Below are 70001 nucleotides of genomic sequence, written 5' to 3'. Positions count from 1 at the left end.
GACTTTAGCCTCTACTACAAAGCTGTAATCATCAAGACAGCATGGTATTGGCACAAAAACAGACACATAGACCAATGGAATAGAATAGAGACTCCAGAACTGGACCCACAAAAGTATGGCCAACTAATCTTTGACAAAGCAGGAAAGAATATCCAATGGAAAAAAGACAGTCTCTTTAACAAATGGTGCTGGGAGAACTGGACAGCAACATGCAGAAAAATGAAACTAGACAACATTCTTACACCATTCACAAAAAAAAAAAAAAAAAAAAAAAAAAAAAACAAACAAACAAAAAAAAAAACTCAAAATGCATAAAGGACCTGAATGTGAGACAGGAAACCATCAAAACCCTAGAGGAGAAAGCAGGAAAAAAACCTCTTTGACCTCAGCCGTAGCAATTTCTTACTCGACACATATCCAAAGGCAAGGGAATTAAAAGCAAAAATGAACTATTGGAACCTCATGAAGATAAAAAGCTCCCGCACTGCAAAGGAAACAATCAACAAAACTAAAAGGCAACTGATGGAATGGGAAAAGATATTTGCAAATGACATATCAGACAAAGGGCTAGTCTCCAAAATCTATAAAGAACACACCAAACTCCACACCCGAAAAACAAATAATCCAGTGAAGAAATGGGCAGAAACCATGAATAGACACTTCTCTAAAGAAGACATCCAGATGGCCAACAGGCACATGAAAAGATGCTCAACATCACTCCTCATCAGGGAAATACCAATAAAAACCACACTGAGATACCACCCCACGCCAGTCAGAGTGGCTAAAATGAACAAATCAGGAGACTATAGATGCTGGAGAGGATGTGGAGAAACGGGAACCCTCTTGCACTGTTGGTGGGAACGCAAACTGGTGCAGCCGCTCTGGAAAACAGTGTGGAGGTTCCTCAAGAAATTAAAAACAGATCTACCCTATGACCCACCAATAGCACTGCTAGGAATTTACTCAAGTGATACAGGAGTGCACTTGTACCCCTATGTTTATAGCAGCACTTTCAACAATAGCCAAATTATGGAAAGAGCCTAAATGTCCATCAACTGATGAATGGGTAAATAAAGTGTGGTTTATATACACAATGGAATACTACTTGGCACTGAGAAAGAATGAAATATGGCCATTTGTAGCAACGTGGATGGAACTGGAGAGTGTTATGCTAAGTGAATGTGCCTTCCTTTCAGGGGGAGGATCTCTCATCCCTGCCAATCCTGGATAAGGAAGACATGAAGGTCTAACAGGTGGCTTTTCCTGAGAAGAGGCCTCAGCAGGCAAGTCTGCAAGTACTTGCCCTTCTGGGCTCCTTACAGGGGCCGGGAGGTCGGCACCTAACTTACAGGTCTTACATAAGGAACTTCTGACCATTCGCCCTCTCTTCTACGATATAGATCTAACTGTAAGATAGTACTGTACTGAATACTTCCCTCAGGAGGCCAGGACTCTCCATCCCCCAGGCCATATTGAGACCAAGCCTGGGAACAAAAAAAAAAAAACAACTTCATGCTCTCCCTTTTGAGCATTTGTGGATCAAATCTTTCCCAACTTCTCAGAACACATTCCAGAGGAGTTCCCCATTGCAGAAGGTTTGTGACCCATCTGGCCATCCGGGTAGGAGTCGAGAACTTCAAGAATCTCCGTACCTATTATATTATAGAGTGACTATGAAGCATCCCAGCATATCAGCTCTCCCCTGTAGAATCAAGGCGTCCCTGACCCGCCCTCCCCAAGGTGAGAGGATGGCCTCGAACCCTGGGTCTAAGAAGGATTGGACGAGCGGGGTAGCCATTGTGACCCGCTGCTTTAGCCCCCACCCAACCCTGCCTTCCTTCCTCTGGATCCTTCTAAATGTCTTAAGGAGTTTGGCGAGCTTAGTGATTCAAGGTTTGTTATCTGTAAAGCTTATGGGTGCGAGCAAACAGCTGGGGCGGTTACGGGGAGGCATGTGCTGCGTACGGAGGAGGCTTCCCTGGGCCGTGACCCCCAGGGCCGGTCTTCATCCTTTTACGTGTCTCGGGTGCCCAATGGGAGCCACAGGGCAGGTTCGGAGTGCTGGATCGCCAGTCCTTATGTGTGCCCCTGGATGAACCTTTCCCATAACCGAGAGGGTCTCTGACGACCTCCGTCTTTGGAGGCCCCTTGACAGGGCCCTCATCTCGCGGTCGTACCAATTTGCTTGCACCCCCAACCCATGGAATCTAGTCCACACAGTCATTATTTCCTCACCTCCCCCCCACCCCAAGCATCCTTCCTTCCTATATGCCTCACATCCTATCAGCAGATGGGTCCCGATTGTTAAGGTTCCCGCTGGTGCTGCCCACAGAGAAGGCACTGATGGTAGATCTCTCGTCCCATTCTTAATGTTCAACACCAAGGGAATACAAAACACTTGACGATAGTAAGCTGCTTCTAGCTTGTCATGAGGGGAAATGACCCAAATGTTGTCTGCTCGCATTCAAGCCTAGAGCACTGACCACACGGAAGACTGAGTCATATCTGACAATAAAACATTTGTCTCCCCAAACAACAGAAAAACGGGAAAGATCTCTCTGCTTCATCGAGACTCTCACGAGAGACACTTTTAAAGGGGAGGTCCTGACAGCTACACAAACAGCATTTCCTCCCTAAGTGACAAAATCAGTAGGGCCCCCTATGAAACTGCTGCACCCAAGAGATCCCCAGGTGTTTGGTGGAGAACGAGCCACGGTTATAACGAGGGATTCCAGATCGTGAGACGAGCCCCTAATTGCTGGAGCATATTGATCATCGGGGTTGGAGAGGTTTTAGAAGGCATTTAAGAAGGACAGGGGAAGGAAGAATAAACCAAGAGCAGAAAGGGGAACTGGTTAGGGTTAGGCCAACGTTCCCCTTTCACAAGGGGGGATTGACCAACCTTTACCCAGAAGCCTGAGACTCGAGACTGGCGGCCACACGACCTGCTTTTAACTGGCCGACAGGTGCCTTGTTTTGAGAGTCTTGGTAAGGACATCCTGCGTTCAGAAAAGGAAAGGAAAGAGTCCACTGTTACCCTCTGGCGGTCCCAGGGTCTCGGCACCAAAATGTTACTGGAGGGTGGGAGGGACACTGGTCCTTGCCTCACGGAGTCGAAGGATGAATCTCACAGATGGATGACAACAGAGAGCGAGCAGAGCCATAGAGTTTATTGAGGGAAAGTACAAAGCTCTCAAGAGCGAGAGGGGTCCTGACTTTATAATAACTGCTGGGGATTTCTGTCCCTGGCTTTTGGGACCTTATCAGAAAGTTTGTGAGACTCCATGCATGGCACCTAGCCCGGGCGGAATGGGAACACATTTATCTCATCCTCTTCTTCCCCAAACTCAGCTGCTGCTGCTGCTGCTGCTGCTACTTTCTCAGCCTCCCACGTGTAGCTGCATTCTGCCTCCCTCAAGGCCCCTTTTCTCTCCCTGCCTAATGTAACCCTTTCCCTACTCACTACCAGTGCAGAGCCTGATGCAGGGCTGAAACTCATGACCTGCAAGATCGTGACCTGAGCCAAAACCAAGAGTCAGAGGTTTAACCGACTGAGCCACCCAGGTGTTGAGAGAGAAAGAGAGAAAGAGAGAGAGAGAGAGAGAGACAGAAAGAGAGAGAGAATCCCAAGGAGGCTCCATGCTCGATGCAGAGCTTGATGTGGGGCTTGATCCCACGACTCTGGGATCATGACCTGAGCCGAAATCAAGAGTCAGACACTCAACTGACTGAGCCACCCAGGCGCCCTAATTGAGGTATATTTTACATACAGCAAAATTTCCCCCTTTGTACCATACCATTCTCTGAGGCTTGACAAACAAAAATGGTCAGTTGACTGGCACCACAAGTGGGACACAGAGCAGTTCTCTCCCCTCTGAACAGTTCCTTGTGTGACCATGTTGAAGTCAGCCCCTCCCTCCACCCTAAAACCCCTGCTTTGGGTGCTATTCTCATAGTTCTGGCTTTGCCAGCATGCCGTGTAAGTGGAATCACACAGTACGTAACCTTATTATTCAGGCTTCCCTCACTTAGCATAGTGCATTTGAGATTCCTCTATGTTGTATGCATCAGTAGTCTGTTTTTTCATTGCTGAGTACTAAGTAAGGATGTATCCATTTGTTAGTTTATTGGCCAATTGAAAGAGATTTGATGGGACACTTGGCTACTTTGAGTCAGAAGGGCATGCGACTCTTTTTTTTCCCCTTAGTTTATTAAATTATTTGAGAGAGACTGAGACAGCGTGAGTGGGGGAGGAGCAGGGAGAGGGAGAGAGAGAGAATCCCAAGCAGGCTCTGTGCTGCCAGCCCAGAGCTTGATGCGAGGCTTGAACCCACAAAACCGTGAGCTCATGACCTGAGCCCAAACCAAGAGTCGTATGCTTAACCGACTGAGCCTCTCAGGAGCCTTGAGCATGTGACTCCTGATCTTGGGGTCATGAGTTATAGCCCCACACTGGGTGTGGAGATTACTTAAATAAATAAAACTTTAAAAAATGGAAAAAAGAAGGATATTTGGGTTGTTTCAGTTTGGAGTGATTACAAATAAAGCTACTATAATTACTGGTGTGCAGTTTTTTGTGTGAACATGTTTTCATTTCTCTTGGATAAATACCAAGGGGTTGGACTGCTGCATCATGTGGAAAATGTATGTTTCACTTTATGAGAAACCACCAAACTGTTTTTGCAAGGTGTCTGTACCATTTAACATTCCCACCAGCACTGTAGGTGAGTTTCATCTTCCTCAACACTTAGCATGATCAGGCTTTTTTCAGTCTAGTCCTTCTAATAAGTGTGCAGTGTATCTCACTGTGGTTTTTATTTTTCATTTCCCTAATGGTTAATGATGTAGAGCATCTTCTCACAGGTTAATGTCATGTGTATTTCCTCTTTGGTGCAGTGTCTGGTCAAATCTTTGGACATTTCAAAAATTGGGTTGTTGGTTTTCTTTTTTTTTTTAATGTTTTTATTTATTTTTGAGAGGGAGAGAGAGACAGAGCATGAGCAAGGGAAGGGCAGAGGGAGAGGGAGACACAGAATCTGAAGCAGGCTCCAGGCTCTGAGCTATCAGTACAGAGCCTGATGCAGGGCTCAAACTCACAAACCATGAGATCATGACCTGAGCCAAAGTAGGATGCTCAGTCGACAGCCACCCAGGCGCCCTTGGGTTTTTGGTTTTCTTATTGAATTGTGGGAATTCTGTTTTTATTATTTTCTATTTATGTATTTATTTCTTTATTAAGTAGGCCTCATGCCCAACGTGGGGCTTGAACTCATGATCCCGAGATTAAGGGTTGCATGCTGTACAGACTGAGCCAGCCAGGAGCCCCTTATTTACTTTTTGCATTGTAGTATAGTTGACACAAATTGCAACATTAATTTCAGGTGTGCAACATAATGATCGTGTTATGCTCTGCTCACCACAAGGGTAGCTACAGTCTGTCACCATACAGTGCTATTATAATGCCATTGACTATATTCCCTACGCTGTGCCTTTCATTTCTGTGATTCATTCCATAACTGGAAGCCTGTACCTCCCACTGCCTTTCACCCATTTAGCCCTTCCTCCCACCCCCACCCCTCTGGCAACCAACCTGTTTGTTGTCTGTATTTACGGGTCTGCTTCTGCTTTGTGTTTGTTGTTGATTTCTTTTGTTGTAAGGTTCCACATATAAGTGAAATTATATGGCACTTTTCTTTCCCTGACTTATTTCACTTAGCATAATACCCTCTAGGTCCATCCGTGTTGTCACAAATGGCAAGATCTCATTCTTTTCTATGGCTGCATATATTCCATTGTACATATACACCGCATCTTCTTTATTCATTCATCTGTGGATGGACACTCGGGCTGCTTCCGTGTCTTGGCTATTGTAAATAATGTTGCAGTAATCATAGGGGTGCGTGTATCTCTTAGAGTTTAGGTTTTTGTTTTCTTTGGGTAAAGAGCCAGTAGCGGAATTACTACAGTGTATAGTATTTCCATTTTTCATTTTTTGAGGAAACTCTGTACTGTCTTCCACAGTGGCTGTACCAATTTATACAACTGTGGGAATTCTTTATATATTCTGGATACTGGTCCTTTGCCAAGAACTGCATTTTGAAAATATTTTCTCCCTGTCTGGGGTTTATCCTTTCGCTTTTGCATTGTACTTTTATATCTATTATTTTATGTCATTTATTCTTTCAGTGAGTATTTATTAAGAACCTACTATGGGAGCACTGGGGTGGCTCAGTTGGTTAAGCGTCCGACTTCTGCTCAGGTCATGATCTCATGGTTCGTGAGTTCGAGGCCAGCATCGGACTCTGTGCTGACAGTGAGGAGTCTGCTTGGATCCTTTGTCTCCCTCTCTCTCTGCCCCTCACCCACTCACTCTTTCTCAAAAATAAATAAACATTTAAAAAACTAAAAAAAAAAAAAATGGGGCATCTGTGTGGCTCAGTCGGTTGAGTGGCCGACTTTGGCTCAGGTCATGATCTCCTGGTCCATGAGTTTGAGCCCCGCATCAGGTTCTGTGCTGACAACTCAGAGCCTGGAGCCTGTTTGGGATTCTGTGTCTCCCTCTTCCTCTGCCCCTCCCCCACTCATACTCTCTCTCTCTTTGTCAAAAATAAACATAAAATTAAAAAAATAATTAAAAATAAAAGAACCTACTATGTGCCTGGTACAGCTCTAGGTACTAAAAACACAGAAGGAAAGACAACACATACAAACCCCAGTCCTTCAGGGACTTCCCATACTCGGTATTATTATTATTATTATTATTTATATAATTCTTTTAATGTTTATTTATTTTTGAGAGATAGAGAGACAGACTGCGAGTGGGGGAGGGGCAGAGAGAGAGGGAGACCCAGAATCCAAAGCAGGCTCCAGGCTCCGAGCCATCAGCACAGAGCCCGATGCGGGACTCAAACTCACGAACCTCGAGATCATGACCTCAGCCGAAGTCAGACGCTTAACCAACTGAGCCACTCAGGCGCCCCACTCGGTATTATTTGATAGATGATAGAAAACACTAAATTAAGCTGCTGGATGTTCCATTTGTCTCCCAGTCCATTCTCCCTCCTTCCCCTGCTCTGTGTCCCAAGAGGTTGACTGTGTGAACTTTATCAGCTGGAGTCTGCCATAGCTGGCTTCCAACTGAGTTGGCCTGAGAGGCCTTGGCAGGTAACTGGACAGTGGGAGGACACAGAAAGCCAGGTGCTCACCAGTCAGCGCTGGGCTCCAGCTTCCCCTAGGGTTCAGGAACACTGTTTCCTTTCCTGCCCTCTCAAGCCTAGGAATGGTCACAGCACTCCTCCACTGCCAGTCTTGAGGCAGCTCAGCAGCGCGATTGGTTTCTTGAACCCTCCTTGTACCTCCGTAAATGGTCCCTTCAAAATTCCACCTGTGTATGCCCTGTGTACCCCGCCTCCCTGGTGGCTACACTCAGGGCCCTGGCTGACTTGACAAGTAGATGTTTATTATTAGGAAGTGCTAAGTGCTGTGAAGAAAACAAGGCAAGATGCAGGGTTAGAGAGGGATGGGGTGCTGTTCTGCATAGTCAGGGAAGGCTTCCCGAGATGATCTTTAAGCAAAGAAAAGAAAATGAAGGGGGCAGCCATGTAAATGTGAACTACCTATATATCTTGGAAAAAGTGTCCAGGTATAGGGGCAATGACAGGTGCAAAGGCCCTGAGGTGGGAATAGTGCTTGGTGTATTTGAGGAATGTCAAGGAGGCTGGTGTGGTTGGAGAGAATTGGTGAGTAGAGACTCTCAGGAGAGACTGGCAGGGAAGGAAAGATTTATACTCATCTGCCAAAGGGGAAAACCCGGGACCTGGGGAAAGGCAGGGCTGACCTAAGGTCTTATAGTGAGGTCATCTTCACTCAGTCCCCATGGCTTCTCCCATTTCTGGAGGACAGGAGGAGGGCTGGAACTCTACTACACAGAAACCTGGCGAAACCTGTCAAGTGGTTCTGGTGCTGGCCCCTGGGGCCACTGCCCTTCACAGATCAGCCTCATCTCTGATCTGATTCGGGGGCTTCAGTCCGTCCTCACAGCAGCCAGAGGCTTCTGTTACAACCCAAGTCAGCCCTCAGCTCTCCTCTGCTCAGACCTTTGCTGTGTTTCCATCTCTCCGAGAGAAAGCAAAAGTCCTTTTTGTGGCCTACAAGGCTCTCCAGTCCCAGCCCTTGTCACTTCTCCAACTTCACCTCCTGCCACTGGCCCCTGCACTCACTCTGCTCCCACCACACTGGTCTCCTCTCTGTTCCTCTAATGTACCTAGAATGCTCCCACCTCAGGGCCTTTGCACGGGCTTTTCCCTTTGTTTGGATCACTCTTCCTCCAGACATGACTCCTTCTAGGGTCACACTGATTTGTGTATGGATCCTCTCAGGGTCACACAGTCGTGGGGGGACCCTCCCAGGATCAAACATATGGCGGTGTAAACACTCATGAAGTCACTAGATTTGGGTGTAAGCAACCCTGGGGACATACTGATTGGAGTGTGGACCTCCTAGGGTCACAGAGACTAGATTTGGTCCCTCCTGGGGTCACACATTAGGATGTGGAGGCTTTAGGGGTCACCCAGACTGGGATGTGGACATGGCTAAAGTCACACAGAATGGGGTGTGGCTATTCCTCAAGTGTCACAGACTGAGATGTGTTCTCTTAGAGTCTAGGGATTGGTATGTGGACATTTTTGGTGCCATACAGAGTGGCGTGTGGACAACATTGGCATCACACAGATGAGTTTGGACACCTCTCAGATCACCTCGTTAGGGGTGTGGACACTCCTGGGGTCACATGGACTATGATCTGGTATCTTCTGGACACACTCAATCACAACTTTGGACACACTCAATCACAAATTGTGGGGTCTGGGGCACCTGGGTGGCTCAGTTGGTTGAACGACTGACTTCTGCTCTGCTCATGATCTCCCAGTTCGTGAGTGCAAGCCCCACATCAGGCTCTCTGCTGTCTGTGGAGCCCGCTTCATATCCTCTGTCCCCCTCTCTCTGTGCACCCCCTCTGAAAATAAATAAACTAAAAAAAACACACAAATTCTGGGCTCTGGAGATGCCTAGGGTCACAAACTAGGACGAGGACATTGCTGAAGATGCATGAACTGGGAGGTAGCTGCCACTGTGGCCAAATGGCTGTGGCATGGATACTCCTGGATTATCATAGGCTTGGCCATGGACACTCTTGTGGTCACACAGCTTGTGGTGTGGACTCTATTGGGATCACACTAACTGGAGCAGAGATGTCTCTCGAGACACACAGATGGGGGGTGGGCACCCCTGTGGTCACACAGAATTTTGCGTGGGTACTCCTCTGGTCACACTGAATGGGAGATCGTCACCCCTGTGGCCACACATACTGGGATGTGGAGACTTCTTTGGTCCCCCAGATTGGGGGGGGTTGTCCTCTCTGGGTCACCTAGACTGGAGTGTGGACCCACCAGTCATTACAGGTTGGTCATCCTGGTGGGAGGAATTTCATACGCCTGTGGTCGTCCTGATGGGAGCACACCTTCACGAGGCCACACAGACTGGGGCGTGCACAACACTGTGCTGGACGCTGTGCAGTTTGGACAACACTGGAGTCAAATACACTCAGGATTGGACATAGCTTCTGTCACAGAAACTTAGGTGTGGACACACTCAGGTCATGGAGACTGGGGCGGGGAGACACTCCTCAAGTGGCTGGACTGGGGCAAAACCACTCCTGGAACATCCCAGGCTGGGCTGCAGACACCTGTGGTGTCCCCCAGGCTGAAGTGTGGACACCTCTGTGATCACAGTTTGACATGAACACACTCATGGTGCCACTGAGACTGCGGTGTGGAAACACCTTTGGTCACATAAGGCAAAGCTGTTGCCACTTCTGGATTCACACTGAGTGGGTAGACAGTCCTGGGGTCACACGGGCTGGGCTGTGGAAGTTTCTGTAGTCAAACATTGGGATGTGGACACGACCGGGACTCATCCGTGGTCATAGAGACACGGAAGAGAACATGTTCGTGGTTCCACGTACTGGGGTGTAGACACCCCCTTGCTCACATTGTTTGGGATGTGGACACTCCTGGAACCATACAGACTGGAGCTTGGCTACTCCCAGAGTCACACAGACTGGGAAATGGACACTCCTGTGGCCACACACACAATATAGTGAATGAATTTGGGGCCACAGAGACTGACGTGTGGAAACGATCCTAGAGTTGTAGACCAGGGAGTGACTCCCCGGTGTCAGAGTTTGGGGCGTGGAGACTTGTTTGACCATACAGCCTAGGGTGTAAAAACCCTGGGAGTCACACAGGTAAGAGTATGCCACCCTTGGGACACGAAGACTGGGTGGTGGCTACTCTTGTGGTCACACAGAAAGTTGATCATCCTGGGGTTACACAGACAGGCTATTGTGTGGACATTTCCAGAGAAACAGGCTGGCTGTGGGCCCTCCTGGGGTGACACAGACTGGGGTGTGGACACTTCTGGCATTTCAAGGTCTGGGGAATGATCACTCCTAGGGGACACTGACCGGGAGGTGGAAAGCCCATGGTGACAGGCTGGGGTGTGAACAATTCTGCAGTAACACAGATGGGGGTATGTTCCTGAGGACACACACTGGGGTCTGGGGATTCCCGGGATCACATGTGGAGGAACACTCCTGTGGTGACAAAGGCTGACATATGACCATTGGTGAGGTCACTGGGGTGTGGGCACTACCACGGACTGACATACTCGGCAGGGGGCACATCTGTGGTCAAATAGATTGGAGTTTTCACAACTCTGTGGTCACGAGCTCTGGGATCTGGACACTTAGAGGGTCACAGAGACTGTTTTTGATTACTCCAGGTATCATACGGACTGGAGTGCACATAACCTTGTGGTGACATGAACTGCGTTGTAGACGCCCCTGGGGAGACGATGACTGAAGTGTGGTGACCCCTGAGGTGACATAGACTGGGGAACGGATATCCATTGTTGTCACACAGTCCAAGGAACTGACAAACTAGTGGTCAGACTGGGGTGTGTGCCCTTTTGGGGCGACACAGATCGGGTCATGGCAAGCCTAGGTTCACAGACTGGAAAATAAACTATCATCACAGACTGGGGTGGAAATACTCCAGGAGTCAGATTAAGGTAAAGGCTCAACTGGGGACACGTGGCATGGGGTACACATACCTCTGTGAATAAACTGGCTTTGGTCACATCGACGGGCATGGACAGCCCTGGAGTTGTAAGGCTAGGGTATCCGCACTCAGGGCCAGACGGGGTGCTCTCGAAGGCAGAGACCGGGCCTGGGTCAGGCTGGTCCTTCCTGAGCCACACACTCAGGGGTGTGGAAATCGCTGGGTCACACATTCTGGGGACTGGGCATTGCTCTCATCACAGGAACTTGCGTGTGTATATGTTGGATGTCACACAGATGGGGGTGGACACAACTAGGGACACAGAGCCTGAGATGCAGATACCCGCCAGGTCCCAAAGGCTGGTGTGTTTACACTCCTGGAAATTTATTTTTTTTTAATGTTTATTTATTTTTGAGAGAGTGAGACAGAGTGCAAGCAGGGAAGGGACAGAGAGAGAGGGAGACACAGAATCTGAAACTGGCTCCAGGCTCCGAGCTGTCAGCACAGAGCCCGACGCAGGACTCGAACCCATGAACCACGAGATTGTGACCTCAGCTGAAGTTGGATGCTTAACCGATTGAGTCACCCAGGTGTCCCTATACCCCTGGATTAGATGGATACTCTTGGGGCGATGGGGATAGGTTTGCACTCCTGGGGCCTCAGATTCTAGTGTAGACATGTTGAATTTGTGCGGTAATGGGTGTGGATACTGCTGTGGTCACATAGGCTGTTGTGAGGACACTTTTGTCATACACTTCTGGGGTCACACTGCTTAGGTGACAAAACTCCTGGGTTAACATTCCATAGTGTGTCCCCCACCCCCGACATCTGGCATTACAGACTCAGTATGGACATCCTTAGGGTCACACAGAAACATCTAGGGTCACCGACTGGGATGTGCGTGGTCCTGAGGCCACTGAACGGAGGCATGGACAGAGAACGTGTTTCTGAAGATACAGGAGTAAAGATACAGGCAGAACCAGGCTCTGATGAGTTTGTAGCTGGTGAGTTTGTCAGCTCCTGTTTGCTAAATTGTAGAAATTCAGCACTGCAATCAAGGCTTTCTGACATCTTTTTTTTTTTAAATGTTTATTTCTGAGAGAAAGAGAGTGAGCAGGGTAGGGGCAGAGAGGGAGACAGAGGATCCGAAGCAGGCTCTACACTGACAGCAGACAGCCAGACGTGGGGCTCGAATCCATGAACTGTGAAATCATGACCTCAGCCAAAATCGGATGCTTAAACGACTGGGCCACCCAGGTGCCCCCTTTCTGACATCTTTAATAGGGGATCTTATAACCAAATTATGGAAACAACCTAGGTGTCTGTGGACAGATGAATGGATAAAGAAAGTGTGGTGTATGTATTTATATATACAATGGAATGTTATCTAGCCATAAAAAGGAAAGAAATCCTGCCATTTGTGACAACACAGATGGACCTGGAGGGCATTGTGCTAAGTGAAGTAAGTCAGAGAAAGACAAATACTGGGAAGTGAAGATCTCACTTACATGTGGAATCTAAAAAAACCAAACTCAAGGAAACATACAACAAATCAGTGGTCACCAGGGACAGGGGGCAAAATGGGTGAAGGTAGTCAAAAAAGGCACAAACTTGGAGTTATACATATAAGTTCAGGGATATAATGTACTTCATAGTGACTAGAATTATCAATATTGTATATGTGAAAGGTTCTAAGAGAGTAGATCTTTTATTTTTTCAATATATGAAATTTATTGTCAAATTGGTTTCCATACAACACCCAGTGCTCATCCCAAAAGGTGCCCTCCTCAATACCCATCACCCACCCTCCCCTCCCTCCCACCCCCCATCAACCCTCAGTTTGTTCTCGGTTTTTAACAGTCTCTTATGCTTTGGCTTTCTTCCACTCTAACCTCTTTTTTTTTTTTTCCTTCCCCTCCCCCATGGGTTTCTGTTAAGTTTCTCAGGATCCACATAAGAGTGAAAACATATGGTATCTGTCTTTCTCTGTATGGCTTATTTCACTTAGCATCACACTCTCCAGTTCCATCCACGTTGCTATAAAAGGCCATATTTCATTCTTTCTCATTGCCACGTAGTATTCCATTGTGTATATAAACCACAGTTTCTTTATCCACTCATCAGTTGATGGACATTTAGGCTCTTTCCATCATTTGGCCATTGTTGAGAGTGCTGCTATAAACATTGGGGTACAAGTGCCCCTCGGCATCAGCACTCCTGTATCCCTTGGGTAAATTCCTAGCAGTGCTATTGCTGGGTCATAGGGTAGGTCTATTTTTAATTTTCTGAGGAACCTCCACACTGCTTTCCAGAGCGGCTGCACCAATTTGCATTCCCACCAACAGTGCAAGAGGGTTCCCGTTTCTCCACATCCTCTCCAGCATCTATAGTCTCCTGATTTGTTCATTTTGGCCACTAAGAGAGTAGATCTTAAAAGCTCCTATCACAAGAAAATAATTTGTAACCATGAGGTGATGCATGTTAACTTACTGTTAGGTATGTATCAAATTCAGTTGTATACTTTAAATTTATATAATGTTATTGTCAACTATACCTCAATGGGAAAATATTACTATATATATTCAAATGAAACAATACTGGGATACAGTAATATATTGACTTTTTTATTAGAACATCAAATTATAAGATCTTCTATAATTCAAAGTAGTGATAAACGTGAACAGGATTTCAAGATGCCTGCAAAAACCTCAACATTAAAAAGGAACTGATTTGTATTGGTGGGAAGGTACAGGCACTGCTTTTAGTATTGTGAATTGTTGCCAGCATTTGTATTTGGGGGTAAAGCTACATTTCAGTTATATTAGTGAAATTTCAGTTCAGTATTAGTGAAAATAAAGATGTAATATTTTCCACCGTTATGTTCACAGATACCCCTGATTTCTATCCGGGTTAAGAATCCCTGTTTTGGGGGTGAATTCTGGACGTAACCAGGATGCCCCTGGAAAGACTGAGAGAGGAGACAAGACCTGGCTCAAGAATCCCCTCTGCAGCACAGGCAGGCGTTCCATGATGTTTCTTTCCTTGCTGTGTTCATGGTGGTTGTTGCAGGTTCCCACTCGGATGCTCAGGACCCGATGATGAGATTTTTGAAAACAAGTTCATCAATGCCAGTTCTCATTTTCCTGACAGCAAACAGCTTCCGAGTTATATATCAGATTGCCAGCTAACTAAAACCAAGGAGAAAGAAAGTTTTAAAAAGTACATTTCCCACTTTCTTCTGCTGTAATGATCGTTCGTGCAGGTACTAACAGTTTTGTGACTTTTCCCCCATTTCTATTGTGAACCTTAACAAATACACAAATGTTTTATATACGTTCAGTTTAATGAGTGACATGGTGTTATTTTTTTATAGCTGTAGAATGTTCATTTTCATTGCTGTGTACTTCTCTGCTGTGAATATACCATGATTTATTTTTTTAATGTTTATTTATTTTTGAAAGAGACAGAGTGTGAGTGGGGGAGGGGCAGAGAGGGAGGGAGACCCAGAATCCAAAGCAGGCTCCAGTCTCCAAGCTGTCAGCACAGAGCCTGATGTGGGGCTCCAACTCACGAGCCGCAAGATCATGACCCGAGCTGAAGTCAGCTGCTTAACTGACTGAGCCACCCAGGGGCTCCTGAATATACTATGATTTAATGATCCATTCTATAGTCAATGGATGTTTGGGCTCTATCTAGTCTGGGGGTACAAATAGTGCCCGCTAGGAATTCCAGTACTTATTTCTCAGGAGTGGAACTAGCACACATGTAGCTTTAGACAATGGCTAACAATTTCCCATGGTGGCCATACCATTTTATGCTGCCACTGGTATATATGAGGGTTTCCATTGTTGCATGTTCTTCCAGACACTTAGTATTGCCAATCATCTTAGTTTTAGCTTGCATTTCCCTGAGAGACAGCTTTTGATGTGCTTGTTAGCTATTCTATTTTCTTCAAAAAAATTTTTTTAAATATTTTATTTTTGAGAGAGAGAGAAAGAGAGACAGAGAAATTTTATGAGAGTGAGTGGGGGAGAGACAGAGAGAGGGGGAGACACAGAATCTGAAGAAGGCTCCAGGCTCTGAGCTGTCAGCACAGAGCCCCATGTGGGGCTTATACTTGTGAACTGTGAGATCATGACCTAAGCTGAAGTCAGACGCTTAAGCCACCGAGCCACCCAGGTGCCCCTATAGGAGCTTTTTAATATAGAGGATATTATATATAGGGATGGTAAATAATGTTTTCCCACTGTGATTCACTGTTTCATTGTTAAAAAGGTATCCTTTTTGCTTCTTTTTTTAAAAAAGGATTCTAAATTTCATTTATTTATTTTTGAGAGAGAGAGAGAGAGAGAGAGAGAGAGAATGAATATGAATATCCCAAGCAGGCTCTGTGTCATTAAATTAGAGCCCATTAGTGTGGAGCCTGAGGTGGGGCTCGAGCTCATGCACCATGAGATCATGACCTGAGCTGAAATCAAGAGTTGGACGCTTAAGTGACTGAGCCACCCAGGCACCTCTCATTTCTTTTTTTTAACAGAAGACTTGGTCTAAAAACCTGCTATGCCAGTGTCAGAAAGGGACTTCCTCTAACATGACTTCCCGAGGATGAGAAGTCCTCCAGCACAGACAGGTTTAGTCCACTCTGCTACAGGCAAACTGGCCCCTCACTGCTGCCTCACACACCAGGCATGGTTCCACCTCAGGGTCTTTGGATGTGCTATTCCCTCTCCGTGGAACGCTCTTCCCCTAGATAAACACACAGATCCCCTGCCTCACCTTCCTTCAGGTCTTTGTTCAGACATTACCTCAGCGAGCCCTTCCGTGGCAACCTTTTTAAAAGCTGCAAACTGGCACTCCTAGAATTCCTGATTCTCTTTACCCTACTTTATTTAAAAACATATTCAGGGGTGCCTGGGTGGCTCAGTTGGATAAGCATCTGACTCATTCAAACCCCGTGTCGGGCTCTGTGCTGACAGTGTGGAGCCTGCTTGGGATTCTCTCTCTCCCTCTCTCTGCCTCTCCCCTGCTCATGCTCTCTCAAAATAAAAAAACTTAAAAAAAATTTCGTATCCCATATTACCTTCATATGTGTGTGTGTGTGTGTGTGTGTGTGTATAATACACCTGTGTATATATACAATGTTACAATTCAAGCTACAGGGAAATGTGAGCTATAAATGTGTATGTATGTATATATGTGTGTATGTAGTGGGTGTGTCCATGTGTATGCATGTGTAGAAACTCCTGCACTCATAAGCTGTTTTTATTACCTCTTTCCCAATCTAGAAGATCCACGAGGGCCAGGAGTTTTGCCTGTTTTGTTCCCTGCTTTATCTCCCAACCTGGAACAATGCCCAGCAAACAGCATGTGCTTAATAAATGTTTACTCAATGCCTCAATATGTAAAATGCTTAAAGCAGTTCCTGGCACACAGCATCAGGTACTTTGTAAAGGCTGGCTGACTGAAATCTTACCAATCGAAGTAAAAATTTCAAAGGTGAAATTTTACTGAGCTTTTTCTTGAAGGTGCCCTTTACTCAAACTCTTAGATAAAAAGGCAAATTTACCTGAATGTATTAAGGCGAACAATTCATTCCACTGTCTTCCACCTACCCAAGAAAAAGAAAAAGGACTCAGATACTTGCCTAAGCTTTTCCATTCAGTAGACTTGGTCTTACCCACTGATTTTTATAGCTCTTAGGAGGCAGGGAGGAGTGTTTTGGCCCCAGAAACCATGTGATCTGGGCGTAGAACAAGGTGCAGGTAAAGCTGGGGGGGGGGGGGTGTCACTGGGCTCAGGGACACGTGTTTCCAGACCTCAGAGGGCAGCAGGGTGTGGCGCTGTGGAGCAGCCAGGGGCTGGGGCATCGAGTCTACAGTGCTGATGGGGCAGTCCTGGGGGCGGATCTCCTTGGCCAGCCGCCCTTTCTTCTTCAACGTGCAGGCCTCCTGGTACGGTGGTGAGATGGGGGGCTGCGTGGGTGGAGTGTACTTGTACTCTGAGCCGTCCTCCAGCTGCAGGGACACATGGTGGGGGGACAGTGAGGACCTGGGAACCTAGGACAGAGCCCCCATCCACCTACTGTTGGTCAGGCACTCACGTCCAGTGGGTAACTGCGGTCTGAATCATAGGAGCTCAGGTCCCCACAGGTCACAAATGGCACAATGATGCGAGTGGGTCCATCTAATTGGTTGAAGTCTGGATCTGACAAGCAGGGAGAAATAAGACAGGACAGGGCTGGGATGCCTGGGACCAGTTAGGACTTGGGCTGCAGCAAGGGTACGGAGTCTTCCCCACGTATCTACCAGCTACTCTCACACTCCTTCACCAGGAATACTTCATTTGGTTCAGATTACCTCCTTAGGAAAGCCCTCCATGATCACCTGTTCTAAAATATCACCTTCCCCTGCTTTCCTCACACTGCACTTATATCCACCTGCCATTCTACCATACGCTGCCTGAACTCTGTCTCACTCAAGTGTGCTTAAGTTAAGAGCAGACTCTGTGCCTTTTCCCACTGTGGACCAGGCTAAAGACTCTCTCGGGGCAAAATTCTTATGCAGGGGTGCAGTATCCACCTGTGGGCATGACCGAGTCTTCCTAGGCTAGAATCTGAGGTAGGAGGAATCTCCACTGGGGCAGGACTCAGGACAGAATGTTCACCAGACCTGAGAGTAACCCTTAGAGGACCAGGATGAAGGTCCTCCTAGGACAAAACATCCATACAGGGGTGGAATTTCTACCACACAGTGGGGCTAAGGATCATCTTGGGACAGAATTTCAACAAAGGGTAAGTTTCCACCAAGGGGTGGGGCTGAGGGCCCTCCTGAGATAGAAATTCCATAAGGGGGCAGAAGTCTCCCCCGGGAGAGGCCCAGGGCTCTGGCTCTCACCGTATGAGTGGTCCAGCAGGGGCTTTGTCAGGTCCGGAAGGAAGCCCGCAGGGGGGTCATAACCCTGACAGACAGCGAAGGCCTCTGTGGGTGGAAGGTGGAGTGAGGGGAGACTGCTGCCTCTGCCCTGCACAGGATGTGTCCCCAAGACGCGAATCCACCTGCCCGGCCTTTCCACCCCACTGACCTATGCTGGAGTTGCGGCTGCTCCTGGGCTTGGCACACAGCACACTGGAGAAGAAGACACGCAGCTGGCTGTAGATCAGGGTCACATCCCGGCCTCGGAAGATCTGTAGGGGGAGGAGGCAGAGATGAAGGCACGAGGGCGGCCCTCGAGGACCTCTCTTGACCCCTCACCAGGTTCTCTGAGACTTACCTTGGCTACAAAGCAGCCCCCTGGCTTCAAGACGTGTGTAGCAATGTTCAGAGCCTGTGGGTGGGACAAATGGCTAAGGCTGAGGTGGAGACGGGCATGAGGGGTCCAAACTGAGGCAGGGGCAGCCAAGGTTACTCACAGCTAGGAGGAGCTGGGCCTGCATATACTCATCAACATCGTGGAGGCCAGTTACTGCGGCAAGAGGAACAGTGTTAGGGGGAGCCATCCAGTTCTGGCCATCTTCCTGTCCCAGAGAAGTCAGAATGCTAAAAGCATATCCCAGGCTCTTTCACTGCTAAGGTTCTGCTTGCAAAGTAATATCTGCCAATTGGAGGCTTATTTTGACCTCCCAACCCTTACTCATTTTAATTTTCAAAACAACCTTACACATAAGTATCATTAATTTGTTTTCAAAGATTTTATTTTTTAAAGTAATCTCCACATCCAACATGGGGTTCAAACTTACAACCCCGAGATCAAGAGTCGCACGCCCTACTGCCTGAGCCAGCCAGGCACTCCTACACGAGTACCATTACCATCACTTCTACCTCCAACCCAGACTGCTCCCCTGAACGCCTGACTATAGATCAGACTCAACATGTCCAAGACCAGACTCCTGACCTGCCTGCTCAAACTCCACTCCTTACACCATCTTCCCCATCTCATCCAATCCTTCCAGCTGTTCCAGCCAAAAGCCTTAGTACCATACACCTTCCATTCTCTCCTCACATCCACGTTCAAATATTAGCAAGTCTGGTCGGCTGTACTTTCAAAAGATCTCCTGGATCAACCCTCTTCCCGTCTCCGCCACCGCTACCACTGTCATCGCTTCCCTGGACTACTGCTGTGGCCTCCTCCTTGCACCCTCGACCCTCACACTGTTCACAGCAGCCAAAGGGATCCTGTTACAACCTGAGTCAGGCATGGCCCTCCTCTGCTCACAACCCTCTCCTGGTTTCCTCCGAGCTCTCATCTCAGTGAAAAAGCCACAGTCCTCACTGTGGCCCACAAGGACCCACACGGGATCTTGCCCTCCGTCACCTCTCTGACCTCACCTCCTACCACTCTCCCCTCACTCTGATCCAACCACACTGATATCCTTGCTATTCCTCATACATGCCCAACACGCTCCTACCTTGGGGACTCTGCACTGACTGGTCCTCTTGCCCAGATTGTTCTTTCTCCAGATATGCCCTTGACATACTCTCACCTCCTTTAGGTCTCTGTGTTGAAGTCAGGGTGGGGGGGCCTTCCCATCCACTTTACTTAAAATTCCAACAGGCACTTCCTGTCTCCTCCTCCTTTTCATTGATTTCCTCATGGTACCACTCACCTCTTCACATGCTACATGGCTATCATTTGTTTGTTTTCCATCTGCTTCCACTAGAACATCAGGTCTATGAGATCAGATTAGTAGAATTTTATTCACAAATATTTTTCCCACGTGTAGAACAGTGCCCGACACACAACGGGCGCTCAATAAATGTGCACTGAATGAATGGCTGATTGAAAAAAAAATGAATGAACACATAGTACAATAGAAATAGACAATTGCAGGTGAGAGATGAGCAAAGGAAAGGGGAGATAACAGACAAAACCAAAATGGTACGGTGTGGAGAGAGAGGCAGAGACCAGGAAGCAGGGGTAGGGAGAAATTACTAGATGCAGGGAACAGCTGAGAGTAGAGGGGAGAGGCAGGGAGTAGCTGAAATAGTGAAGAAGCCAACAGAGGTGGGAGCCACAGAGGAGGACACACACAGGGCCCCCGCCTGGCCTCCCAACCCCTGCTGTTTACCATCGGGAGCCCCGTCGCACACCACTAGGTCCGCGGGGCAGCCCTCAAAGTGCTGGATGATCTCCTTGGCAGTGGACAGCTATGGAAGAGAGGGAGGATGAGTGGTCCCAGGCCCCCTGTCCGCAGCCCTCTTACCCCACCTGCCCACGGCCCTAGCCAGCAACCCTGGGTCAGCCAGACCCTCAGGCTTTGCTGGTCTAAGACTGGGCTCCATCTCTCGGGACCTAGTACTGTCATTTCTGGCTGTCTCTGCGATGACGAGCTGCCGGATCTTGTTTCTCCACTGTTACGCTCTCTCTGGGTTCTCTCAGGTTATGCTCTCTTGCTCTTTCTTTTCCACTCTCCATAGCCCCCAGGTTGGAGGGGCTCTCGCCCCAGATATACCCCAACACCCCCAGCCATGCTCTTACCTGGGTGATGTCCCCTTGGATCTGTAACACACCTGGTAATGGAGCCATCGCCTGAAGGTCCACAGCCACCACATGGCCGGAGCCCTGACCCCTGCAGACAGCATGGCCCATGTCAACCCAGTTTTCACTCCTGGCTCATCCCTGACCTGGCCTACCCTCCCCTCCCGGCCACCCCATCTGGGACTCCACACTCACCCAATTTTCTGGCTCAGCACCTGGCTCCAGCTGCCCGGGGCTGCACACAGGTCAACTGCCCGTGTCACGCCTGAGCACACACAGGAAGGTGTAGTGGTCAGTTGCACCCACCTCCCCAACCCCGAGCCCTGCAAAGTTCACCCCTCTCCCACATTCTATCCATGCCCAACTCCTTTCAAGCACCTGTCCCTCTTCCTACCTGTCCCCTGTCCCACAGACTCTCCACGTCAGCCCACCTACCACAGGAAGCTCTGCAGACATGGCCCACTTGTCCATTCCCTTTGCCCACCCCATCCCCCGGTGACTCGCCCGCCAGGTGGGGACCTTGGAAGAGTTGGAATTCCTCATCAAGTTGTAGCAGCTTGAAGGCACTGCGGGCACGCCAGCCATTCTCCTTGGCCAGGCGGTAGTAGACATCCCGCTTGTCCTTTGATGTCCGTCCCATCTCACACGCTGTTTGCCCAGGGACCTGCCAACAGTAAGCTGATGCCACCCTATATCAGTAACTGGGTGAATGGGCTACCACCTATTTCTGCAGGGCAGTGAGAACCACACAAACTCCCCATGAGCCCCATGACAAATCACTCAGCAGATGGGAAAAGTGGAGCCCAGTCACTGACCCCACTGACCTCACAAGGCCCGAGGGACCCCATCACTGAATTCTAAGGCTCTACTCCTCCCTCAAAGATCCCCCCACTCACCTCACAGATCCCCCAAACCCAACACTTCTAGATGACCCATTACTGACCCTGTTGACCTCCCACTGCTGCCACCCATGCTGCACACACTTAGCCCCACAACTCTCATTTTGAACCCTTCTCCACCCACCATTAACATCTCACTGACCATCTCCCCAGCTGTCTTCATGGCCCCTAGATTCACACAGCCCTATCATCCCGCTGTCAATCCCTTGCTTTCGCCCTCGTTATCCTAATACTACCTCCTTGTACTCCTCACCCCCTTAATCTCTCTCCACACCATTCCCCATTAATCCCAATATGATTAGGTCCCCAGTAACTCCTTTATTACTACATCTTTATCAACCTCCATTAATACATAGAGGATCATGGCCTATTAACTCCCCATTAAGCTCTCGGTGACTATGATTTATCAGCTCCCATTAACTCAGCCCTCCAATTGATCCCTCATACATCACACCATTAGTCACCTGTAATCCCTTCATTACCACGTTAATCCCTGATGACCATCCATCAGTTCCCCATTCTCCCTCAATGCCCACCTTGCCCCCTCAAATAATCACTTTTTTAAGTTTTAAATTTTTATTTCTTTTTTTGAGAGCGAGCGAGCGCACAAGCCAGGGAGGGTCAGAGAGGGAGGGAGACAGAGATTCACAAGCAGGCTCCCCGCTGTCAGTGAAGAACCTGTCGTGGGGCCCGAACCCATGAACTGTGAGATCATGTGAGCCAAAACTAAGAGTCAGATGCTTAACCAACTGAGCCACCCAAGCGCCCAATCAATCATCACTTGATGACCACACCCAGCAGCTTACTATTACCCTCCCTTTGCTCACTCTGTTCCCATTAATTCCACAATTATCATGCCGTGGTTACCTAAAGCCCGTGACTACAACCCACCTTCAACCTCTCATTCACTTTTCTTTGATCACTGACCCCATTAGTTCCTTGATCATGACTCCCACTGGCCTCTATTATCCCTCCACTGCTTCACCATTATCCTTTTGATTACTATCGCCTGCCGCTCTTCATGAACCTGTTTAATACCACACGTCCAGCAATCCCTCAGGGATCACAGATCACACCCCATCTACCTCCAATTATCCAATTTCTTTCTAGTTGTCCATTCTACCATCCCTTCGTTAATCAATGAACACACCCCTGCCCCCGTGAGCATGTTGACTAAAACACTCCTTCCTATTAGCCCCCCACTGATTCCCCGGTAACACGCCCATCAGACCTTCATTACTCTCATGCGACCTACCCGCCCCCTCCGTTAAACAGTCCTCTGGCCACACTCCGGATCTCGCATCATTACCTCAATGTCCATGTCCCCATTGGGACCACCGGACGCCACTCAAGGAGGCTCCGCCGATATCTGGACCCCTGAGCCCCCACCCTCACCCCTCCGTCCACCCCGCACAGCGGTTCCCTTCTAAAGACAAACCTTGGGTCTGGAGCCCACCCGGCACCAGGCGCCCAGACTACGCGGCTGCAGCACGGAAGGCGAACTTCTCTCCTTCCCTCGTCGGCGGGACAGAGCAGGTGTGCCTCAACCGTCTCGGCCTGGACCCCCATCCTCCGCACCCCAGGGCCTACCTTAGCTTTCGGACTGGGGAGAAGGGGGACGAAGGAGACCGGTCCGTGAGCAGCCCGAGCCTCGGCGAGAGCGCACACCAGCCAGAAGTCGCAAGGCTGATTCAATTTGTGTTCTCAGTCAACCCGAATGCCTGTCGCGCATGCCTAAGGGCCCCCACAGCGTGGGGGGCCTGTCATCGCGGAACGCGAAGGCTCCGGCGCGACGCGGGGCCAACCTGAACGTACGACGTGAGCCCCGTCATCTTGTGTCGACGTAGCCGGTCTCGCGGACTGCCGTTCCCAGCATGCAACGGGCAAGACCCAAGCCGCTGAAATCGCGCACCGGGACGCCGAAATGTCGCGAGGCTCAAGAACGGACCCTTCTCGTGTTCCAAGGCTAAGATCGCTTTACTCCCCGCCCCTCGTGTTTTTGGACCATCGGGTTCACTGGGGACTACATTTCCCAAGATGCAACGAGCACGACGGCACCCATTCCTTTTAGGCGTGGCGCGAGGTGAAGTTACTGCTAGGGTCGCAAACGTGAGAGTGAGCAAAGTGCGTTAATTTAGTGCGCGAAATCGCTGAAGCCGCTGTGCGCCAAAATTCGAATCCACGTCAGCCAATTCATAGCGCTGCTTCAGTTGTACCCTTTCAGAACTTCAGTTTCTCCCTCTGTAAAATGGGGATCACTAATATAGGCTTCACAGAGTTATTGGGAGGATTAAATGCGTGTACTTTAGCACAGCGTCTGTCCTTTTGTAATTCTGTGTTCTTCAAACGTTTTGAACTTCAACCCACAAAAAAAGATCATGCGACCCAGTGCACAAGCAAATAGAATAATGGAAACATTCATTATAGCGTTTACAATGTGCCAAAGCACCTAAAGTGCTCTCAGTGATGTGCTGGTAAATGGCTAACAAGCGATTCTCTGGGCGGGGGGAAAGGGGGGGGAAGCCCTGATTTCTCACATTTGCCAGGTTTACATGGTTTCCATAGTATCGTCTTGTCAGATTTTAAATTACCAAAGTGTAGTCACGGAACACAGAGTTCGGAAGAGATGGCGGTAGTGCACCATTATGTAATATTTCTACCATACAGTTCAAATAGGGGTAAATTTCCTCAAGAGCATAAAGAATGAAATGTAGTAAAATAATCAGGAAGTGACGAGTTTTGAATATCACCTTTTAAAAAAACTAATTTATTTAATTGTAAGTTTATATTATTTCATTTTAAACAATAGCTCTTTACCAACGGGTTGACAGGATTCCTGAAAATGGAACAAGCAGTCTGCAAACCTGTGCTTGGCTCCAGTGCACTGCTGAATTCTTTCCTTGAACTCATTTTAATCCTTATAACAACCATATGAAGAAGTTACTGTAATTATCCCCAGGTTGTAGATATATAGCGAGAATATAGATTACATTAGGTATATAAACATATGTGCTGCTTGATATGTATGTGATTATATAGAAATATAGTGACGTATAACATCCACTAGTATATAGGTTATATGTTAGTAAGAAATATAATAAATATAAATATACTGTTACATGTAAATATAAGAAAATATATAACCTATTTATGCATTTTGTATCATGTACATATAATACACATATCTTATGCATATAATATGTAAATGTGTATGCTGATATATATAAATATGCTGGTATCTATATACATTTACTTAGTAAAATAACTGTACTAAATTAAACATACTATTGTGTATGTAAATATATAATGTTTGTCAGGTGGTGATAAAATCCATGATGAGTAATAAAGTAGGGTGAAAGCGATGGAGAGTAGCAGAGGATTTGAGTTGCTCTTTTATTTTATTTATTTTCTAAAGTTTATTTATTTATTTTGAGAGGGAGATGGACAGCAAGCAGGGGAGGGACGGAGAGAGGGGTAGACAGAGAATCCCAAGCAGGCTCCGCACTGTCAGCACAGAGCCCCATGGAGGGCTCAGACTCACGAACTGTGAGATCATGACCTGAGCCGAAACCAACAGTCGGACGCTTAACCGACGGAGCCACCCAGGTGCCCCGAATTTTTCTTTTAGACAGCATAGTCAGGGAGGGCTTCTCTGAGGAGGTGGCATTTGAGCTGAGACCTAAAGGGAAACGCACCCTAGGAATACTTGGAGGAAGAGCATTCCAGGCACAGGCAACACCGAATGCAAAGACCCTGAAGTGAGAACAAGCTTGGTGAGTATTCAAAGAACTGAACGATTGATTCATCATTCCTTAGAAATATGAGCTTCACTAGGTGGGAATTTTGTTCTGTCCCTTTCACCGCTGCCTCCCGACCCTGGAACAGGGCCTGGCATACAGGTGGCATGCAGTAGATGTTTGTTGAATCCATGCTTTTGTTGCTTTGGTCCTTTATTCTTTCCTCAGTGGTGCGCTCTGCATTTATGCCAGGCCCTGGGAGTTGTGGACAGACAAGCAGAGACACGGAGAAAGCACTTCCTGGAGGATTCCCGAGAGCCAGGGAGGAAGCAAGAGCTGGTGGCAGCGCTCCAGGGCCTTGTGGGGGCGGTGGGAACAACGGCTCCCCTGCAGAGGTGAGCAAGTGTGAGAAAGCAAGGGTTCAAGCCACCTGGCCTCTGCTCCACAGAGAGGAGGGGGTGCCAGGCATTGGGGGCCCATGTTCACCCTGTGGGATGCTTCCCACGTCCTGTTTTCTTGACTCTCACAAAGAGGATGTTTAATTTTTTGCAAAGAAACTTGCTTCCTCCAGCAGGGCCCGGGGGAATTGGGGGACAGGATCCAGGCTCTGAACTCCCCAGGCTTTTCCCGAAGTAGGGTGTCGGCCTGCAGCTCCCACCCGGCACCCCACTGAGTGTAAAGGTGTCCTCCCCTCAGCCTCCTGAAGAGGTCAAGGAGCTGGGAGCTGCCAGGCCAGTTCTGTACCGGAGGGCATCTAACCGGGGGAGGGAAAGACGGGGGTGGTCCAGGTGCAGGGGACTAGACACAGACTCAAAAAAGCCTTGCTGCCCCGGGGCTGCTTTGAGGGACGGAAGAGTCTCTCAGTGGGGAGCCTGCCTGAAAGGGGAGATTAGAATCCTAAATGCAGCCCAGTAGGGGGTTGCATTCACGGGCGGAGAAGAATTCATTAATTCCTTTCACAAATATGTTATTGAGCAATTACTGTGTGTCAGGCATTGTTCTCAGCGCTTTACCTGTGTTAATTCACTCGGGTTTTCCCAGGGGTCCTAAGAGTTAGGTGTTACTATGCCGCGGGGGGAAGCTGAGACAGAGAGGTTTCAGAACATGCTCCAGGCCACACAGCTAGTAAGTGGCAGAGCGGGGAAAGCTCTTGCCGTTAACTGCTTTGCTCTGTGGCTCCCTCCCCTGAAGGCTGCTGAGCAGTGACCTGTTTTAATGAAAAGCAGGGATCTGCTTATAAGAACCGACAGGAACCCAAGCCGACTTTTAATAGACTCGATAGGAATCCAAAACGTCATACAAGGGTCTGCTTTACTGAACCAACAAAAGCCTTAAATGACCCCGAGAAAGGACCTTACTTCGGTGAATTAACAAAGCATTCTTATCCCTGGCACAGTCTCAAGGCCTCGGTCAAGCTTAAAGACATCTGTTCCTTCTAAAGCAAGCTGCCCTCCCTCCGCAGCCAGATTTCCCTTTCCCTTTGTTTTCCCTCCTACCAGCATATGTTGAACACTTGCCATTTTCAGTGCCCTGAAACTTAGCTAAACTATAGGGTGCGGAGCTGGGTGCAGGTTCGTCCCTCCCGGAGAAGAGTTCGCTTGGAAGAAATAAAAATAAGAATGATGATAATATGGCGCTTGATAAGTGGCATTTATTGAGCACCTGCTGTGTGCCTGGCGGTCCTGCACTGGGCAATGTTGGAGGGCCAGGGAATGATCAGGGCAGGACATTGGGGCTGGGAGGTGGTGGATGGGGGGCATCTGTTTGTTGTCCAAGGTACACTAGTTTTTTTGGGCAGGACGCTTCAGACTTCTCTTGAAATCTAGACATCTGCCTAGCCTCCACCCCCCCCCCCACAACCCCACCCGCCACACATACCATAGCCATGTAGGCCAAGGCCTCTGCCAACAGGTGTCTCTTTCCCTGGCCAGCCTCTAGCACAGATGTGTAATGGCTCTAGGGGGAGGAGGACCATGAGAGGAGAGAGACATCAGAGTAGGCTGGGATAGACAAGGGGAGACTCTGTGGTGTGTATCTGTGTGGGTGTGTGGGTGTGTATTTGAATACCCTCAATGTATCTCATCTGCCTGTACATGTTCTCAGCCACAAACACACGTATGTGAGCTCCACTTGTGTCTTCCTATGCAACTTGCCTGGGTGTATCTTGTGACTATGGCTGCCTGTCCAACTCCTGTGTTCCCTTTATGGCAACTGGGTGTGTCATTATGGCAATGGTGGTCTGTTTACGCAGTTCGTCTCTATGGGGTCGTGTGTATGTTCCTTGGGTGTTTACGTGTCTCCTTTGTAATGCTGATGGGCGCTGAGTGTGTTTGTCTTGCCCGTAGGCGTGTGTCTCCTGTGTCGGTGTGCCTTTCTTCTCTGCCACCCTGTTTGTGTCTGTCTGTGGTGAGCTAGTGTAGGTGTGTGTGCCCTCTGGGTGTTTCTTTTGGTGCTGCTGTTTGTGTACTCTCTGGTTCCTTTGTTTCCTCTTCATGCAGTTTGAGATGTATTTTCTGGATTTCCCCCTTTGTAATGACAGTAAGTGTACTCTCTGCCTCCCTGCTTTCCCTGTTTGTGCACCCCTATATGTGTTTCTTCTGATTTGATTTGTGAGACACTGGGCCCACGCATGATGTTGTCGGCTGTAGGAAATCATATTTGTGTACTCTGTGTGCAGCTGTGAGTCTGCGCGATTTGCCTGTCAGCTCCCTAGGGTATGGCTGTTGAGTCCCTGGGTGATGATGTCCATGAGTCTAGAGGGGCTGTAAATCAGCACGAGCCCATAGCGTGTCAGTCTGTGTTCTCTGGACCCGACGCTGAGGCTGGGGGTGATGACACCTGGAATAGTGAGTCTTTTGATATGGCTGTTGAGTGTGTGACTGTACTACGGCCTGGGCTCTCGATGCGCAGTCTGTGAGTGCTCTTATGTCAGCCCATATTCTCTGTGTGTGGCTGTGAGTCTGCGTGCAAGTTTGTACTTCTGTGGGTGATGGGTGAGGCGGCCTCTACCTCTGAGCCCCTGGGTGGGGTTGTGACCCCTGAGTGTTTTCTCCTGCTGTGGGGGAAGTAACCGCCCCATCCCTCACCCTCCTCCGACTGCGGGTAGGGTGGGGGCATCTAGGCTAGCTTTGAAGCCCCAGCCAGCCCCTGGCCTTTCCGGGAATTCTGTGCTCCCTGTGGGGGATGGGCAGGAGGGTGAAGAGGCCCAGACAGAGGCCTCTTGTCCACCAGGGCCTCAAGCAGCCCAGTGGAGTTGGGCCCGGACCCCAAGTCCGATCCGCCTGACTCTGTGCAGGAGACACATGCCTTGCCTGGGACAGACATGCCTGTCACATGCTTGGATGAGAGTGAACAGACAGACCCACATAGAAGGCAGACAGACAGACAGTGGGGCTCCTCAGTTAGGGTGTGGACAATCCCCACCCAATGCCTGGGCTGGGGTCCAGCACTTTTTTTTTGCCTAAGCTAGGCTCTCTCTCTGAGGTCAGCCCATAGTGGCCTGGCTGTGTCTTCCTGCACCTGTCGCACTGCCGCTCCCAGGTCTGTCCATCTACCCTGTCTGTCCCTCTGCCTGAATCTGACTCTCCCTCTGCCTGTCGTCATCTGTCCCTCTAGGTGTCTCCCTACCTCAACCACTCCCTCTTTCCCCTTGTCTCTCTCTGCTGGTGTGTCTGTTCCCAGCCTCTGGGGATGTGTCTGGCTGTGTCCACCTGTCTGTCTGCCAGTTGCGTCTCCTGTTTATTACTGGGCCTGACTGCCTGTCGCCTTCCTCCAGATGCTTCTGAGGAGGCCTCCCCCCCGCCCCGTCTGCTTCTGAGTCTGTCTGCACCTCTCTTTCTCCCCATGGCTGCCCCTCTGCCTATCGACCACTCAACATGGCTGTCTTTCTGCCCTCTCTGTTGTCTGTCCTTGTGTTGTGTCACCTGCCCGCCTTTCTCTATTTGTGATCGTTTCCCTTACGATGTCTGTCTCTCCTCTCTGCATCCTCCGTGTGTCTGATCCCTGAGTCAGTTGCCTCTGCCTGCGTGTCCTTCTAAGTGTGGATCTACCCCCTCAATCTTTCTGTCCACCTCCCCCTACCCAAGGCCCCCACACACCTCTGTCTCTCTCCACGTGGGTGCAGGTGAAGGAGGGCGCCCTCCTCCCCCACCCCCTGTCCTCAGCCGAGAGCCAGATGGAGGGAAACTGAATTAAAATTAAAAGTTCTTCCTAGAAAAAAAAAATAATCCGCGGGCCAGATGCGGCGCGGGCTGCGCTGATTAGCCACCTAGCAAGCGCGGAGGAGCTGATTGGCTATGGGGCGGGGCGGGGGCAGGGTCCGCTGAAGGGGAGCCTTGCCGGGGCCGTGGGGTCCCAGAGCCCTAGTGAGTTACGGTGGCTTCAGGAGCTGAGAGGAGCAGGGAGGTGAGGAGGGGATACTGGCCGGGTTGGGGCTCCGGAGACCCCGAGGCATGAGTGGGGATCCTGGGAGAGGTTCTCTGGGGGAACCTGCGGGGAGGGGGGTTCCCCTGGAGACATTTTTAGCCCTAGTGGAGAATTGAATGGTACCTAGCTCCCAGGAAGTGAATTCAGAAGTGATTGAGAGTCTCCAGAGAGTGCTCGCGACTGAGGATGGGACTCCTTGAGAGCCCTCCCCTTCCCAGGAAGGGGATTAGGGGCTTGGGGAGGGGATTTCCCAGAGGCACTTTTAGCAATGATGGGGACCTTGAATGGGAGTTTCTGAGATACTGCACTCCCAGGAAGTGAGCTCTGGGCGCGCGCGCGCGCGGGGTGAGGGGGTATCTTCAGAGACACTCCATCCAGAAGACAGGGGCCCCTCCTGGAGCACCTCTACCCCAGGAAACACATCAGGCCTTGGGATGGGGCTTTTGATGCAGGTTTCTGAGATAGCTCATCGTCAGGAGGGGGAAATTAGGGCTCAGAGCAGGTTCCTGAGACACCCCAAGACCAAGAAGGATCTTAAGTCTGGAAGTGTCTCTAAAGTTATTTCTGCCAGAAGAACGAGTGTTTAGGACTTGACAGGGGTCTGAGAAAAATGCTAATCTAATCTCTAAAAGGGGGATTAAGTGGGGGTCCCTGGGTCACTTCTATCCCTGGAAGGAGGCTCCGATTGGAGAATTGTCTTTAGCCTCTAGTGAGGATATTCAGAATTGTGGCGGAGGGCAGTTTGCAGCATGGGGTGGGGGTGGGGGGTTAAGGTCACCAAGTTGGCCCCCCACCTCCAGCTCCTGCAACAGCTTGCATCAGCTCTGGGCTCCGGCTCGGGGCCCAGGCCGGGAGGGGGCGGGGTAGGGGGCGTTAGGAGGGGTGGGGCAGCTGGGCCGACACGTGTCCCTGTAAGGAGTAAGAGGCTTGGCCAAGCGGTGAGGGTGGAGGGAAGGGGCGGCTGGGGGAGGTGGCAAGGAAAGAGACAGTAAGAGAAACAGAGTGAGTGTGGGTTCTGGAAGGACAGGCTATCCCAGCTCCAAATGGCCATCTCGTCTGCTGTGGGGTCGGTCTCTCTCTCTTTCTCTCAGTCTCTGCCCCTCTCCCCCTCTATTTGTCTCTCGCTGCCCTCTTTTTCTGCCTGTCTGAGTAACTGTTGTCATCCCTCCCCCTCCGATTCCCTTCTCCGCCTCCCATCTCTTTCTGTCGTCCTCTCACTGTTGTCTTCGAGTCTCTCCATTTATCTCTCAGTCTCTCTCATCCCTCTGTTCCTGTTCCTCTTGCCTCACCTCTGTTTCTGTTTCTCCATCTGTCTCTGTCTGACCCCCTACCCTATTCTTCTAGCTCTCCCTACTTTGTAGCTCCCCCATCTCTGATCCCCACCCCCATTTCTCTGCCCACAGGATGGAACTTCAGGACCCAAAGATGAACGGAGCCCTCCCTGCGGATGCTCTGGGGTGAGTCGGGGGCCCAGGGGGACAAAGGTTAGAGGTCAGGATTACCCTCTCACCAGCCCCAATTTCCCTGCCTTCTCCAGCTACAGGCAGGAACGCGAGGGCTTCCTGCCCAGCCATCCTCCTGCTCCTGGGAGGAAGCCAGTCGAGTTCATGGATGTGAGTGACCTCACAGGATCTGTCCTGGCTTCACCTTGCCCAGCTCATCTCTTCCCCTACTGTTCCCTCTTCCCAGGGGTTCCCTGCCTGGCTATTTCCTGTCCCCAGCCGCTCAGGTCCCTCAGCCACTTTCCTCCCTCGCTGTTTTGCCTCTGGTGGCTGCTCCGCCCTCCTCCCCTGTTCCTCTCCATTTCCAGCTGCTCCCCTCCAAAGTTCCTCCTAGTTCTTCCTTCCTAGCTCTTGCTTCCCCAGCTTCTCCCTGGCTTCCACTTTTTTTTTCCCTTCCTAGTTTCCATCCTATAGTCCTTTCTGGGCTTCTCCCCGCCCTGGTCACTTCTCCTCTAGTCTTTCCTGGGCCCCAGCGCTGGTCCCGTTACCTGATCTCCTTCCCCATGTGTGCCCGGCCTGGTCCTTACCCGCAGTTCGAAGGGAAGACATCGTTTGGAATGTCCGTGTTCAATCTCAGCAACGCCATCATGGGCAGTGGCATCCTGGGACTGGCCTATGCCATGGCTCACACAGGGGTCCTCTTCTTCTTGTGAGTCTTGGGCGGCCGGGGTGGCCTGGGCCAGGGAGCAGGGGTGCTGTGTGGGACATGCAGGAGGCCTGGGGGCCAAGTCTGAGCTGTGCCATCTGCCACAGGGCCCTGCTGCTATGCATTGCGTTTCTATCTTCATATTCCATCCATCTCCTGCTGACCTGTGCCGGTGTTGTAGGTAAGGCCCAGAGCTCAACGCAGATCTTGGACCCCAGACTCTGGATCTACCCCACTGACCTGAGACCCTAGACCTTAACCCAAACCCTAGATTCTGAAAGTACCACATGAACCCCAGATCCTGGACCCAGGACCCCAGACCCCATACTTAACTCCCTGGACTCCAGACCTCAAACCGCACCTTGGCCTTCAGAACTTATCTGGGCTCCCAGATCTCCTCTTCTCAATCCTCACCCCTCACCCTCAGTCTGGCGTCAAACCTCATTTCTCAGACCCTCCCCACACCCAGATTACTCCACCTCTCACCTCCATTCCTCAGTCTCCAGCTCCCCCTAATTGTGGAAGCCAGCTTCACAACCCAAGAATCCCATGACCCACTACCCACATTTGGTCCCCAACCTTTTCTCTGGTCACAGAGTCCCACCTCCCAGGCTCCACTGCAAGCCCAGCCCAAGTTAACTGCTTAACCCTCATCTCCAGCTTCCATCAATCAGATCCAATTACCCCAAGCCCCAGTTCCTCAGCTCCCTGACCCTCAGCTGCTTCCCTCCACCCCCACCCCCCCCGCCCAGTTCCTTACCCCTTGCCTAGCCTCCTGGACCCACAGTGCATTCCTTTCTGTCTCCCTACCCCAGGCATCCGAGCCTATGAGCAGCTGGGACAGAGGGCGCTGGGGCCTGCAGGGAAAGTAGTGGTGGCTGCGGTGATCTGTCTGCACAATGTTGGGGGTGAGGACTCTGGGATGGAGGGGATCAGCTTGGGGGAAGAGGGTGAGGTGGGGTGGGCTTCCTCAGGCTGGGCTGGGAGGATGAAGGGAATCCTTCTGCTTATACCTCCCCCCACCTGCACCAGCCATGTCCAGTTACCTGTTCATCATCAAATCCGAACTCCCTCTGGTTATCGGCACCTTCTTGGACATGGACCCTGAGGGGTGAGTGAGAAACACCCCTTAGCTCTGGCCTGCAGGCCACTGACTCTACCTGTGCGGTCTGGCTGCCATCTTCAACTCTGTGCTCAGCTGACTTCTAGGTGTTCAGAGATTGTTGGGCTGGCCAGTCTGGTCAGACTGTGATTCTTAACATATTATGATGCCGACAGAAAGTGTGACCATTGATCTGACTATACAGCAGACCACACGATTTTTGTGACTTGTTCTGGCTGATTCTGTCAGGTAGCCGACTCCATATGTCCAGTACACTCTGATACTGACCAGGCGACTGTACATATCAAGTAGACCTAAACTCTGTGGATTTGGTTCTGGACTGCTGTACTGGCAGATTCTGTGGCCAGCTGTATGACAACTGACTACAGCTGTGTTCTGAATGCTGCGATCCCAACCATGTGTGTTTGACATTTGCTTACTCTGACTTTCCCTGTCCAGCAGATTCTGTTTGATTCAAGGTCCATCAGGCTGGCGGAAATCTGTCTAGCTCGAAGTGCACGGTCACTAACTGCAACCGTGTGTGTGCAGCGAACTGTGGTGCCAACTACGTATATGTGATTTGCTCCAACTGTATGTTCCAGTAGAATCCCACCTGTGTGTTTAATTTGGCAACCATTTTTTTCTGGCAAATTCTCTCTGGCTGAGTATGTGTGATCCTCTACTCTGACTATATGTCCTCTGTACTATGGTTCCAGCCGTGTGTGTTTGACTGATGTTCTACGTATGCGTCTAGTTGACTGTATGTTTGATTTTGGATCCATCTGCTAGCTAAATCTGTTCAGTTGTTTGTATATAATGGCTGACTCTGTGTATCCTGTTAGATCTTTGGTTTCATTCTGAAGCCATTTAGGTATCTGACAATCTGTGTGACTAGGTGTGTCTAATTATTATAATTATCTCCCACTGTATATATATGGCCAATGATGCTTTGTTGGTTTATTTCTGTGTAACTGTGTGTATGAGATAGTGTGTGAATGCCTGGAACATAGCAGGCAATTAATAAAATTCCTTTGAACAAATGAGCAGTTTTTCACCTGATTTTGTGTAACTGTCTTACCTGGGTACCTCCCTCCAATATCTGTACAGTTTCCACTCTTTTTTTGAACTTGGTTCCAACAGTATAGCCAGCTGGCTGATTTTGTCTCTAGTTCGGTCTTTGGCTATATGGCCAAGTTGGCCTGGCTACTTTTAGATATTCGACAAACCTTGACCTGTTCAAAAAACCACATGTGTGTGTTCCTGACTTCTTGTCTGACTTTGCATCATTGCCTGACTACCAGATCATCAGACTGTTGTTCTGCCTGTCAGACACACCAGGGTCATGACTCACTCTGTGTCTGGTACTCTGTGTTGGACTGTGTGAGTCTCACTGATTTGGGGCATTTTCTGCCCATCTGGTTGTATGTCTGCTGGCGAGTCTGATGGCACAGTTTTGTCCAGCTGTGCGTGTGTTCTTTCTTAGCTGTGTCCCTCTGACAGTGTCTGACTGACAGTCTGATAATCAGTCTGGTTGTTTCTGTCAATCCTATTGTGCCATTTGTCACTGTGACCACCTGAATGGCTTCTCACAGCTGAGATGTCAGCTCATCTCCCCTGACTGCAGGTAGAAATCTGTGTGTCCGGCTGTCGTTTATGACTGTCTGCCTGACAGTTTTCTTTGGCAGGCAGCTAGTCACTGTGTTTGCCTGTCTCCCTAGGGGCTGGTTCTTGAAGGGAAACCTCCTCATCATCATTGTCAGTGTGTTAATCATCCTGCCACTGGCCCTCATGAGACACTTGGGTAAGAGGCTTCCTGTGTTGTTCATTGGATAGTGGAGTCAGAAAAAGGGAGCCAGATTGAGAAAATCCCCATTTTCAAGGGCTATGGAATACCAGGGGTGAGCTTATTTGATGTGGGTTTTAACAGATAAATAGGAGTTTGCTGTGGAGAGGAGGCTGGTTCAGGAAGAAGTAAAAGCTTGTGCAACATGTGGCCTAACTGGGGTGAGGTAGCCTTGAAGGCCAAACTGGGGCTTGATATTTGCTGTAGGGAGTCCCTGGATTTCTGAGGCTCTCTATATTACCTCTTGCAGGCTACCTGGGATATACCAGCGGTCTCTCTTTGACCTGTATGCTGTTTTTTCTCATCTCGGTGAGTCTGAAAGAGAAGAACATGAAAAAGTGAAGCAAGAGTTTGGAACATTGGGTCATAGCCTTCCCCATGACCTCGCTTCCCCACCCTCCCCCAGGTCATCTATAAGAAGTTCCAGCTTGACTGTCCTGTAGGTCTCAATGAGACGGAAGTGGAGAGCAAGAACCCTACGGCCCTTCCCATCCAGGGACTCAACAGAAGCTGTGAGGCCCATATGTTCACAGTTGACTCACAGGTGGGTGTGCAGGCATGTGTTTGGAGCTTGCACCACACTTAGGCCCTCTGGTCCCGTCACATGGTGCACTCTGTTCACAGTGGAGCTGGGCATCAGATATCGGGGGGCTTCCATGTGTCTTATATGGAGTGCAATGGTGGGGTCAGGCGGATGAGGATGGGATATAACCCTGTAGGCTCTAACCTCATGTACTTGGGCCATTCCCCTAGATGTTCTACACGGTGCCCATTATGGCTTTTGCTTTCGTCTGTCACCCTGAGGTGCTGCCCATCTACACAGAGCTCTGCCGGTAAGTGGGCAGGCAAGTGGGCATATGTGATGGGCCAGCAACTGGTAGGAGAGTCATAATGTCTGACAGCCCTTCAAGTGGTCCTTGTACTGTAGCTTGATGGTGGCTAGTTGGTGCCGGTGGTGGGGGGCGGTTGAAGTGGCCTTGGGGAATGCAGGGCGGTGACTTTTTACTGATTAGGGCTTAAATATTCTACTTTTAACATCCTGTACAAGTGTGAATGGACAGAGTGGGGAGGCAGGAATGATCAGAAGGAGGGTGTAACATGCGTGGATGGGGATGAGGAGATGGGGATGGGGAGATAGAATGGGGGATGGGTGAACAAAAGAGGGAGCAGGGATTATATGGTAGGGGGATGTGTGGATGATCAGATGGGAGCACAGCATGGATGGTCAGTTGTGAGGGAAAGGCAGAGATGGGCAGACAGAGGAGATGGACAAAGATGGTCATATGGGGTGAGATGGCTGGACAGAGGGAGGCCTGGCTAATCACACAGGGGAGGTAGAGATGGGCATCCCAGCATGTACCAGCTGAACGTCAGCTCAGGAACAAGGGGACTCTGGAGAGTGCAGGCTACTTTGGAAGCGCCTGTACCAAGTCCAGGGGTCTGGGCATGACAGTTCCATAACCTCTATGACTCAGGCCCTCCAAGCACAGAATGCAGGCTGTGGCCAACGTGTCCATTGGGGCCATGTTCTGCATGTATGGGCTTACTGCGACCTTTGGATACCTCACCTTTTACAGTAAGTGGGGCTGGGGCCAGGGTTGGGTGGGGGCTGGAGTGGGGAGTGGGCAGACTGCTGGGGCAGGAACCTGAGTGCTTTTCCTCCGTGTCCTGGACCCATCAGTTTCCAAACAGAGGGTGCACATCACACATGTAGATTTTGTTGGTTGTGTGTGTGTGTGTGTGTGTGTGTGTGTGTGTGTGTGTATGTGTGTGTGTGTGTGTGTGTGTGTGTATGGGTTTGTGTTTCTGGGACACTGGTCCTAGTGCTCCCACTACATCCTGCATCCCATGTCCCATGTCCCACATCCCAGATAGCATGGAGGCGGAGATGCTGCACATGTACAGCCAGCGGGACCTGCTCATCCTTTGTGTGCGCCTGGCCGTGCTGCTCGCCGTGACTCTCACTGTGCCAGTTGTGCTGTTCCCTGTGCGTGGGGTTGAGGGTGGGCCCATGGAGTGGAGGGATGTGGATGGATGTAGAAGGCATAGGCATGGATGTCTGACTGGGGGGTGGAGATAGGAGTGGATTTATGGATGGAGGAGGCAGGGATGGACAGATAGGGAAGGCAAAGTTGGCAGATGGACAGAGAACGCAAAAATAGATGGTCACACAGATGGGGGATAGATGTCAGGGCAGAGAGAATGAGAGGGAGAGGGGTAGTCAGTTGGGGGGAGGGGGCACAGATGTCTGGCCAGACAGAAGAGGGAGGCAGGAATACTCAGACAGGGTAGAGGCATAGAGATGGACACTCAGAATGAAGAAACAGGGATGGACAGAAAAAGAGTGGAGGCAGAAGTAGTGAGGTATAAGGGGGGCCAAGGCTCTCAGATGGGGAGGTGGGATGACTAGACAGAGGAGGGAGGCTGAGGTAGTCAGATGGCAAAAGAGAGGCAGGGATCTAAGACAGAATGGAAGGACAAGAGGGTGGTCAGACAGGGAGGCAGAGATTTCAGATAGTGGGTAGAAGCATCGATGGGTGATCAGACAGAAGGAAGACACATGGATTGTCAGAAGGGCGGTGGGATGCTCATTCAGAAGGTGGAGGCACTGATGGGTGGTCAGACAAAGGGGACATGTAGATAGTCAGATGGAGGGGGAATCAGGCATCTCACACAGGGTGGAGGCACGATGGGTGCTCAGATGGAGGGTGGAGTTAAAGTCAGATGACCGCATGGAGTGGGGAGGCAGCACGTGGGCCCTGACTGGTGTCCTGCCCTACTCTGACCACAGATCCGCCGGGCCCTGCAGCAGCTGTTCTTCCCAAGCAGAGACTTCAGCTGGCCACGACACGTGGCCATAGCCCTGATCCTGCTTGTCTTGGTCAATGTTCTTGTCATTTGTGTGCCAACCATCCGGGATATCTTTGGGGTTATTGGTTAGTACCCCTAACCCCAATCCCAGACCCCACCTAATACGGGCCTGGTACCCCAAACTTACATTGGCTTCTGTCCCTCCTGCTTGTCCTTCAGGGTCCACTTCAGCCCCTAGCCTCATCTTCATCCTTCCTAGCATCTTCTACCTCCGCATTGTACCAACTGAGGTGGAGCCCCTCTACTCCTGGCCTAAGATCCAGGTGAGCATTCCAGGAAAGGGTTGGGGGAAGAGGGAGAATTCTGAGGAGAGAGCACTCCTGGATGGCCAGAGATAAAAAGAAAATTTTCAAGAGGGGGCTGGGGGGAAGGGAGCAGGTGGTCTGGAAGAATGAAGGAGATTGTCTTAGAAAGGGGCTGAGCAGACAGAGTACCAGCAGGGTCTGCAAAGACAGAGGGAGCATTCTACAGACAACAGAAGGAGTACTATTTGAAGAGGGTCAGGAGCACTTTCAATGAGGATAAAGGAGAGTACTCTCTGAAGTGTTCTAGAAGGATGAAAGAAGAATTCTTAGGAAGGGGCTGGTTTTGAGGAAGGGGAGGGAGCAGGAGGGTCTGGAATGCATGGGGGCACTCTGGAGGGGATGGAGGGCTTGAGGGACATTCTCAGGAGGAGCTCTGGTGTGGAGACCCAACCAACTGCATCTTGTCTCCCTCTCATCCACAGGCTCTGTGTTTTGGTCTCCTGGGGGTCCTCTTCATGGCAATCAGTCTAGGCTTTATGTTTGCCAACTGGGCCACAGTCCAGAGCCCTGTGTCTGGACACTGACCATGCCCTGCTCCTCCCTGGGCCCCCCTGTGCATGCTCCTGTGCACGTGGAGGAAGATGGGGCCCCTCTCCTGGGTCCCTCCTGCCTGGTGTGTGGAGGTGGCTGGTTCCCATTATCATGGCTGTTGGCGGTAGGGGGCTGCGGAGGTTGTAGAGTGGTCCACTTCCCTCCTCCCCAGGGATGCTGAGCTTGGATCATGGCCCTAAGCCCAACACCATGGGGGGAGGAGGAGGAGACCAGGTCTTTGGGGAATCCTTGCCCAGCCCAGTCCTTTCTGCCTCTCTTGGCAGAAGCTGTTTGTCAGGATCACCCTCGAGCTAAAGGGGAAGAATAAAGATGGCTGCATTGCAACTCTGGTCTCAGCCTTCTCATCTCTTTCTAAGTCTTCTTGGGGGAGTCTGCCTAGGTTCAGACAGGGGTAAACTAAGGCCCTGAGAGTAGGACTGAACTGGCTCTCAAGTATTCACTCACTTCTCCACTCCTTCAGAAACTTGCTACTCCTCAACTCATTGTTCCATTCACTTCCTCACTCAAGAAACCTCTTGAGAGCCTCTTGAGAGCACTGTTCTAGGTGCTGGGGTTGAATCAAGCAGACAATAATCCCTATAGTTGGTGTTCTAGCAAAAGAGTAGGCAAACTATGACCTACAGGCCAAATTCAGCAGCCTGCTGCCTCTTTTTGTATGGCCTGAGCCAAGAATAGTTTGCACATTTCTAAGTGCTTGAAAAAAAAATAAGAAGAGGAATAATTTGTGACACCTGACAAGTATGAAATTTAAATTTCAGTGTCTGCAAATCTTTTATTGGAACACAATAATGCTTGCTCACTTACATATTGTTTATGGTTATTTATTGCTACAACAGCAGGGCTGACGAGTTGCAACAGAGACCACATGGCCCACAAAGCCTAAGCTATTTATTATCTGGCCCTTTTCAGAAAAAAAAATTTGCTGATCCCTGATCTAGCAGAAGAGAGGAAAAGAGATTAATTATTTCTGATAAAGATGAGCACTATGAGGGACTCCTGGCTGGCTCCATCAGTGGAGCATGCGACTCTTGATCTCAGGGTTGTGAGTTCAAGCCTCACGTGAGGTGTAGAGATTACTTAAAAATAAAATCTTAGAGGGGAGCCTGGGTGGCTCAGTCAGTTAAGCGTCCAACTCTTGGTTTCTGCTCAGGTCATGATCTCACAGTTTCGTGGTTTCAAGCCCCACGTCAGGCTCTGTGCTGGGAGTGCAGAGCCTGCTTGGGATTCTCTCTCCCTCTCTCTCTATCCCTCCCCCCCTCAAGCTGTCTCTGGCTCTCTCAAAATAAATAAATAAGCTTAAAAAAAGATGCACACTGTGAGGAAAATAAGTGATGTGAGTGTGGTGTGCAGGGGGCAGTGAGGAGGTAGTCAGGGAGGCCTCACTGTCGAGCAGACAAGGAGCTGAGTCAGTCCTAGATTGGCAAGAAGGAGTGAGTCCCATGCTTATTTAGACAAAGTGTTCTTGGCTGAGGCCCCAGCAAGTGCAAAGGCCCTGAGGTAGAAACAAGCATGGCAGGTCCAACAGGAGCCAGCATGGCCATTTTGCTCTCCCACTGGCAATGTGTATGAGTGCCAATTTCACCACAGCCTTGCCAACATCCTGAGTCATGAGACATGGATTTTTTGCCAACCTACTAGGTGAAAATGGTATTGCTGTTAAAATTCGCATGTGTTTCTTTATGAGAGAAGTTTCTGGATGTTTAAGAGACTTTTTGTTTATCTTCCCAGATAATTTTTAATGCATGTGCAAGCCACCACAGATAATAATCTTTCTCGTCTCTATATTTAGAAATAGGGCAGTTGACTGTAGTTGAATATGGTATCCTTCTTATTTCACTCTTCATTCCTTACTGCCACTAGGCTCAACACTAAAGCTCAACAAGCTGGCTTTTTTAAAAAGCTTATTTATTATTTTTTAAAAAAGTTCATTCACTTATTTTGAGAGAGAAAGAAAATGCGAGTCAGGAAGGGGCAGAGAGGAAGAGAGAGAGAATCCCAAGCAGGCTCCACACTGTCAGCATGGAGCCTGGCGCAGGACTCGAACCCACAAACTGCGAGATCATGACCTGAGCTTCTATCTGCTGTTTCTCAGAATGATCAGCTCAAAGCCATCCTTATGCCAAAGAGGCATGTTTTGGGGTGGCATATTCTGGTCTCCTACAATATGCGACAAATTAAAAGTAATTATCCCTAATGTGTAAACAAGCTTTTGCAGATCAATAAGAGAAACTGGAGTAGCTCAATGAAAAAAAAAAATGTGTTCATGCAATGGCATTACTTCACATTACAGCACAAAGGATTAAGAAGTAGATAGTATGAAAGAAATAGAGGAAATGGAAGATAGGCCCCAGAAGTTTCAACATTCATCAAATAGGAGCTTCAGACACAGAAAATAGACAGTGGGGAGAAGGCAATACTTGAAGAAATAATGTTCTAGAATTTTCTGAGCTGAAAAAAGACAATCATCAAACTGAAAAGAGCCACTAAATTCTAAGCATGATTTACACGCACACACACACACACACACACACACACACACAGACACCATAGAAATAAAATTTCTAGGTTAAAAATAAAATCCTAAACGATAACAAAATCCTGAAAGGCCCCAGGGAGAAAAGAGAGAAGAAAGAATACAGTGGAGGAGTTCTTCAAAGAGCTGATGAAAAATAACTTTGAACCTATATTTCAAAAAACCTGTATCTAGACAAGATAATCCAGATGAGAGCAAAAATATTTCAGAAAATTCATCACACACCTACCCCTTCTTAAAGGATTATTAGGGTATGTGATCCAGCAGAAGAAAACTGGATTAAGGAGCCAGAAGGGGGTTCTGGTAAGCAATGGTGAGGGGAAAAATAGTAACATTCATTGAAAAGTCTAAATAAGTTTTGATTGTAAAATTTAAAGATCACCATCTTGAACTAAAATTCCAGGTAATATAAACATGGGAGATGAGGGAGGAAGAGGAAAGAAAAGAGAGTTCTTATGTTGTTTAAGGGATGACTGTAGATGCAAATTAATGGTAGAATTGTAGAACAGTTGCTTTTTAAAGTGTAAACTCTGGAGTCAAACTGCACATGGTCAAATTCTGGCTTCTCAATTTACTGGCAGTGTGACCTTGTGTAAGTCACATAATCTTTCTGTGCCTCAGTCTACTCAAGAGTAAACTGGGGATAGTTATTGAACTCACTGGATGGTTATGATGATTACGTGAGTTAATATATGTAAAGCACTTAGAATAGCCCCTGTCACATGGTAATTGGTATATCTATTTCAGCTATTGTTGTTGTTGTCTTAAGTAATGTCTTCAAATGTCTGCTAAAATGTAAAGGCAGGGTACCTGGGTGACTCAGTCAGTTGAGTGTCCGGCTCTTGATTTTGGCTCGGGTCATGATCTCATAGTGTGTGGGATCAAGCCCTGTGTCGGGCTCTGTGCTGACAGCATGGAGCCTGGTTGGGATTCTCTCTGTCCCTCTCTCTCTGCCCCTCCCCCCTCAAAATAAACAAACTCATAAATAAGTAAGTAAGCAAATAAATAAATAAAATGTAAATGTAGCTATAGATGAAGATGTTGAACAAGCAAAAGCAGATACCACAGAAGAGGTAAGGAGCTGGTCAGGTTTCAGAATACTTCCCAGTCACAAAACTCTTGATGGTTTGGTCCCCAGTCGGGGATGCAATGGCCCAGAGTGGGAAAAGGTCAGAGGTCATCGATGGAGGATAAGCTGAGGTGGAGCTCTCTAACTGTGTCCTTTTGTCTCCTTATATTTTTTGGAAGGCTCATTACCTGTCCTGTAAGCACCACAAAGCAGAAAAGTGGCAGGGCTGGCCCAGTGCCAGTCTGAGGAGGCATGGTTACATCGGGGCAGAGTGGGGTTGGAAAGCTCATAGAAAATGTGCAGTCAGGCTAGCCAGTATATAGGCAGGCATTCTTCCCTTCACCCTCTGGGCTAGGAAACTACAACAAATAACACCCCCCCCCCCACCGAAGCCCCTCTACATCCTCACTTGGTGCACAAGTCCTGGAAGTTTCTTTGGGGAGTCACAGGCTGGGGAGGGAAAAGAAGGATTAGCTGAGCCCAGAGGACAACTCTAGAAGTTCTCTACCCTGACATACCAACCTCCAAACCCTCAAACCCACAAGGAATGTCCAGGCTACATATCTTCCCAGAAGGTTATATAGAACTTTTACCTGAACCCGAGTTCACCTTTTGGTAGGTGTCTAGCTAAAAGACAAAACTAAGCCAAAGAATAAGAAAAGGAAGGGTTTTACTTGCAACAGGTATAGGAGAACACCAGAGATATTTCCCAAAGCAGTGTCTCCTCCAACAACTAAAGCCAGGTTAATTTTTTAAGCTTATTTATTTATTTTGAGTATGGGGGAGGGGCAGAGAGAGAAAGAGAGACAGAGACAGAGAATCCCAACCAGGCTCCATGCTGTCAGCACAGAGCCCAATGCAGGGCTCGAACTCACGAACCCTTGAGATCATGACCTGAGCCAAAATCAAGAGTCGGATGCTCAACTGACTGAGCCACCCAGGTGCCCCTAAAACCAGGTTAGTTTTAAGCTAAGAGTGCATACATATTTATGAAGGGGCTTGCACAATAGGGAATTACAGCACGGAACTGGGGCAAAAGTCATTTTAAGGTGACTGAGTCCAGGTCAAAGTCACAAGGGCCAGCAAGGGCCAGCATCATCAGTTCTCTGGCTCCAGATCATCCAGTCTCTGAGTGCTTAAAGGGGTTTAGATCCTGCAAAGATAACTCAGCATGCATCTGGTCAGTCTTCACTTTTGAGTGGGATTAGACTATCTCCTGGACTGATAGTGACTGTTTGTTATATTCTTTTACAAGTCGACTGGGGGCCTAAAATAACTTCTTATGTCAAGAAAGCTGTGTCTGTTTTTCTTTTTCTGGGGACCCCAGCTCTTTCTGCTTACAGAACTATTAGGAATACTAGATATTAATTTCTCAAATAAATAATTCAGTGGGCTAGGTTGGATATTAAAACAGATGCATTTGAAAAGGCAAGAAACGTGATGAGGAATGGATAGAGATGGAGTAAATGAAAGAAATGCTAATTAATATGGAGGATAGATGTATACATGTCAAGACCCATCTAATAGTAGCCTCGTAAGGACAGAATGCTTAAATTAAAAAAATGAGTGAGAATATCTCAGACTTAGATGACTTCAGATTTAAAGGGATCATAGTATGCTGAACAGAATAGATAAAGACATGCACATATATACACTCCCCTAGACACAGTAAAATTCCAGATTATGAAAGATAACAAAAATTATTTTCATTTTATTTTATTAAAGAGTTTATTTGTAAGTCATCTCTACACCCAGCATGGGGCTCAAACTCACAACCCTGAGATCAATAGTCACGTGCTCCACTGACTGAGCCAGTCAGGTGCCCCCCCAAAATGATTTTTAAAACATCTACAGAGAAATAGAAGTTTACTTACAAAGCAAAAGTAATTTAACTGACATCAGATTTCTCAAATACCATACCGGATGCAAGCAGACTAGGGTGTAATAACTCCAAAGTGTTGAAAGAAAGGAACTTTTATATAAGGTGGAATAGAGACAGTTTCAGGCATACAGATTGTCAGAAGTTTAAAGACAGAGAGAAAGTCCAAGCAATAAAGGCAACCACACAGCAGTAAAATGAATGTGCGAGGAAGGATAATTTTTGCACAATACTAAGCAAGAATCTGCTTTAACCATTCATCACTGGTATGGCATAAAGGTTTCCCTTCCATCACCAAGGGTGAGTATTATATTGAACTTTTATTTTTTATTTTATTTTTTTTCACTTTCAATATACTAGCTAAATACATTTATTGAACTTTGAAAAAATTTTTTATTAGTTTTCTTTTATTATTTTTGAGAGGCAGAGAGAGAGAGAGAGAGAGACAGAGAGACAGAGAGACAGACAGAGCGCGAGTGGGGGAGGGGCAAAGAGAGAGGGAGACACAGAATCCGAGCAGGCTCCAGGCTCTGAGCTATCAGTGCAGAGCCCGATGCGGGGCCCGAACTCATGGACTGTGAGATCATGACCTGAGCTGAGGTCGGATGCTCAACTGACTGAGCCACCCAGGCACCCCCATTTATTGAACTTTTAAATTCATTCTATTGTAATTATGATGGTTGCTTTCCTTTGCCTCTTACTATGGGTTTACTGAATATTTTGGTGGCTACAAACTCCCCGAGAAAGGCAGAAATGGCAATGGAGATATTTTAAATATCTCCATTTAATAGCGTTGGGGCGCCTGGGTGGCTCAGTCGGTTAAATGTTGGACTTCAGCTCAGGTCATGATCTCACAGCTCGTGGGTTCAAGCCCTGCATCGGGCTCTGTGCTAACAGTGAGGAGCCTGCTTGGTTCTCTCTCTCTCTCTCTCTCTCTCTCTCTCTCTCTCTCTCCCCCCCCCCCTGACTTGTGTGCTTTCTCTCTCTCTCAAAATAAATCAATACATTTTAAAAAATAAAAATGGTAGTGTCACTATAAAAGAATAACCAAAGAGGAACATTGTTAGGGTAAATAAACACAAAACTGAATTTTCCCTGTTGCCAAAAAAGGGAAAGAGACTTCCCCTCCTTCACTTTTCTTCAAGCATTTCCTTGAGAAACCTAGGATTTTGAATCTTTCTCTGCCTCTTCGATATGTCTGTACATCTTTTTAAGAGCTAAATAAGCCTGTTGCCAGCCTATAACCCAGGAATGCCTTTCTTAATAAGAGCATTTGAGCCATCTCTTTGAAATGTGGTTGTCAAAGAAGATAAGCCTCCCATTTACCTGTCACCTGGGAGTTTCACCTAGGTGCTTGGCTCCAAGCTGTAAGCACCTGCTTATCATAGAGATAGTGGATAAAGGCAATTAGCTAGCACAGATGGCTAGTACAACTACCAGGTGAACTTAGGACTTGTCTGGGAGTACTTAGCGCTCACCCTTGGATGCTGCTCTAAAGCCAGGCCAGTGAGCTGCACGCCTGGGCTTTTTGGCTCCTCCCATCACTTCTGATTGTATGAAATGCTGGGTCTCAAAAGTGTGTAATCTGGCTTCCCAAACGTCTGTCAAAGGGGTCAGGTGGTGCAATCTGGAAATGTGGGGAGTTCATGCCTTCATGCCTGTGGGGTGCATTTTGACCAATAAGAAAAGGATCCGGGAGTGAGCTGGGCAGATCAAGTCTCTCCTTCCTCCCTCTCTTCATGCAAAGTTCTGAGCTGCATTTCTTTGTATAATCTGCCTGGAGACATCCTATATGCCCAAAGTCTGTTTCTTTGGGAATCTGGCCTTAAACAATGGTCATTGGAAGTTGTGAAGGCCATGTTAAGTGTTGATTGTGGAGAACCCAAGTCTGAGCAGAGTAAAATTGTCCAAAGGAGAAAAAGGGCAAATATGAGGATTCGGGATAGATGGAGGTGATGTATGCTGGCTGGGGCCGAGGACCCAGAGGGGATCCCACAGGACCAGCCAAGAGGGTCGTTGGCTTCACACAAGAATAGAAATGGAGAACTGAAGAGGAAGTGATGGCAGAGTTAGTTTATTGATTAGTAGAAGTGATAGAGTACAGTAGAATGTCTGGAGACTAGAAAGGAAAAGAGAGAGAGTCTCATTTTTGCTTGGGGTCTGCAGTTTTTTTAAAGGAAGAGATCTTATTTTATTTTAAAAGTAAGCTCTACCCACAACGTGGGGCTCAAACTCATGACCCCAAGGCCAAGAGTTGGCATGCTTTACCGACTGAGTCTGCCAGTTGCCCCTGGGGTCTGAGGTTTTTATTGAGGATGGAGATCTGGTGTATGTTGTCCTCTCAGGCATCCAGGAACTAGTCAAAACAAGGATGAATGCGGGGCCCCTGGGTGGCTCAGTCAGCTGAGTGTCCGACTTTGGCTCAGGTCATGATCTTGCCGTTCATGAGTTGGAGCCCCACAGTGGGCTCACTGCTGTCAGCCCAGGGTCTGCTTCAAATCCTCTGTCTCTCTCTGTCCCTTCCCCGCTTGTGCTCTTTCTCTCTCTCAAAATAAAATAAAATAAATAAAATAAAATAAAATACCGAAAAAACCCAGGGATAAGTGCTCAGGTGTCCTCTATAAGTCACTTATGCCCTGGGGGCAGAGGCCTGGAGTCAGTGGTCTGGAAAGGTACTGTACTGGAAGACTCCAAAGAAATCATTAACTCCATGACCTTTACAAGGAGTACATACACCGTTTTCTATAAGGCGTGTGTAAGGAGGGGGTATAGGTCCTAGCAAGAACAGAGGCAGGAATAAAGCAGTATATTATGGGGCCCCTTCAGTTTCCTTGTCTTAGAAGGAATAGAAGAATGGAAAGAGGACTTTAGATGCCTCTATTTTGACCTCGAGCTTTCTAGTTGGGTTCTTTCCTGTTTGTCTCTTAGCTCAGGTGGAAGACCCCAGGGCAAAAGCATCCCCTGATGGGAACTGCAAGTACACTCCCCAAGCAATAGGGACTGCCCTGAGCCAGCAAGACCCCATGTGACTGACCCCAAGACAACGATCAGTTTGACCTTCATTGCCCACCTGCACTTACCCACTCGCCTTTACCCCACATTTTCTTTATATAACTTGGAACTTTCTGGCATTTTGGAGGCAGTCTTTGAGACGCTAGTCTGCTGTCTTCCCGGTGTTGGCTTCATTGAAATCATTTCCATTCTTGTTCCACTACCACTCGTTTCTCAGGCATTGGGTTTTGTCAGTGGATAGTGGCCGAACCTGGTCTGTTTAGGATGCCTGGAGCCAGGTACTCTTGTACCACAATACCCCGGCTACAGAAACAGTAGTAGAATAGCTTAAAGGCAAGTTTTAAAAAGTTAATGTTAATATATTTTTGAGACAGATAGAGACAGAATGCAAGCTGGGCAGGGGCAGAGGGAGGGGGAGACACAGAATCTGAAGCAGGCTCCAGGCTCCACAGAGCCTGATGTGGGGCTCGAACCCACAAACTGTGAGATCATGACATGAGCTGAAGTTGGGCACTTAACTGACTGAGCCATCCAGGCACCCTTTAAGGGTGATTTTTTTGGGGGTAAGGAAGGCAGTTTAGGTGATTTTTGCAATGAACTGCTCAGCTCTGTAAAATATATACTTCCTTCACCTCCACTAGTCTTCTCTATGAAATCTTCAATAAATTGTCCTTTTATAATGATATTGCCTTGTGAAATGAATTTTCCTTTGGGGAATAAAACACATTGAGTCCTATGCTAGCATTGGTGCAAGAGAGACTGCAGAGCAGAGCCTGGGGAAGGAGCAGGTCTCAGAGGACCTAAGCCTGCCATGTGAAGAAGCCCAGGCTGGCCTGTTTGAGGATTAGACCACAGGAAGCAAAAAGACTCAGGCTAGCTGAGCACCCTACCAACCTGCAAACTGACTGCAGTCGAATGAGTGATCCCAGGCAAGACCAGCAGAAGAACCACCTGGCCCAACCCAAAGAGCTAACCCATAAGATCCTGAGCATATAAAATGTTTGCTGTTATAAGCCAAACAAAACAAAACAAAACAACCCAAAAGCATATCCCCAATGGAACCTGCACATAGCCAGGTTACAAAATATTATATACAATAATTTAAAAAAAATTTTAAAGTAGGCTCCACACCCAATGTGGGGCTTGAACTCACAACCCTGAGATTTAGAGTTGTGTGCTCTACTGATGAAGTCAGACAGGCGCCCCTTATACACAATAATTGATAGGTTTCAAGAACCATTTAGAGAATAAAATGCCATTTAGAGAATAAAATGGAGGAAAATTGGGGCGCCTGAGTGGCTCAGTTGGTTAAGTATCTGACTCTTGATTTCAGCTCAGGTCTTGATCTCAGGGTCATAAGTAAGCCCTGCTTTGGGCTCCATGCTGGGTGTGAAACCTTAAAAAATGGAGGAAAATTACACTCATATAGTGACAAAAATTCATTACATCTACGAACAGATGATCAGAGGAGGATGGCAAATAGAGCCTGTACGTCTCTCTCCCATCCCACCCAACATTATATTGATTTGGGAAGTGTTTTTAAGGATAAATTCTTTTTTTTTTTTTTAAAGTAAACTCCACTGTCAATGCAAGGCTCGAACTCATGAGCCCTAGATCAAGGGTTGCATGCTCTACTGACTGAACCAGCCAGGCATGCCAGGGATAAATTATTTTTTTAAGTTTATTTATTAATTGAGAGAGAGAGAGAGAGAGAGAGAGAGAGAAAAGAGACTGCAAGCAGGGGAGGGGCAGAGACAGAGGTACAGAGAGAATCCCAAGCAGGCTCTGCACTGACAGTGCAGAGCCTGATGTGGGCCTTGAACTCACAAACCATGAGATCATGACTTGAGCTGAAATCAAGAGTCAAACGCTTAACCAACTGAGCCACCCAGGTGTCCCAGGATACATTCTTAACAGTACAGGGAAAAGGTGCTGGTGGGCCACCAGAAATGCTGAAACACTCCTGGAAGATAGAAACAAGGTGGGATCAGACTGAGAGAGAAGTCCAAGGAGACAACATCACACCTCAAATCACCAGAGGCAAGAGCTGTTCTTTGTAACAAAGCCTCCGAAAAAGTCCAAACTCAGAGTCAAAAAGGACAAAGAGCGGGGGGGGGGGCCTTAGGATAATCATCAGGTGAGTTCATTGAAAAGTTCATTGGTAGATTCCCCTCCAACACTTACATAGATTGGCTGGCAGTAGCCCTTTCTGCCTCTAAGGTGCAACTCCAATAACTGTTCATTAAAGAAAGTAAATAATCAGGAATCTGCCCAACTTTCTGTATAATACCCATGAACATTAATACATTTGACCATGTAATAGGCCACAAATAAATCTTCAACGTTTTTTATTTTATTTTTGGGACAGAGAGAGACAGAGCATGAACAGGGGAGGGGCAGAGAGAGAGGGAGACACAGAATTGGAAACAGGCTCCAGGCTCCGAGCCATCAGCCCAGAGCCTGACGCGGGGCTCGAACTCACAGACCGCGAGATCGTGACCTGGCTGAAGTCGGACGCTTAACCGACTGCGCCACCCAGGCGCCCCAGGCCACAAATAAATCTTGAAGCTGCCCCTCAAAATGTAGAAAATGCAAGGGACATTCTCTGAACACAATAAAAGTAAAACAACGGTTTCTACTGGGAAGTTTAAAAAACACCCTTAAAGATGTTCTGAAGATGGCTGCTTGAGCAAACTTGTCTACCTCTCCACTGAAATAACAGAAAAAAATTGTATAGAGTACCAGGAAACAAGAAAGGATGCCATTTGGGGACCAGAAATTGTGAAGGATTCCTTAAAAACAGAAAGTAGCTCAGATGAAAGTTTCAAGGGGGAAGGGAGCCAGAAGCCAAAATGAGCAGGAGGAAACAACCAAGAAGAGAAGAATATATCCGGAGAAACTTCAAACAGGGTAAAATGGATAAAAAATCAAGAACTACACTCACAGCTAAACGGCTAGTTGGACCTTCAACACCCTTACTTACACTGGGCAGATGGCACACTAATGACCATGAACTCCCTACCTCCTATATGGGAAAGTCCCCTAGGATGCATGTAGGGAATGCTGAGAAAGAAGCATATCAGAGCCTGGGGTACCTTCAGCCCTCCATAGTAATAATGAAGGAGAGAAATGCATTTGTAGAGAGGGAACCATTTTTAAAAATTTTATTTTTAAGTAATCTCTACCCCTAACGTGGGGCTTGAATTCACAACCTTGAGGTCAGGAGTCGCGTGCTCCACTGGCTGAGCCAGCCAGATTCCGTGAGAAGGGACCATTTCTAGTCTGTCTGCTCCATGGCTAGTCATGCCAAAGCAAAGAGGAATATTCAGCATGCCCTACCTGCTTACAGAGAGTCTGAACCAGGCACCCTACAATGAAACTTTCATGCATTTTATGATAGTAATATTTAGATAAAACGGTAAAACACATAAAATATTGTCAAAGGCATCATTGGCCTATTTCACTGGCTGAAAAACTGTTCCCACAAGTACATGTGTCTCCCTAAGGAGAATAAATCTTTTTATTGAGGTAAAATTAGTATATAACATCACATAAGTTTCTGGTGTACCAATATTATGATTCAATATCTGTATACACTACAAAGTGATCACCACCAAAAGTCTAGTTACCATACATCACCATACAACTGAGCTCCTTTACTCATTTTGCCCACCCTCCGACACCTTTCCCCCCCTGGTAACTATCAATCTGTTCTCTATTAGGTTGTTTTTGTGTTGTTTGTTTTTTGTTATGTTTTGTTTTAGATTCCATGTATGAGTAAAATCATGCTATTTGTCTTCCTCTGTCTTATTTCAGTTAGCATTATCCCCTCAAGGCCATCCATGTTGTCCTCTACTCTGAGACTTGGGACAGAACCTGAAGCTTATTCATGTTCCCCCTCCAATACACACCTGTTCTCCTTTTTTGAAAAGTTTACCTATTTATTTATTTTGAGAGAGAGGGCAGGGAGGGGCAGAGAAAGAGAGAGAGAGAGAGAGAGAGAATCCCAATCAGGCTTTGCGTTGTCAGTAGTGCGGAGCCCAAAGCGGGGCTCAATCCCACAGATGGTGAGATTATGACCTAAGCCTAAATCAAGAGTCAGAAGCTTAACCAACTGAGCCACCAGGTACCCCCACACCTATTCTCCTTAATGTCTGAAGTCTCAGTGAGTTCTAAGCCCATCCATCCCACACATGCAATTTACAGGAACTCTGGCAAGAAGTCTGACATCTGCCAGTGTCTCTGTGTATAATCTCTCTCTATTTGTATATAACATCTATTAAATGCATGGTGAATATTAATTGCACTTTATATGGTTATTATGGAAGGTGGGCTGAGAAGACCCCAGTGAACCAGACCTCCCCCATTCCTGCAGATGGTGTTCTTGTCCTGGGATGTGAAGTCCTGGATTTGGGACTTGTCCCACCCAGAGGTGTGACAAGTGACAGGATAATATTCTCAAAGAAGCAGGTAAACAAGGATGCCCTCAATACACATTCCCCAGGAGCTGACTTTGTGGGGAGGGTCACCCCTGTGAAGAAGGCTGTATCATGGGGAACATGCTGGTCAGAAAGAGTTCATGTATGTATCCCTATCTGTCTATACCCTTGGCCATGCTTTATTCCTCACCTGTCTGTCTTGTCTAGAGCTCCAATGAATGGTGATTCTTTGAGGTTTTCTCAATCTCTCAGGGCAAAGTCCTCCAGAGTAGGGTCCACCAACTCCCAGGGCTTTAGGAGACCCAGCCCCAGGGCTGATGTGAGGACAGCAACCCTGCAGCTGTCATAGTGTGTACATGGGAGAGGGCAGACCCAACTCCGGCCCAGCAAATGTGGACTTAGCCTCGAGTCATAATGATCAGTCAGACCCCCAGGAGAGCCTTTAATTCTTGTCTGTTTCTTCAGGACCCAATCATCTGTGGCTTTATGGCTTCTCCCTGCTTTGGATCCAAATCTATTGGGATGAGGAGACAGGTCCAGAGATGGAACAAAGGCAGAGGTAGGGGAAATGGAAGCCTCAGCGGAAGAGTAGAGACCTGCCAAGGCTGGGTGGTTGCTGGGAGGCTGAGGTGATGGGCAGTGGATGGTTAAAATAGCACCAACCCTGCTTCCATCTGGGGCTGGTATTTGATGTCCAATGCAAGTCACCTTGGTGACCTCTGTTGGCAACCTTAATATCCCTTAATGTACCACACAATGGTTTGTTCCCCCAAAGACTCCCCTCTTCCTTTTCCCAGAGCTGATTATGTGGTCTGCAATGGTATGTATAGGAGGAGACTCTCCCATTCTCAACTCTTCATCCCCTCCCCAGCCCTCAAAACTTTGGTCATGAGACCCTTGATGGGCAATTTCATACTTTTGTCCAGTGGATTTTTCCATCTGCTGCTCTCCTGCATCATGACTAGCAGACTCTTCCATTCCTGCGCACCATATGCTCTCCAGGGGACCACTCCTTTTTCTATTCTTCTACATTCCCCAGTTGATGGTTTTATCTCTGTCTCCTCTCACAGACTTCCAAATGGACCATCCCAGCCCCTTACTAAGGAGATCTTACAGAGAGCAAAGGCCAAGGTGTCCAACCAGCACCTGCCCCAGAATTTGGGGTGTATAGTGTCCATCAAAATAAAAACTGGAAACATCACCCATTAGAATGTTAGCTCCATTTGGGCTGGGACATTTGTCTGTCTTGTTCCCTGATGTCTTTCCAGCACCTAGAGCAGTGTTCAGTACACAGTACATGTTCAATAGGTGTTTGTTGAATGAATGAGCCCTTTGACACGACAATTACACTTCTAAGACTGCGTGCTAAAGAAACACTCACACATATGCACAAGGCTCTGTGCAGAAGAACGAAAGGAGCAAACAACTGAGAAAAGCTTGTACATGTTTATTAACTGTCAATGACTAATACAACGTAAATTAATAATGGGGATTTACAACACGGAGCACCTGCTGAACAGGAACAAAATGAATGGTACTTGTCCAGGACACGCTGGTAGTGGGGAAAAAGCATGTGGGAAATGCTTATAGTAGTACTGTATGTGTGTGTGTAAATGCAGAGGAAAACATGTGAAATCAAACACCCAAAACTGCCCTCAGCAGTCACATCTGCACATCTGGGGAGGAGTGTAGTGCTGTTCTATGCAGAGAATTACCTGAGAATACAATACTTATTTTCTAAGATAAGTGCATGGATACACAGAAAGAAATATGTATTAGGTATATGTTTTACTCATCAACAAAACTCTTATATCTAACAGAATATTTGGCGCACAGTAACAAAAATCATGCTTAACTTTTCACTATTGTGAACTCTTTCTTTTACTTGCTGTACACCTGATGGTTAGGAATTCACAGCCATGCCCATGTTCATGAAAGGCCACCAGGTTCTGCTTCTTATCATGGGCACTTGTACATCCCTGAGGTTGAGGCAAGGAAAGAGAAGGAGAATCAGTGGCAGTGAGCTCCTATTGTCTGATAAATCAATACCAAACTCCTCATCCACACCTGCTTGGCCGTGAGCACTCTGATTCTACCCTACTTCATCATCTGCATGCATCTCCCACTGCTCCTCAAAGTGAACCTTATGCTCATGCCATAGTGACCCCCTTACCTGTCTTGTGAGTTTTCCCAGACTACAGGAAAGTGTGGCCTACACATCAGGAGCTGACCAGGGGTTTGGGAGCCCACATCATTCTAGGTAGGGAGGATCCCTGGGTATACTGAGCAGGGAGCAGAAAGAGCATGGGAAACCTCATCATTTAGCTTCAATGCTGCACCCCCAAGGGACTAGGAGAAAGGAATGGTTTGGGGAATAAGTGACAAGATGGGATACCAGTTCTACAACAGACAAGTACATTTTGCAGGGCTGTGGGTATGGACTGAAGGGTTACTTACAGGATTAGTCATCTTCCTCGGGATCACTGATCTCTTCATATGCTATCAGGTTCTTTCTTTGGCGCAGTCTATTGGCCCAAATATTCTTCCCTTTCTTGGATCCTATGGTGGAGAAGAGTTGGTAAATGAGAGTTGGTTGGGTTGGAGAGTATAAGTCTCTGTTTTGTTTTGTTTTGTTTTTTTCAGATAAGGAGATGCCTCCTCCTTCCCAAGTGCCCACAGGCATTCGACATAGTCTGTTTTCCACATCTTCTGGCTCAGAGAGGTTGAGACGTTAGACCAATACACACCAAATGCCCACAGTTTTAGCTTCTGGCTCTTCCCATTGTCAGACTTAGATTTCCAACCTCTTTACTTACCAGAACATTCATTCAGACCTTCTTTCATTCAGCATATTTGTGTTAAGGGCATATTGTGTGTCAGGCTGAGGGCTGGGGATACAACTGTAAGATGCATTCCCAGGTTATCACAGATGGAATTACTTGACCACATTTCATATTGTCAAGCTTTCTAGATTTAACGCCCTTGAACAATTTGTGAACTATGATTCTTTATTTCCATTTTATGGACTAAGAATCTGGAGTTCAAAGAATTTAGAAGACTTGCCTATAGTCACTTGGCTTTTATTTTTAATTCTTATTTTTTTAAAGTAGGCTCCACACTCAGCATGGAGCCCAACATGGGGTTTGAACTCACAACCCTGAGATGACCTGAGCTGAGATCAAGAGTCAGACACAACCAACTGAGCCACTCAGGCACCCCTAGTTACTTAGCTTTTATATCAATGACAAGTCAGGTCTATGACCCTGGAAGTCATGTTCTAACATCTCAGCTGGAGCTGGGTGAGCTCCTCAGTCCAGTCTGGCTACAACCCTGTCCAGGATCCATCCCCCATACCTAGACCACATACTTGAACATAGCCAGGAAACAGAGGAGTCGTTCCCACATAGCTACCTCTTACCTGGTTTCTTCTTACTCTTTTTACCAGGGGCACTCGCTTTTCCTGGGCAGCACTGTTGTTCCTGAACCTGCTTAGAGCCAAGTGCTACTGGCACTGGGTCTGAATCATCTTTTTCCTTTGGTTTCTTGTGCATCACCTTTTTAATGTGAAGGTCATACATAAACAGTATCAACGGCATTTCTCTAGTGCTTTAGAGCTTACAAAGTGTCTTCACATGCAGTACTTTGATTAATGTCTTAAAACCCTGGAAGATCATTATATCACCTGTACCTAAATTATGAAGAGCCTGGGAGATTAGAACAAAAAGGAATGGCCTAAATGAGGATGTCTCCAGGGCTAGAACGTTTGTCTTCACCTTCTTGCAAACAGCAAAATGCTCCATGTAAGTGGAGTGTTGTAGACAGAAGAGTTGGGGTAGAATAGCATTCTAAGAATCCCCATGAGGGGCTCCTTTCTTGCATAGAAGCTAGTAGAGAGCTGCAAGGAGAATAAATGTAAAAATGCACAGAGACAAAACACTGCTGGAAAAAGGTATAGAGGAGAGGAGTACAGGGAAGGGAGAGGAAAGGAATAGTTCACAGAAATTAATATAGACAGCAAAGAAAGCAGCACCAGATGTCACCTACTATCCTATGCTGGCAAGAACATTGAATGTGGAATTAGGCAAGGTGGCTCTCATACCAGTTCTGCCTGCATCAGGATGTGTCACTGACCAACAATCTTAAGTTACCTTTCATTCAGTTCCCTCGTTTATGAAATAGTGAACAATAAAAGTAAAAGAAGCTAAGTGAAAGTACTGAGCTTGCAAACACTTTAATGTGGTAATAATGAAAATGAATACTTTCTTTTTTGATCCTTCTTTGAATTCTCTCAACTGTCTCCAACCGTCTCAACTGTCCCAGATGCCTTTACCCTCTAAAGTAGAGTTTATTCTACAATTGTGGAATCACTTATTCAGTGAACATTCAGGTACCTCTGAGGGACTCCCTGGGCTGGGATCGAGGCTTCAGAGATGCCTCAGATGCTGACAAGGCCCCAAAGGAGATCACAGTAGGGAGGGGCTGACAGCTCAGGCCATTCTCAAGCCACATGAAAGTGTCCCTGCCACAGAGCAGAGGGACACTGGTATTTCATTTTGCGAGAGTGGGTGTCTAAACAGAAGCATGATCAGCTTCTGTGGGGTAAAGCTTTGGGGGAAACCCTCGAACTTCATAAACACATGAAAAGTTTCTTGAGCTTGGAAATCCTTTGGGGGCTTTTCTTAATTGTCCTGTGATTCATTAACAGTGTTTAGCAAGAACAATCACCCCTTTAAAAAAAGAAATGTTTCAAATGTACAGACTACTACCACTACCTCTGTGGTCTCAGGCAAATTACTTAACATATCTGCACCACAACATCCTCATATTTATGATTAGTTTTTATTACTAATATCCTCATTATTATCTGAGAATAATGATAGGAAAACATCATAGAGGTTTTCTGAGGATTAACGAAATTAATCCTTGTGAATTGCTTAAAATAGTATCTGACATCAGTATGAAAACAACAGAAGTATCAGCTATCACAATCTCTAATTATTAAGTTATTGATGCTACATCAGGAATTGTGATAAACAGATCATGAAAGGGAGGCAGCAAGGGTCAGGCAATATTCAATATTCCCCCGCTCTTACCGATATTCATATCTGTGGAGGAAGAAAGAGTCTCTGGTTCTTTAGATTTGGGAGATACTCACCTTCAGGCGTTTTCTCTGTTGCACATCAGAATCCTCCTGAAGAGGTTCATCTAAAAGAAATGATAAGTGGAAGTTTTTCTCTGCTGACAAACATTCCCAAACACCAGAGACTCCTGTAGTATCAGGGAATTCTGAGGAAAGGGTTATGAATCCACTTATTGTCAAGGAGTTATTTTGAGACTGGCTTTAAATTTTTTTTTTTTGATGTTTATTTATTTTTGAGAGAGAGAAAGAGACAGAGCACAAGTGGGTGAGGGAAAGACAGAGACAGGGAGACACAGAATCCGAAGCAGTCTCCAGACTCTGCACTGTCAGCACAGAACCCGACGTGGAGCTTGAACCCACAAACTGTGAGATCATGACCTGAGCCGAAGTGGACGCTTCACCAACTGAGCCAGCCAGGTGTCCCTGAATTATCTTTAAATTGTGATTATACACTTATTCATGGCATCATAATTCATAATTTTCCTTCTGATGATTTATAAAATGTGAACTAAACTCCATCACTACCTCATCCTATTCTACTACATATTTCTTGCTTCTCCCCCCAATTAAACTGAATTAATTAAACTAAATTGATTGCATTCATTTAAAGATGTGTGACAACTAAAATCACTGTCTACTTAAACCTGGTGAATTTTATAATATGCCAGTTATACTTTAACCAAGTCATTAGGTGTATGATGAACCATGGATGATTTAGCAGTGGTTCTGGAATGTTTCCAGTAAAAAGATACTCCTTTAGTGTCAGGGGTGCCTGGGTGGCTCAGTCAGTTAAACATCCATCTCTTGGTTTTGGCTCAGGTCATGATCTCACAGCTGGTAGGTTCGAGCCCCATGTCGTGGTCCTGGTGCGGGGCCTGCTTGGGATTCTCCCTGTCCCTCCCCCATTCACACACTCTCTCCCTAAAAATAAATAAATGATAATAATAAAAAGATACTCCCTTAGTGTCAAAAATTTTGTAGATTTTCAAGCACTAGATTTTCAGCCCTCTTACAGTAGTTTTGGGAACTTGTGGAATCTGGTCTGTCTTCCTGGAGAGTCACAGGTCTGTTGGAGATGGTTTGAACATTCTGACTCTGTCTGCTTACAACTGTGCCGTCAGAGCGGAGACCACGTGAGTATATCTCATCCTCTTTACAGCGAGTACACACACTGCTCAAATGCACACAGATTTCTAGAATCTGCTACCTTTTTCACTGTGTGTTACCTGTGCTGACAACTAGAAAAGCTCGATGTGTGGAGAATCGCTCTCTCAAACTCTCTCCCAAGCTCAACACCTAGAATCAGGTTGGATTAGGAGCAAAAAGACTACCTGGTTTGGGTAAAAACACCAAATAGCTGTATGTCATTATATAATCCATATAATGCATTATACACACACACACACATATATGTATATTATATAATGCATTAATCACTCTCTCTTAAGATATTTACCCAATACCTCTGCTCTATTATGAAATTGACTCTTGAAGTTTTTTGTGGAGTTATACTTTTTTTAAAAAAGTAACTTCTGTGCTCGCTTTGGCAACACATATACTAAAAAAGTAATTTCTATGCCCAATGTGGGGCCTAAACTCATGACACCGAGGTCAAGAGTCGCATGCTCTACCAACAGCCAGCCAGGTGCTCCACATGGATTTACACTTTAATTATATTTTTCTTAATTGTCCTGTGATTCATTAACTGTGTTGAGCAAGAACAGTAACACATTAAAAAAAAGAAATGTTTCAAATGTACAGAAAATTATGGAGAATAATATGGGAAACACGTGAACATCTATCACTGAGTCTAGTCAGATATTACCATTATCCCACAACTGCTTCAGATTGTTCTGAGATCTTTATTCAAAATATAAGAAAACATGGGGCACCTGGGTGACTCAGTCGGTTAAGCGTCTGACTGGATTTTGGCTCAGGTCATGATGTCATGGTTTGTGAGTTCGAGCCCCACATCGGGCTCCATGCTGACACTGCAGAGCCTGCTTGTGATTCTCTCTCACTCTCTCTCACTCTCTGCCCCTTCCCTGCTCTCTCTCACACACACACTCTCTCAAAATAAATAAATAAAACTTAAAAATATATATAACAAAACACAATAAACAAGTAACAGCTGAAGTCATCTGTACAGTCCTCACTGATCCCTGCCCTCCCTCTTTCTGCATTCCTGAATTTGATGGGTTTTATTCTTTCAGGTTTTATACATTTACCATTTGCTTATTATCCATAAAAATATATACTCTCATTTTGCATGTTTTAGGATTTTATATGAGTGGCCTCTGACTCTACTTAACCTTCTACATCCTACTTTTCTCACTCAGCCATGATACTTTTGAGAGAGCAAACTCCTGAGAATCCTTCCCAAGCAGCTGGACCCAAAGCAGTTGGGCTTTAGGAGACCCTTTCCAGGCCCTTCCTGTCCACTTACTCTCATTCCCGGAGTCCTGGTCTTCATCAGAATCATGCCCACTGGACTTTGTGGCACATTTTTTAGGACACATGAAGGCTGGGAGGGTGGTCTTGAGACCTAGAAAGAAGCAAAATATTTGTTCTTTAAGAGACAACCTGAGAAGAGAGGAATGTGGGGTGGGATCCTGGGAAGCAGCAGGAATAGTAAAGTTCATCAGCTGGGGGAATCCCAACAAGGGTGAGCAGAAGAGAAACATGTGGGATCTATGTTTGAGAATCTTTGTGGCCACCCCAGGCCCTCAGCCCTGCACAGAATAGAAAAGAGCAGAGGGGCGCCTGGGTGGCTCAGTTGGTTGAGCGTCCAACTTCAGCTCAGGTTGCGATCTCACAGTTGGTGAGCTCGAGCCCTGCATCAGGCTTGCTGGTGTCAGCGTGGAGCCTGCTTCAGATTCTCTGTCTCCTTGTCTCTCTGCCCCTCCCCCGCTCATGCTAGCTCTCTCAAAAATAAATAAAACACTAAAAAAAAAAAAAAAAGGAAAGGAAAGGAAAGAAAAGAAAAGAAAAAAAAGAAAAGAATGCCCCGAAGTTGCCCTAGGATTTCTCCCTGCACAAAGGGCAGGTGTGGGACACTTGCAGCCTAGGAAGAAGCCGTAGCATGTAAAGGGACTGAGGGGATAGTGATGTGTTCCCAGGCTTGTCTGTACCCAGAACTTCCTGTTACCTAGACCAGTCATGATGTCATAGTTTCTCTTCATGTACACATAGGTGATTTTATCTGAGTATCCAAGTTTTGCCCACTCTTCCTTAGAGAAGAACTTGGAAATAGCCTCGAATTCCTAGGAAAGAAAAATAAGTAAATCCTAACAGCAACTCAGCTAAACATGTCTGGTCTTCAGTTGGGGTCTCTTCCTCTGCCACAGGATCTCAATGTTGGATCTGTGAACTGGGGATAATAATCCTTCGCAGTTAATGTCATGGGTAACATTCCCTAGCCTTTCCCCAGGCATGCAGTAGATGCTTAATGCTGGTAGCATGCTCTTTCACCTTCCAGAATGGACTGAGAGTCACCAAATGCAGTGAAAAGTCACAGATCTGTTGTCTCCAGGGATGGTGGGTGAGGAGAGAGTGAGGATGGGAAGCTCCTGAGTCTCTGGATCTCCCCCTGACACCCTGCTCCTTTTCTCCAGTACCTCTTACCTCACCTCCTCAGAAATCTAGTCACTCTACAGTGTCCCCTGGGCCACTTCTCTACCCCCTCCAGATCACCTCACCTTGCATTTCTTCTCTGATTTCTGGGTAACCTCTTTGGGCTTCTTTGCAAAGGAGTTGCCTTTGTTCATAGCACTGGAGATGGTTTGATCTTGAAGGGACATAACTTAAATCTCTCCAGTCATGTATCCAAAGGACCTGAGGAAGGGAGATAGCACTGAGGGTAGGCTACATTTCGTCAGTTACCTAGAGTTCTAGGTTCTACTTTTCTCCATCCTGGGCTTATCTGCCCCTGAAAAAGGACATGGCTGTGGGGGTGTGGGTTGGGGGGGAGGCAGAGTCAAATGAGATCTTTGGCTGGAGACCTTTGGGAGAAGTACTGGTTAGGAATGACAGGTTTTCTGTAAGCATTAATGCATCCTTGAGACTTTGAGAAGGGATTTGTTACTGTTGATAGTAGTTTGCCTGAAGTTTGGCTTATCCTGAAGGAAAGATATAAAGACAACCTTGTTGGGCAAGAAGTGAAGTGAGCATCTAGTTTTATGAGGGGGAAGGGGGCATGTTTTGAGGCAAAAGAGTGAGGAGGTAAGTCCCAGAGACCATATGGTGTCTCTGACAGATGGGTTTAGGTTTTCAGGCAGAGGGATGTGGGGTTTTGCTCTGTTGAAAATAAATGAGGATTGCTAACATAAAGTGGATTTAGAGCCCATTATTAGGTTATTTGAAAATTATTGGTGTGAAGACAGCTAGAATCTCCAAGACTACTCGATCAGCCATCATTTAGGCTGAGAATGTGGAGAGTTTCAATGCAGCAATCTGGTGTTCCTCAACATTGGGAATCTCTTAGGGAGAGAAAATTCAGGGGTCTCTAAGGCAAAGAAGGTTTCTGCTCCATCCTAGAGGAGTCAATAAAAGAGTCACTTAGGCAGTGGCTATTATCTCTGGTTAAAGAAATCTAGGGGCATCTAGCTGGTTTGGGGTTTCTCAGGCTGACGGGAGTTCTTTCCTCAGGAAGGCCAATTAGAAAGTCTCACAGACGAAAAACTAGTTTTATCTTTGCCTGACGGGGATTGCCCTGAAAGGCTTTAAGTCACTTCTCAGTCCTAGGGATACTGAGGATGTTGGGAGGCCCAGCGAGAATTAAACTACTTGAGTGCCCTGTGGAGATTCGTTACTTTTTTACCTGCCCACCTTTGACCGGTCCGCAACCGTCCGAAAAGAAAGCTTCCCTCAGAGGCGAAGCGGAGGCGAAAAGTCGCTCCAACGGATGATATCCCACAATTCTACTGCCCAAGGACAATCAACCAATCAGAACAGTGAATGAACTTGAACTGGCCAATCAGAGGGTAAGAAAGTAGGCGAGGCAAGGGAGTCAGTCACGGGGTCTCGTAAGTCCAGCTCCAGGGACAGCACCGTTTTTTCACAGTGGGTTGATTTTCACGCTTGAAGCAGGATTGTGCTCTGCCAAAGTTGGCCGCTCTAGGTTCTGTAGGCCCTTAAGTGCGCATGCTCAGATGGTCCCTTTTTCTTCAGCGTACTGCTCTGTTCTGTGCATTTATTGTTTAGTTTTAATAAATGCGAAATATGAAACCATCACCTCAAATCCTTGCTATCAATCTCCAACTTCCTCAGGTATGGGGGTCTTTTCTAGAACTACTCTAGTGACTTCAGAATTTTAAACTTTTAAAAGATTGAATTCCTTTCATTAATATATGTATGAAGTTATTGAAACAGAGACTTCATGTAGTTGTCCCATTAAAGATAGCATTTGCAGGTACAAAGCTACAGAGATGTCTACAGTCTTTATAAGTCAGTCCTTCAACAGCAGTCTCATATTGGATTTCCTCATTCTAGATGAAGATTAACAAATTATCCATAATCAAACTGATGTCTTTGATTAGATGACTAACAAAATTTATAGTTATTTGGCTAGGAGCTCCCCAAGGAAGAGACACACAAATAGGGCATATCACCGGTACTGTCTGAAATAGGAACTATGTGATCATTGTTACAGTGATTCCATAAACGCTGTCAGGTAAAATTTGATCCTTGACAAAAGGGACACTTAATGATGGGATGCCCAGAAAAGCTTGTATTCTCTTGACAAATCTCTGTGTTGTTAGAGGTGAGTGTTTCACTCCTATTAATGTTCTCTACTGAATCTTGAGAGATCTGAAAATTTGGAATGATAGAAGAAACACAATATTCATCTTGAAAACTTTCCTTTTTGAGAGAGAGAGAGAGAGCAGGGGAGAGGGGCAGAGGGAGAAAGAAAGAATCTTAAGCAGGCTCCATGCTCAGTGCAGAGCCTGATGCAGGGTTTGAAGTCATGATCCTGGGATCATGACCTGAGCCAAAATCAACAGTTGGATGCTCAACTGACTGAGCCACCCAGATGTCCTTATCTTGATATTTCTTTTTTTTAAGTTTATTTATTTATTTATTTTGAGGGAGAGAGAGTGTATGAGCAGGGGAGAAGCAGAGAGAGAGAGAGAGAGAGAGAGAGAGAGAACCTCAAGCAGGCCCAGAACTGTCAGCACAGAGCCTGATGGGGGGCTCGATCGCACGAACTGCAAGATTATGATCTGAGCTGAAATCAAGAGTTGGATGCTCAACCGACTGAGTCAACCAGGTGCCCCCCCCATCTTGATACTTATTAATAAAATTTGTAATGATATCTCAAGTAACAGGATTTAATCTGTTTTGCACAGCATCTACAACTACCTGAAAACTTCATCATGACAGTTTCAAGGTCTAAGGCTTGTTCGGGACATTCTGTCTTAAGTCTAGTCACATTTCCATAACAGAGGGGACAACGTATTCTGCTCTCTCTTGTTAAAATCAGAAAACATTTCTTTAAAAAAATTTTCAATGTTTATTTATTTGAGAGAGAGAGAGAGAGAGAGAGAGAGATAGTGGGGGGAGGGGAAGAGAGAGAGGGAGACACAGAATTGGAAGCAGGCTCCAGGCTGTGAGCTGTCAGCATGACCTGAGTCGAATTCCAATGCTCAACTGACTGAGCCACCCAGGTGCCCCAATCAGAAAACATTTCTTATAGAATGTGCTGATAGGCCATGGCCCCATGGCAGTTTGGAGCCCCCCCTAACAGGTGGGGCAGTAGAAATTATCTTTGGTGTAGGACATGGCCGCAGACAGGTCCTCAGCCATGGTGAGGGATAAAGGATCAAGGCAATGATAGTGGTGGTAGCAGTGTCAGCAGCCAAGGTGGCAGTGGGGGCCTGCATGACTCCCTGTGCAAACCCAGTGAGGGACAGGAATTATTTTAAACTTTTTTTTTTTTTTTTTTACTGTTTTTGATAGGTGTTTTTGAAAGATGTGCTTTTTCTAGAAGACCCGATAACCAGGAATGTTTTCCTCCTTAATAGTACTATTTTAATAGTAATAGTATTAAAAAGAGTATCCATATAATTACAGCTTGCTCTGTCCCTCAGGGGACTCAGAAGATACTTTCTCTAGGAATTTGTTCCGACCCCCTACCACCAGTGCCTCCAACGGGTTCCCAATTCCTCCTGTGCTTTCTGTCCAAAGTCTTGATCTCTCTTTTTCCTCCCAGAATGATAGGTCTCTTAGAACAGGGACAGGGCAATGACCCTTGTGCCCAGCACAAAGCCATATGTGTGCATTATCCCATATAATTTTCACAACCTCACCTTGAGTTAAGTACTGTTATTATCCCTATTGTGTAGATGTGGAGACTGGGGCTCAGAGAGTTAGGCTGCCTGATCAAGGTCACACAATTCACTCCCAAGTTGAATTGAGTCCAAAGTCTGTGCTTTTAATTACTGTTTTATATGGCTTTCAATATTTGTTGGTTAGTTGAATGAATGAATGCATCTTAAAACTACAAGGGACTTTCAACATAATCTACATAATCTCTAATGATCACCCAAATTTCCTATGGCTGCTGTAACAAGTTACCAAAAGTTTTGTGGAATAAAACAAGAGAAATTTATTTTCCCAGAGTCTAAAATTAGTTTCTCTAAGCTGAAAAGAGGGTGTCAGCAAGGCTGTACTCCTTCCAGATGCTCTAGGAGAGAATCTTCTCTCTGCTCTTCCAGCTTCTGGTGGCTGCCAGCATTCCTTGGCTGTGGCTGCATTATTCAAATCTCTACCTCCATGGTCACATCCCCCTCTTATCTTCTGTTGGTGACAAAATTCCCTGTGCCTCCCTCTGATAAGAACACTTGTGATGCATTTAGAACCCACCCAAATAATCTAGGATAATCCCCCTATATCATGATCTTTAACTTAATCACACTGGCAAAGTCTTTTTTGTTGTTGTTGTTGGTATTGTAGGTAACACACATAAATTCCAGGAAATAGAATATCTTTGGTGGGAGAGGTGAAATTATTCAGTCTCCCATAATCTGACCTCTGGTCCCAGAAGATTCACATCCATCCCACATGCAAAACACATGTACTACATCACCAATACCCAAATTTCTCAATACATCAACTCAAGTCCACAATCTCATTTAATATTATCAGCTCAAAAGTACCAAATCTCATCACTTAAAATAAGTATGGATGAAACTCTTGGCATGATCCATCCTGGGTTAAAATTCCTCTTTGGACTTGGACACTAGAAATCATTATTAGAGGGAAAGATGGCAGAGTAGAAATATCCTTAACTCACCTCCTCCCAGAGACACATCAAGGTTGTAACTACATTTAAAGCAACTCTTTCTGAGAATGACTTGAAGACTAGCAGAAAATCTCTTCCACAGCCAAAGATATGAAGAAAAAGTCCTATCAAGAAGGGTAAGAAAGGCAGAGATGAAACCTGGTTGGGAACCAAAGCCCTGGTGTAACAATCCACAAGTGGGAGGAATATGATAGACATGGGGGTCCTCTGTGAGGAGCAAAGGGTTCAAGTCCCATATTGGGTACCCCCAGCCCTGAAGATATGCACCAGGAAGATGAGCCTCCATAACATTTGGCTTTAAAAATCAGTGGGGCTTAACTCTGGGAGAGCTGGTGGACTGTAGGAAACCAAGGCTCTGTGTTTTAAAAAAATTTTAATAATTTTTATTAAATATTAATTATTATTATTTAATATAAAATATTAAATTAAATAATATTAAATTAAATATTTATTTATTATAAAATATTTAATATTTTATTAAATATTAATTATTAATAAACAATTAATAATTTTTTATTAAAATTTTTTTTAATGTTTATTTATTCTTGAGAGAGAGAGAGAGACAGAGTGTGAGTGAGGGACAGGCAGAGAGAGAGGGAGACACAGAATCTGAAATGAGCTCCAGGCTCTGAGCTGTCAGCACAGAGCCCGACATGGGGCTTGAACTCACGAACTGTGAGTGAGATCATGACCTGAGCCGAAGTCGGATGCCCAACTGAGCCATCCAGGTGCCCCCCAAGGCTCTGTTTTTAAATGGCTTACACAATCTCACTTGCTCTGACACCCAGCACAGAGGCAGCAGTTTGAAAAGCAGCTAGGCCATATATGAAGAAGAATTATTGGCTAATTTTAGGGCATGTGCTGGAGGGGTAGAGATCTGTAGGAATTTTTTCCTGGAACAGAAGTGTTGACAGGTGCCTAGCTGGCCCAATGTTGGCAGGCATCAGTTCTGTCACTGTCCATCTACCTTGATAGTACCACTTATCCTGTCTGACTCCTTGCAGCCCTACCCTACCAATGCACCCACTTCAATAGACACCCCTTCAAAGCAGCTCCTGCCCCACCACTTTCTATGGACAGCCTCCTTTGGGACCAGTGCCCCTGCAAAGTGATTCCTGTGACAGGGAAGCGCAGCTTCCTCCACCAGCATGCCTGTAAGAGTCATGGACAGGCCTCACAGCCAGTAACACCAGGGGATAACTCTACCTACCAACATATCCACAGCAGCTTCAACCAGGTCTCTCAGGCAGTCATGCTGGGGGTCAGCCCCACCCACCAGCATTCTCACAGCAGTTGTAGCCCATTCACAATAGGAAGGCACATGCAGCCTACATGAGGGACACCCCTGGAGTGCCCACTTCTGGTGATCAGAGGGGATTGTGCTTCTGGGTCCCATAAGATGCCTTCTACTAAGGCCACTACCTTAAAGACCAGTAGATGTAGCTGACCTACTTAATACACAGAAACAAACACAGAGAATCAGATAAAATGAGGAGACAGAGGAATATGTTCCAAATGAAAGAATAAGTCAAAACCTTAGCAAAAGAACTAAATGAAATGGAGATGAGCAGTCTATCTGATAAAGAGTTCAAAGTGATCATCATAAAGATGCTCACAGAACTTGGGAAAGGAGTGAATAAACTCATTTAGAATGTGAACAAAGAGAGAAAAAAATATATATATAAAAACAAATCAGAGCTGAAGAATATAATAACTGAAACAAAAAACATACTAGAGGAAATCAACAAAAGATTAGAGGATGCAGAAGAACAGATAAACTATCTGGAAGACAGTGTAGTGGAAATCATTCAACCTAAACAGCAAAAATTAAAAAAAAAAGAATTTAAAATATGAGGATAGGTTAAGGGACCTCTCAGACAACATCAAGCATATTAATATTTATGTTGTAGGTGTCCCAGAGGAGAAGAGAGAGAGAAAGGGGCAGAAAACGTATTTGAAGAAATGGTAGCTGAAAACTTCTCTAGCGTGGGGAAGGAAACAGATATTCTGGTCCAGGGATCACAGAAGTCCCCAAATAAATGAACCCAAAAAGGTACACACTAAGACACATAATAGTTAAAATGTCAAAAATTAAAGATAAAGAGAGAATCTTAAAAGCAGCAAGAGAAAAATAATTAGTTACATACAAGGGAACACCCTTAAGGCTATCAGCTGATATTCTAGCAGAAACTTTGCAGGCCAGAAGGGAGTGGCATGATACATTTAAAGTGATGAAGGAGGGGTGCCTTGGTGGCTCCATCAGTTACGTGTCCAACTTCAGCTCAGGTCATGATATTGCGGTCCACGAGTTCAAGCCCTGTGTCGGGCTCTGTGCTGATAGTTCAGAGCCTGGAGCCAGCTTCAGATTCCGTGTCTTCCTCTCTCTCTCTGCCCCTCCCTGTCTCTCTCTATCTCTCATGCTCTCTCTCTGTCTCAAAAATAAACATTACCTAATTTAAAAAAAAATAAAGTGATGAAGGATAAAGAAACCTGCAATCAAAACTACTTCAGCAAGATTATCATTCAAAATTTAAGGGGAAATAAAGAGTTTCCCATACAAACAAAAGTTAAAGAAGTTTATCACCACTAAATCAGGCTCTCAAGAAATGTTAAAGAGACTCCTTTACATGGAAAAAAAGAAGGTCATTACTAGATGTAAGAAAATTGAGAAATAAAAAATTGGTAAAAGCAAGCATATAGTAAAGGTAGTAGATTAATAACTTATAAAGCTAGTATGAAGATTAAAAAACAAAAGTAGTAAAATCAAATATATCTACAATAAGTAGTTAAGTGATACACAAAATAGAAATGCAAATTATGACATCAAATACATGAAACATTCAGGAGGGGAGGGAGTAGAAATGTAGTGATCTTAGAATGTGTTTGAACTTAAACAACTATAGATTTAAATAAGATTGCTATCTATATAGGTTGTTACATATGAACCTCATGGTATCCACAGACCACAAACCTATAATAGATACACACACACACACACAAATAAAATAAAAAGGAATCCAAGCATAACACTAAAGAAAATAATCAAATCATAATGGAAGAGAGCAAGAGAAGAAGAAAGCAGAAAAGAACTACAAAAACAACCAGAAAACAATTAACAAAATGGCAATAAGTACTTACCTGTCAACAATTACTTTAAGTGTAAATGGAATAAATTATCCAATCAAAAGACATAGGGCGACTAAATGGATTAAAAAAAACAAGACCCATTTATATGCTGCCCGCAACAGACTCACTTCAGACCTAAAGACACATACAGACTGAAAGTGAAGAGATGGAAGAAGATATTCCATGCAAATGGAAATGAGAAAAAAGCTGGGGTAGCAATACTTATATCAGACAAAATAGCTTTTAAAACAAAGCCTGTAACAAGAGATAAAGAAGGGTATAACATAATGGTAAAGAGGAATATAACAAGAGGGTATAAAAATTGTAAATATCTATGCACCAAAATAGGAGCATCTAAATATATAATGCAAATACTAACAGACATAAAGGGAGAAATTGATAATAATACAATAATAGTGGGGACTTCGACACACCACTCACATCAATGGTTCAATCATCCAGATAGAAAATCAATAAGCAGGGGCTCCTGGGTGGCTCAGTTGGTTAAGCATCCAATTCTTGATTTCAGCTCAGATCATGATCTCATGGTTTGTGGGATTAAGCCTCACATTGGGCTCTGTGCTGTTAGCACAGAGCCTGATTGGGATTGTCTCTCTCTCCCTCTACCCCCTCCCCCATCAAAATAAATAAATAAACATTAAAAAAAGAAAATCAATAAGTAAATGATGGGTATGAATGAAACATTAGACCAGATGTACTTAACAGATATATACAGAGCATTCCATTCCCAAACAGCAGAATACATATTCTTTTCAAGTGCACATGGAACATTCTGCAGAATAGATCACATGTTAGGCCACAAAACAAGTCTCAATAATTTGAACATTATTAAAATCATATCAGGCATCTTTTCTGACTATATAATGGTATGAAACTACAAATCAATTACAAAGAAAAAACTGGAAAAAATAAATGGAAATTAAGCAATATGCTACTAAGCAACTAATGGGTCAATAAAAAAATCAAAGAGGAAATAAAAAAAATACGTTGAGACAAATAAAAATGGAAACCCAACATTCCAAAATCTTTGGGACACAACAAAAACTGTTCTGAGTGTTTATGTTGATATGGGCCTACCTAAAGAAAAAGAAAAATTCAAATAAACAATCTAAGCTTACACCTAAAGGAAATAGAAAAAGAAGAACAAAGCTCAAAGTTAGTGGAAGGAAGGAAATCATAAAGATCAGAATGGAAATACATGAAATAGGGACAAAAATCAATAAAGAAGATTAGTGAAATGCAAAACTGGTTCTTTGAAAATTTAAACAAAATTGATAAACCTTTAGCCAGACTCATTAAGAAAAAGAGGACTCAAATAAATAAAATTAGGAAGGAAAGAAAACGGACACTACAGCAATACAAAGGATTATAAGAGAATTATGAATAATTATATAACAAATTGGACAACATAGAAAAATGGGTAATTTCCTAGAATTTACAATCTTCCAAGACTGAATCATAAAAAACAGAAAATCTAGGAGTGCCTAGGTGGCTCAATCGGTTAAGTGACCGACTTTGGCTCAGGTCATGGTTTCATGGTTCATGAGTATGAGCCCCGTATCAGGCTCTCTGTTGTCAGCACAGAGCCCACTTCAGATCCCCTGTCCCCGCTCTCTCTCCTTCTTTCCCCTTCCCCCCACGGTCTCTCTCTCTCTCTCTCAAAAATAAATAAACATTAAAAATATTTTTAAAAATAGAAAGTCTGACTAGACTGATTACTAAAGGATTTTGACTCAGTAAACAAAAACCTCCCAACAAACAAAGTCCAGCACCAGCGCCAGTACAGATGGCTTTACTGGTGAATTCTACCAAATATACATTTAATATTTTGAGACAGAGAGAGAGAGCCCCAATGGGGAAGGGGCAGAGAGAGAGGGAGGGAGAATCCCAAGCAGGCTCTACACTGTCAGTGCAAAGTCGAATGTGGGGCTCTATCTCATGAACCATAAGATCATGGCCTGAGCCAGAATCAATAGTCAGATGCTTAACCGACTGAATCACCCAGGC

The 70001-nt window shown here is 46.5% G+C and overlaps 3 protein-coding genes and 1 pseudogene across 12 annotated transcripts; 1 reads left to right on the top strand and 3 right to left on the bottom strand.

The window, feature by feature from the left end:
* Nucleotides 1–13720: 13720 nt before the first annotated feature.
* FTSJ1 (FtsJ RNA 2'-O-methyltransferase 1) lies at nt 13721–23341 on the bottom strand. Of its 6 annotated transcripts, none has more exons than XM_015537332.2 (13): nt 23081–23341; nt 21111–21269; nt 20787–20856; nt 20592–20682; nt 20182–20260; nt 18526–18578; nt 18387–18440; nt 18198–18300; nt 18011–18094; nt 17218–17321; nt 16934–17131; nt 16684–16725; nt 13721–14305 (listed from the first exon to the last, which is right to left on the bottom strand). In XM_015537332.2, exons 2-12 carry the CDS (start codon nt 21229–21231, stop codon nt 16693–16695), a joined length of 990 nt encoding a protein of 329 aa, XP_015392818.1. In that variant the 5' UTR covers nt 21232–21269; nt 23081–23341; the 3' UTR covers nt 13721–14305; nt 16684–16692. The 6 variants fall into 6 exon arrangements, with proteins under 6 accessions (XP_015392818.1, XP_042830671.1, XP_015392819.1 ...); XM_042974737.1 differs by having other exon boundaries at nt 13721–14301; XM_015537333.2 differs by having other exon boundaries at nt 17218–17315.
* Nucleotides 23342–27745: 4404 nt separating this feature from the next.
* Nucleotides 27746–38797, top strand: SLC38A5 (solute carrier family 38 member 5). Of its 4 annotated transcripts, none has more exons than XM_042974988.1 (16): nt 27746–27765; nt 31056–31109; nt 31190–31265; nt 31688–31803; nt 31908–31981; nt 32616–32708; nt 32833–32911; nt 34621–34703; nt 34996–35054; nt 35152–35289; nt 35499–35578; nt 36221–36321; nt 36617–36732; nt 37537–37681; nt 37776–37879; nt 38344–38797. In XM_042974988.1, exons 2-16 carry the CDS (start codon nt 31057–31059, stop codon nt 38443–38445), a joined length of 1419 nt encoding a protein of 472 aa, XP_042830922.1. In that variant the 5' UTR covers nt 27746–27765; nt 31056; the 3' UTR covers nt 38446–38797. The 4 variants fall into 4 exon arrangements, with proteins under 4 accessions (XP_042830922.1, XP_042830921.1, XP_042830923.1 ...); XM_042974987.1 differs by lacking the exon at nt 27746–27765 and adding an exon at nt 29560–29631; XM_042974986.1 differs by lacking the exon at nt 27746–27765 and adding an exon at nt 30639–30718.
* A 14039-nt stretch (nt 38798–52836) lies between these two features.
* LOC102959484 (putative protein SSX6) lies at nt 52837–61458 on the bottom strand. 2 transcript variants are annotated; one of them, XM_042974566.1, is made up of 8 exons: nt 61373–61458; nt 60244–60379; nt 59694–59808; nt 58992–59090; nt 56561–56610; nt 54824–54959; nt 53863–53964; nt 52837–53384 (listed from the first exon to the last, which is right to left on the bottom strand). In XM_042974566.1, exons 2-7 carry the CDS (start codon nt 60343–60345, stop codon nt 53867–53869), a joined length of 600 nt encoding a protein of 199 aa, XP_042830500.1. In that variant the 5' UTR covers nt 60346–60379; nt 61373–61458; the 3' UTR covers nt 52837–53384; nt 53863–53866. The 2 variants fall into 2 exon arrangements, with proteins under 2 accessions (XP_042830500.1, XP_007081682.1); XM_007081620.3 differs by having other exon boundaries at nt 61365–61450.
* Nucleotides 61459–61920: 462 nt separating this feature from the next.
* Nucleotides 61921–63349, bottom strand: LOC102966929 (annotated as a pseudogene).
* Between the last annotated feature and the right edge of the window lie 6652 nt (nt 63350–70001).

This window comes from Panthera tigris, chromosome X (genome assembly GCF_018350195.1).
Source record: "Panthera tigris isolate Pti1 chromosome X, P.tigris_Pti1_mat1.1, whole genome shotgun sequence".
Classification (NCBI taxonomy): domain Eukaryota; kingdom Metazoa; phylum Chordata; class Mammalia; order Carnivora; family Felidae; genus Panthera; species Panthera tigris.
Note: the sequence above shows the minus strand (reverse complement) of the source record. Positions and strands in the feature narration are given on the sequence as shown.

Bases quoted from the DNA above. Each gene is read 5' to 3' on its own strand.
- FTSJ1 (XM_015537332.2), bottom strand. From the start codon at position 21,231: ATGGGACGGACATCAAAGGACAAGCGGGATGTCTACTACCGCCTGGCC. The intron at 18,301-18,386 runs GTAAGTCTCAGA...CTCCCCCTACAG, and splicing joins GGGGCTGCTTTGTAGCCAAG to ATCTTCCGAGGCCGGGATGT. The intron at 17,322-18,010 runs GTGAGAGCCAGA...CCTGCTTGTCAG, and splicing joins CCTGCTGGACCACTCATACG to ATCCAGACTTCAACCAATTA.
- SLC38A5 (XM_042974986.1), top strand. From the start codon at position 30,696: ATGGCCATCTCGTCTGCTGTGGG. The intron at 34,704-34,995 runs GTAAGAGGCTTC...TACCTCTTGCAG, and splicing joins GGCCCTCATGAGACACTTGG to GCTACCTGGGATATACCAGC. The intron at 35,290-35,498 runs GTGGGTGTGCAG...CCATTCCCCTAG, and splicing joins TGTTCACAGTTGACTCACAG to ATGTTCTACACGGTGCCCAT.
- LOC102959484 (XM_042974566.1), bottom strand. From the start codon at position 60,345: ATGTCCCTTCAAGATCAAACCATCTCCAGTGCTATGAACAAAGGCAAC. The intron at 59,809-60,243 runs GTGAGGTGATCT...TTTCTTTCCTAG, and splicing joins AATCAGAGAAGAAATGCAAG to GAATTCGAGGCTATTTCCAA. The intron at 59,091-59,693 runs GTAACAGGAAGT...GCTTCTTTCTAG, and splicing joins TGACATCATGACTGGTCTAG to GTCTCAAGACCACCCTCCCA.